Source organism: Streptopelia decaocto (genome assembly GCF_964273445.1).
Source record: "Streptopelia decaocto genome assembly, chromosome: 1".
NCBI classification, from domain to species: domain Eukaryota; kingdom Metazoa; phylum Chordata; class Aves; order Columbiformes; family Columbidae; genus Streptopelia; species Streptopelia decaocto.
This window is the reverse complement of record NC_138663.1, coordinates 15328966-15401054: the sequence shown is the minus strand read 5'-3', so window position 1 is coordinate 15401054 and position 72089 is coordinate 15328966. Positions and strand designations below refer to the sequence as shown.

Here is a 72089-nt window from a genome sequence, read left to right as displayed (position 1 = left end):
ATATATACCTGTCTGAGGGAGCTTCAGACAAAAAAGCTCTTCTCTCTTAGATGTTAACAGGAAAGCCTGGAGAAGGTAGAATTTTTAGGCACTATGTATAGCCCAGGATTTGGTGTATGCTCAGTGCAGAAAGAATGAAGGGAGGAAATAACAGTGGATTTATGCCTTTGCAGAACCAGCCAAGCTGGGACAGCCTCACAGTTTGCTGCCCGTGGCCCTCAGAGGTTGTTCCAGCTTTATGTTTCACTAACACGCACTATCAAAATGCTGCCTGGGGCCGACAGACGACCAACAAGACTGATTAAACCAACCACTGGAAAAATCCCCAGGAAGCTAGTCAAAACATAGCATTTCTAGTGCTGAAACATGAGCTGTATTAGTTCCTAGAACCGACTCCTGGGTTTGGTTGTTTTAAATTATATGTTCCCACACACCCACAGAGCAGCTCAGGACCGTGAGGTGCCAGCAGAAGGAGCATCTCTGACGGCACAGCAGAGCCGGAGGTTTAAAGCATTGTACGCAGGAAAGGGACGTGTTACTGGCTGTGCTCCACTGACATGTGGCTACTTGCTGAAGGACACTTTGCAATGACAGGGGCACCAATATGTATAAATGACCTCAGAGTGACCACATAATTAGGCAACTCAGACTTTCCTCTAAGCTTTCTGTTCTTCAAAATTTTCTCTGAGTAAAGGGCTCGTTTGTGAATGTGACGAATGGCTCATGAAATTGCTTGTACAGCAGGATGCTTACAATAAAACATGTTTGGAGCGGACAAGGCAGCATTATCATTCCCCTGTCTGCCTGGCTTCTTGCCAGCCTCCTGCTGCCTTCTATCTCCCATCACAGGAGACTGGAAAAATTCCCCTGGGATTGATTAACATGAGAGAGATCCTGTGAAAAACGGAGGCGGTATGAAGGAGGGAGGTGATAGCTGAAGGGAGAAATCAGGCTTGCAAGGATTGACACAAGCAGTTAAGCGCCTGGAGAGGTGGGAAAGCAAGGAGAGTCACCAAAAGAGGGAACGAGAAGAAAATCCCAGGCAACTTCTCTCTCCATGGGTGCTCCAGCCCTCCCACAAAAATGCTGATTCTATATGACAAAATTCAAGAGTGTCAAGGAGATCCACCTGCCCTGGAGTGCTGTTGGTCAGCAAACTAGTGGAGCACTCAGGGGCAGGAACTGGACACACAGACATGCTCCCAAATAATTCCCAGGCACAGTTCAAGAGCAAGGAGACGAAGAGAGCTGGGTCTGTTCAGCCTGGAGAAGAGGAGGCTGAGAGGGGATCTCATCAATGTTTATAAATATCTCAAGGGTGGGTGTCAAGAGGATGGGACCAGACTCTTTTCAATGGTGCCCAATGACAGGACGAGTGGCAACAGGCACAGACTGAAGCACAGGAGGTTCCATCTGAACATGAGGAGAAACTTCTTTACTTTGAGGGTGCCAGAGCCCTGGAACAGGCTGCACAGAGAGGCTGTGGAGTCTCCTTCTCTGGAGACATTCAAACCCGCCTGGACACATTCCTGTGTGATCTGCTCTGGCGAACCTGCTTTAGCAGGTGGGTTGGACTAGATGACCTCCAGAGGTCCCTTCCAATCCCAGCCCTTCTGTGATTCTGTGAAGGATGGTTCCCACCAGGTCATACAGCCACCATGGTGTCAGGGCTGAGGCTTTCTGAGCAGAAAGTCAGATAACACCGTCTCAGCCAGTCTCCATGTCCAGGAAGGTTCAATTTACTACGGTTGAAGCATCTTGGGAAACTAAGGTTTTCTTCTGCATTTTATACTGCATTATACACTGCATTGATAAGTCTCTGGAAATACAAGAAGTCTTTAAAAATTAAACTGAAAAATTCTTAAAGTAAATCTTACATCTGATTTTTAAAAAATCTCTCTGTGAGAGCCAGTTATTTCACAGCCCAAGTATTTGAAAGTCTTGACTTGTCAGGTAGCCTATAGGAGATCCTTTTCTTTTGGTTCCTCTGTGAGATGGTTTTCCCAGGATGATCTGGCAATATTGCAACATCTTTCTCAACTGGTATCCTCATTTGCTCCATGTTCCCCTGAAATCGCGCTCCTATTGCAGCCCGCGGTGTGACGGGCAGGTGTGGGCAGTGACCGAATTTATTCCCTGTGTCTGGACGCAGTGAGGAAAGGGCAGGGGTCAGCGTGCGCCTGCTCGGTTTGCTCCTGTTAAATGTCAAGTGCTGAAGCAGTCTCGGAGGGAAGATGTTAAACATGTAGCTACCAAATTACAGCGTCAGCGTACAGTGGGCTTTTTCTGCGTGAAGTTGGACTTGGCTCGCATCAAAAAGAGAACTCACCCTTGCATTTGGAAGTGCTATGAGCTTTTAGAATAAGGATTTGTGAACTATCTTCTTTCACTGAGTAGCATTTGCATTTAATGACATTAAGAAAGGCTTTTTTGTTCACATAGGCTGCTTGAGATTTGTTTGGTTTGTTTTTATTTTCTAGAAAATTTAATTCAGTCAGATGGTAACAGAATTAACTACATAGCAACACTGTAATTTTTTTATGCCCTCTATTTCAGATTTCACTTCTCATTGCTGTTTGAATTTTCTTTAATCTAAATGTTTTTGTAATTTTTTATCTAAAATATTAGATCTACCCTGTGCATTTCATTGCTTCCAAATTCCTAACAGACTCTTTAAGAACATCTACTGTGTCTCATTTGGCAGACAAATAATACCTGCTGGACCATCTGTATTTGTGTACAATTATTCCACCCAAGTACACAAGACTTCCTTTCTCACCATTTAGAATGGGAACTATTCGTACTGTTGAATAGATTAATTTTTATTTTGTGGCCTGTTGTCCATGACCCGGACTTGAGTTATAAACCTGTCATGTGTCAGGACTCATTATCCACTGATTGCATAAGCTATTGTTACCAGGATAAATTTAGAATTCATCTGAAAATCACAATTAATCATTTGACCAGCTCTACAAATGAGGCCGGCCAACATCTACTGCCTCTAAGTTCAAGTTTGCTGCCAGAGTATCTTGAGATTCAGCTGCCTTTATTTGTTTTATAATCAGAAATATCTCATTTCAGATTCAAATTACTTTGTATAGTTAGCTCACTAACTCAAGTGTGTTGGCATGTCTTTTAAAGACTAACGTTATTCTAAATATGTGCATAGAAAATAAAGTAGCAAGAATTGAAATAATTACTATTTATATCTTCCTTTGTTTTCTCAAAAAAGCAGGATTTTATACTTAGATATTGCTTTCAAGATAATTGAACTGACTCCTAAAATGTTTTTTTCTAAAATGTTTTTGTTTTTTTCAAGTCCAATAATGCTTCAGGACAATTTCCATCTGGTGGTAATAGTTCTGTTTATTCTGGAACATCTTGGTTTATATTATGCCTCTGTGTCACAAAATCTATTGAAATCATGCAAAACACTGATTTCTCTGCCAAAGTCAATAAAATTACTACTTGTTGAAGAAAACAGTAAACAACAGAACTTCATAATGATGTCATTAACACATCCTTTGTCAACAGTTGGGAAATCTGGAACCTTCAAGAAAAATAAAGAAGAAAAAAAAAGAAATGCACCCAGCTCAGTTGTAGAATTAATTATGTATGAACTTCTAATGAGATTTGGTTAGCAATGTAAACAATTTTTATAGCAGCATTGGCTGCACAGCACCATAGCAGAATTAGTTCAGCATATAGAGCGGATGCTGCATTTTATCCATCCATCAGATAACGTGACACATTTTAAAGCTTCCTTAATTTTCAGACTCAGTGTGCTGCAACAGGCCCTGAGGAACCTGGAGCTGGTATATAGCTCTGGGTTGATCTTGAGTCTCATTCAGGGTGGTGCAGTATATTTGGGAGTTCCCAAGGGATTTTGTCCAATCCTGCGTTTTCTGCTAGGAGCCCAATTCTCCTGCTCTTTTTGTTCAGAAAACTCCTAGGATGTTTTTCTGAAAGGGAATTCCCTTCCTTTTTGTTTCAGTGGGACATCTGATGTCTTTTATGTAGGACAGCATTTTTTGGGGATCTTTTATTAATTTAGCCTTTGTGCAGGGAGAAATCCCTAAGGTAGCTGGGAAAATGGTATTTCCCACCCCTCAGCTGCCTGTTCCTGTCCCCAAACTACCTCTTGTTTTGTGCCAGCATAAGCTTTTTCACATCCACTTGGTAAAAAAAAATAACCTATTCATTAGGTTACTTTTTGTCCTGATCTGTTCAAATGTGAGACAAAACTGCAGAGAACAGTGCAGCTGTGGATAGAGTATGTTTGTTTAACTGGTAGAGCCACCCAAGCAGCACATAGAGCATGAGAAAACACAGCAATTGACTGAACTACTGATGGACAGATATTGTCTGAAAGCAGCATGATATGGTCCAGACTGAACTTACCAGGTTAGTTCTCATAGGTTGGTCTCAGAAAATGAAGGGAGAGGGTGTGTTGATTTCTAGATTTATCAAAAAGTAAATTAATAGTAGCACTAGAGATGTGTGCTTTACCATAAGATACAGCTCACATGTAGTAGTAAATACTGGGCTTTAGTGAAACTAATGTATATTGAGGGATGCTACTGATGCCCACACCAACCTTAAGTGGTCTAGTTGAAGAAGAGAATATGCTTTACCTCCTTTTCTCCATGCTTTCCACTTTAAATCGATGCTTATGGCATTCTTAATGTGTTCCCTTCATCCAAGAAATTCTATTTGGTTTCACAGACGACAAACATTAATTAATAAAGATTTATTATATTAAGAATAACCTCCTTATCCTGGAAAAGGGTAATTTCCACAGTGTGCACTATCACAACATGCCACTAGATGGTACAACAGGATTCTGTCTGCACAGTTCTGCAGCCACTCAGCATTCTCAGATAAAACCCTTCCAGTAAAGCAATTAAATTAATTCTGGCTGAAGATTCCTAAGTCTACAGTGTAATTTAGAATTTTTATTCCAAGTGCATACATCATATTCTTTGTCCTTTACAGTTAATTGTTATGTTCCAGCACTCTGTCTTCAGCAATGACTTTCCAAGGTGTATTTACAGAACAAGGCACATTTCAGCATACTGTACAGGGGAGCTCCCACAGCTACCTAGTTAACACCTACAAAGTGATGAGCTATGAAAATTAAGCCACAGGATTCGTTTGTAGATTGTGATCCCCCATGGAAATCACACTGCCTGGGAGGCAAGAGCAGCTACAAGGAAGTTCTGCTCCAAAGCATCTGCCAGAGGAGATACTGCCCCTCTGGGAAGGGCTGCCAAACCTCCTGCCCTTCGGAAACGTACACGGAAAACGGGGGCAGGGGGCATGACTGCCTGCCCTTCGGTGGCTTCCATGGGGATCAAGGAGAATAACAAGATTTTTCACACATGCAGCAATAGAAAATTAACATTCAAGGCAGCAATAAGCAATTTAAGTCTTCAGAAGTAACTAAGCTGCTATGAGTAAATGGAATAAAGGTGGTGTAAAATGCTTGAAACTTATTTTAAAAATTGTGACACAGTGTCTCAGAAAATCTAACTTGTATTAACCATAGAATTTAAAACCTGCTGGGATATGATAGATGAATGGCACATACAATGAAAAAATGTCTCAAGGACTTGTAGCAAAAGACAACATTAAACAAGGATTTTGAAGTCTTGGAGAAAAGACAAAGGGGTGCCACAGACGTCAGGGAAAGGAACAGTGTAACTTAGCATTGTTATTAGAGAGCCAAAAGATAAATAAATGGGATAATAATATACTAACAGGTCAAAAGAGAAAAGACTAAAAACAGCAGAATGCACAAGCAAATAAAATTATGCGAAGATACTAGAAAACAAACAGATGGCCAACAAAATGGACAGGACCTACCTAGAGACATCTATTTGGCAGATGAGATTTATTGAATTTGTGAGGAAGAAAAGCACTTTCCCCACCTGGAGTTTCCAAGTTACAGCTGGCCTGTTGCATAGACAGTACCGTGGGCAGAGCAGTCCTGTGCAATGGTGTCTCCCCTGGCAGATAAGTGTTAACTTCTTCATCCACTCCTGCTTTATCTATAAACACAGAGCTCAGGACTTCCCTGAATTAATCCTTGTTTGGACTGTGTAGGGGATTAGGATGGGAAAAGGACATAGCGAACTGTCACGTTTTTTCCACTGCTATCACAAACAACAATATCACAAGTATTCTGACTCCTTCTTAACACGACTTCGAGTGTTTGCCTTCTGCTGGAAGACATTTCCAAAATTTCATACTTACACTTGATGTCCAGCATAAATGATATTCCTTGTTAATATGCAGCAGTTCCTGTAGTAAAACAGTCTTTTAATATAAATCTCTGCCTTCCCTGTGTCTGTTCCTTGGTGTACTTCAAGCCAGCAGCAATAACTTCAGAAACCCTTCATTTTGCTAAGCTAAACAACCCAAGTTCCTTCAGTCTAAGCAAATGAGCTTGAGCTCTCCATGACCCTTAATCACCCAGGTAGTTGAAATTAACCTTCCCAAGCATTAGTAAAGGAGCCTACGGCACAGTGCTCCAGAGGAAGCTTGCTCCCTCCTGGCACAGGGGTGCTGGCGCTTTGCTGTCTCTGCTGGGGACAGATCCCCAGGACAGCCAGGGATCCCGCTGTTCTCCCCCCATCCTCCCCAGACACCATGAGAGCAACTATATAACCCACTCTTTTGTCCTCCTTTTTATTTTCCAAAGAATGTGACTGAGTATACTGAGAAACTATTTCTGTTTACTCACTAATAATACCCATTTTTAGTTTAAGAGCTGCCAGTTACCTAGTTTCTAATTAAATCAATGTTTCACATCAGTTCTATATCCTTCTAGAGTCATCAAGTAGCAGGTCAAATATCTTGCAGAACTTGGAAGTACATTACAGTGCCAATGAATATCAGCCCAGTCTTTTGATCATCACTGATTAAGCATCGGCTAATCAGCAAAAACTAACTCCCAAATGACCACGCATCTTGAGATTAACTATATTGTTCTAATTTAATGCTCTATCAAGAGGGTTCTGCATCAGTCACCCCATCATTTTTCTTAGGAATAGTGATAAATGGATAGGCCTATATTGCCCCGACATCAGACATCTGGCTCTTGACCAGAGTTTCAGAGATGACCAGCAATCATTGTCTGTATCATGAGAGCTCCTTTATCAGCCCCGTCCAAGCTGGGGTTGCTCAGTACTGACAACTGATAGAAAAGCTCTAGCAGATGTGACTCAACACTCCCCTGAGCCCTGCTGGAGTGGAAAGGATTTGTTATTAATTAGCATATTAATAGCTTCCTGCCTTTTTTTTTTTCCTCAAATACAGAATATAATATTGGTAATTTCTGCCTTCTTATTTTCTTTTTTTTTTTTTTTCAGTTGATTCCATCATTTCTGTCTGTTCACTTTGGTGTAATCTCTTTTCTTCCTCCTTTGTTTCAAAAATGGATTGCTGTTGCCTGCAAGTCTGCAGACCATGTATTGGTCCTTCAGTCCATTTGCTTTCTTATCACTTTTCTGCAATAGGCTGCCTTCTAATTTATATTCATTTCTCCCATTTGCTATATAATTTTTATACTTCTGTCACTTTCTCTCTAAGCCAAACTGATTTTCCAAGCAAAATAACCCTCTTTTTCTGTAGTGGGCTTTTTCAATGCTCTTGAACAGTATACAGGCTACCTGCTTAAATTCTTCCTTGCAAAGATTTGATATAGAATCTGATTTCAGAGTATGAAGTTGGCCCTGTGGAAGTACTATCTTTACTTAAAGCGGTTGATTTTGAATGCAATCCACTAGTAAAAATGTTCCAAAACACTTTTAACCCCAGCAGAGAGATAAGTTATATGGAATGAAAATTAAGAAGAGCCTTTTCCAATTTTGAATTAATGAGCCCACAGCTAGTACATTATATATAGTCCAGAGTACATCCATACCAGATATCTGACACCTGAAAAGACTTGGGGCGGGAGGGGAGGAATATCAGTCAGGGGCTGAGAGCGGTTTTGAAGAATACTTTAAATAATTAAATATTTTTAAGTAATTGACAAGAGGAAAATGAGAGGAATCTGACAAGGACCTATATGTATTTTTAGGGAGATACATTGCTTATAGCGTTTAAGTAGAAGACAGGGAAGAGGGAAGGCAGCGAAAAAAATACTGAGACATATTGGATGGGAGGCAGGGAATTGCTTGGTTCATTTACACTGAACCAAGATGTTATATGTCACTTATATATGGAACAGTTTTTCTTGGGCATGGAGGATGTGGAGATGATAAGCAAATAGATATTCCAATTTTTATCTTGGTCTGTTTCCTTTTTTTATATTCCTGTTTTACTTCTTAAAGGCACTGGCTATTCAGGCAGCAAAGGTCATCAAGGTGGCTCAAACACTCAGCACTGCTTGTATGGATCATGGAGGATTTTTGTGAGATTCATGTAGTATATGGAGAGCAGGATGCATAAATAGTCTCCTATAGGCTACATTTTCCCAGTTCAGCCATTGCTCATTTAATGTGGGGGAAATACCATTGAACTATGACAGATCCTTACAAGATCAGAGGGCATTTCACCTGCTTGAGGGCATCCAGCTGCTTTAGGAATACCATATGAAATACAGAAAAAGCACTGACAGTCCACAGACACTCCTCCATTGGAATTTGGTCCTACAAGACCTGCAAAGTGCAAACTAAAGCCAATTTTAGTTGTGCCATTGCAATATCCCAATAAGAAAGACCTTAGGAGACTAGAGTAGCTCTCTCTAGTCTTGTTCCCTAATTTGAACCCACTGTTCAACTCCATTGACTTCAATGGGAATTAATTTTAGCATCGAAAATCACATTACTGTTCTCCCCTTGCAACTTCAGTCAATGACGTCTTATGAATACAAATTGTAAGTTCATTATCATTAATGAAATAACTAGTTTTATTGTCTTAGACCTTATCTTGGACAGCCTTTGCTGGAATGATGAGGAATCTGGAGCATCTTTCTTAGGAAAGACTGAGAGCTGGGTCTGTTCAGCCTGGACAAGAGAAGTCTGAGAGGGGATCTTATTTATGCTTATAAATATCTCAAGGGTGGGTGTCAAGAGGAAGGGACCGGACTCTTTTCAGTGGTGCCCAACACTAGGATGAGGGGCAACGGGCACAGACTGAAGCACAGGAGGTTCCATCTGAATATTAGGAGAAACTTCTTTACTTTGAGGGTGCCAGAGCCCTGGAACAGGCACAGTGAGATTTTGGAGTCTCCTTCTCTGGAGACATTCAAACCCACCTGGACACATTCTTGTGCGATCTGCTCTGGGTGAACCTGCTTTAGCAGGTGGGTTGGACTAGATGATCTCCAGAGGTCCCTTCTGACCCCAACCGTTCTGTGAAAGCGCAGGATAACAGCTCAGGCAGACAGCTCTGTCCCTACAGCACTAAAGGGCTGATGGTGCTGTAGAACAACACATTTACAGGAGCTGGAACTTTCTCAGGTCTGTATCTAATACCATGCCAGATCTACAGAGGAGGTCCAGTCCCTCACAGACCTTGTCAACTTCTTTTGCAAATGCAGACTGGTGATTTAGGCCCCTTTTACTCTGGGGGCTCCCACTCCTGTGACACTCTGCTGTGATTTCTAACAGTACAAAGTGTTTTAGTAGTCTGCTGCAAGGAGTGGCTGATGTCTTTTGTGCTTTGAAAGCCTGCATATATCTGAGAGTGTTCTACGTCCATGACAGAATTAAGACAATGCAACACTTTAAAAATTAAATTCAACATATGCTTGATGACATCTGTACACTCTGCTAGAGCCCTGGGAGGCTTGGCACCTTGCTCCCAGCTCCCCAAGTGCTTGCAAAATGGCCTTTGCCAAGGAGAGCTTCCCAGGTAGCCCTTGCCAGACAGGTGCTCTCACCCTTCACTGCACTCTGCACCAGGTGTGTTATATACCCACAAACACATAGCCTTGGATACTTCAAATAGACAGGCAAACTAGTCATTATTAATTTCTAATTAATTAGTTACTAATCTGTAAGTTGATTTTAACAGCAACCTCATACATTTATAGCCACTGTAATAGTGATGCTGGCAACCCTATAGTTACAGTAGATTTAAAAGACATTTACAGATACTGGAATTAATAGAATCAGTCATACTAATTCATTATATTTTGAGGTATCAAAAACACAATTTTCATGTAATAAAGGAGACTATTCTATTAATTTTAAAAGTTCATATAACCCTCAAGGACAGGCACATCAGAATTTGACAAGTGGGGATTGACCCTATTTTGTGTGTGCAGTCTATGTTATGGTCACAAGCATCAACGAGAACAAAGCAGAAGTCACCAGCCAGGGAAGAGGCTGCCAGGCTGGGCGCAAGCTGGATTTGTAATGTAGCAGTGAAAGAAAGGAAAAAGCCATCCTTTCCACAGCTTTAAACTTGGACTGCCTCCAGGAGCCTGTAGCAGCAGGTAGATCTCAGCGCCTCTCTTGCTCATTGCGCAGAAAGCTAAGGTCAAAAACCCGCCTTGAACAGAGAAGCAAACTGTGTGAGAACATCTCACCCCGCTGCCAGTGTTTTGCAGCACTGCAGCCCAGGCCAGCTCAAAGACTGTTACCGTTCTCACATGTGTTCTCCAACCTGGAAACCTCTTCATATATTTCCACCCATAGAGCACCTCACTTTGTAAGCTCCCCACACCTGTATGAGGGACTTTTCATCACTACCCTCCAGAAACCACCTGAATTGCTTGTGACCTGCCATGTTGCCCTTCCAGTAGGTACTTAAAGTTTCCCTTGAGGAACAGGACCACTTTCTGGTTATCTAAAGAATGTCTCCTCTACTTCTTCTTGATCAGGTAGTTTGTAGCAGACAGCCACATTACCATCACCCATGTTGGTCTGTCCTCTCTTTAATCCTAGCCCACAAACTCTCAGCTGGCTCATCATCCATTTCCCTGGCCCACAGACAAGGTCCTCCATAGCAGTGGCACCCACCCACACACCTGGGCTCTCCCTTCCCATAGGGCCCAGCCTCTGATTTGGGGCTGAAGTACCCTAGTGTGAGGTAACTATGGGTGGGACCAACCCCAGCATGAGGTTTACAGGGGTGGGGCCATCCCCAATGTGATATGATGGGTGTGGAGGGGTGTGGCAGGGAGGAGCAGGGGTGGACCTTATAGGGAGGTGTCTGTGGAAGACTGCACCTGTGGGCTGGTGGTGGTGTGGGTTTCTGCAGGCTGCTCTGGTGTCTCCCAGGATGGCTCCATTGAGGTTGGACTTTGGCTTGCTCATGGAGCCCTTGGGTTTCATTAAGGTCCTTGAGTGGGTGAGTAGGGCTGGGAAGGCCTTGTTCTCCTTGTGGGGCTGTTTCTTCTTCTTTCCCAGGCCTGGCTTTGTTCCGGTGTCCTGGATGGGTAGGGCTGAAGAGGTGTGTGCTCATGGGCTGCCCACTCCCTGCCTCATGTCACTGGTGGTAGATGGTCAATGTAGAGCTGCTCTTCAGCCAGGTCCTCTGGCTGGGAGGAAAGAAAACAGTCCTGTAGATATATAATATCTATGTATTCATTACAGATTTTGTTGAGTAGCTTGTGCTGCTGTGTGTTCTGTTTAGGATTTTCTTAGAGACCAAAGGAAAAACAAGAGCTACTCATAGAGTCAAGTTGGTGTGTGATACTCTGAGCATGTAGCTTCTAGCTAATCTAAGTATGCTGTTGTGGGTGTCTGAGACTCTGAAAAGTGCTTCCTTTACTAACTACAAGAGGTGCTGTGATGGCTTTTAGCATTACGAAGAGACAAAACGCTTTTAAATTGGCATTTGTTAGTGGTGTTGCTCATGTGTTTGGGATTATAGAAACTCAATACTTTCATTACCTCTTGATGTCACTTTATGCTTTCCCGTTGATGAGTTAGTGCCTATTTCTTGCTTCCATTAGCTGGTTCAGCTAAAGTGTTGAACTTGTTTCCTTTGAGCTCTGGTGGTGTGTACAAACATGTCTACGTATCAATTCCTACAGATTTTTTCCATCTTTGCTTTTGCCACGTGTGGAGGCTTTCAAGGCGAAACTACCCTCCTAGTTTCCTGCAAAGGTGTGGTAAACAAAACAATTACAGCTGCTTTTTCTTATCCATTCAGGTGAGTATTAGTTCTTCACTTGTCACTCATACACTAATTATTTCTTATTAATTTTTCTTCACAAGCTGTCTCTCTATGAATATGTACTTACTGCATATATCTGAATGAACATGTGAAACTTCTAGCTTGCTCTATAGTGGCAATAAACATTTAGTTGTAATTGTTCAAAGCATTGTTGTTGTCAGTGGCCTATAAAGAGAAGTAGGTAGAAAAGGCAATAGGCTGTATTACTGCTTTGTATCACTCTACCTTAGGCTCTGATCTAGCAATGTATGAACAGAAGGTAATTAATAAGCAAAACAATACAATTAAACAGCCTATTTCATCATCAATTTGTAGTTGCTTTGGAGGTCCAGATTATTTTTTTTTAAGACTGAATGGAAAATACTTTTCAGTTTATTCAGCTATGATGTTGGCAAGGCTGTTGAGTATGTAAAGACTATATACTCCACTGTAACTGTAGCACTCTTGTAGAGGCAAGCTCCTTGCCTGGAGCATGAGGAGGAAAGCTTGGCCTTTGTTATCACAACTGCACAGTTACAAGTGCAGAGTTGGAGTTCTGTGTGTCTTCAGTAAGCATATGTGTAAGTATAGAAGTTAGGCCAGGGAATAAAAACTACTATAGAAGTCTGTAATTTGGTCACAAAAACGAGCATTGTAACAGCACTTGGAGGGGAGACTAGAAATCTGAAATGATTCTGTGCTGGTCACAGGTTTTGTTGAACTTCTGTACTTGAAGGCTCAGTACTTGCTTTTTCTGTAATACAACTTAGTGCCTTTTAAGTCCTGACCCCCCTCACTTAACTGCCAGTCTCCAAAATATTTTTAAGTCTGCTTCCAATTCAGAGTTTCTTTTTTTCAGTTCCTCTAAACATAAGATCAATGATTCTTCTGAATTTTCTGCTGTATATCTCAATGTAGGATGGAGAACAATCTTCAGAATCTTGACAAATTTTTGCATTGTATAACTGATACATTATGCAAATATGAATTGCCTTTTGGAGTAAACTTACACAACCACAATGCTGAAGAACTGTTACTGTGAAGTATAACTACATGAAGATTCCAGTGTATAGCAAAATCTAACTACATGAAAGACATAATCTTTGCAGGTTGAATACTGTTGTATTTAGTGCACCAGACCCAAAACGCTGTGGTGGTACTTGGACTGACGTCTATCTCGTGGGCAACTTCTCCTCTTCTGTGCAGTTCTTTGTTACACTTGCGGTGTTGGCATTCCTCTACTGTATGGCTGCCCTTGTGGTATATATTGGATATAAGCACGTGTATCAGCAAAACAGCAAGTTTCCACTAACTGTAAGTAATACGAAGATATGGTAATGTTTTGCCCTTGAAACAGCAAAGATATGAGAATTACTGCTAACACAAGAATATCTGAAAAACTCATGAATATTCAGTAGTTACAAAAGCTGGTTGTACCATGAATGCAAATCTCTCAGACTAGTCACTACAGCACTCAAACAGAAAAAGGGACCTCAGGTCCTTGAACATCCATGGCATCATACCTTATGCAGCTATTGAAGCAAAGAGTAGAATAAAGTTTCACCTTCTCAGGTGAACAGTGTCTTCACTGCAACTTCTCCTTTGTACAAGGTATTTTAATTCTATACAATTATATACAATGTACAATTGTTTGATAGGTGGAACCTCCTCTGTTACTCTCTGGGAGTTTTCCCTGTGTAAAGCATGTGCATGCAGATGCAATTAGCAGAGAGAAATGGTTGTGTTGTACATTTTGGTCTCCTTAAATACCAAAGCTTGCTCCTCAGAATGAGACATTTCAGAGCATACCCAGAAACAGACTTAGGCTAAAATTTGGCTTGAAAGGTTCCTATCAGCCATCCAGACTTAAATCCCCTGCACTCCTTCCCCCCTGTCACCCTCACTTAACTAAACATTGACTTAAATTTTTATAACATAAGCACTAGGCATCTGATTACTACAAACTAATTTCTTACAAAGGATAATATTGCTTATACTTGATAGATGCAAAAGGCATACACATTTTTGTAGCTGATTAGCCACGCAGATTATAACTTGTGCTGTAATTATAGCATTGTTAATGGCTAAATTTGCTTGTGATCATTAGCACTGATGCAGTTATTTTGGTGATATGATTGATTCTGTCTCTGCCTTACTCTCTTATGTACGTTCATGCAAATTTTTTTTAACCTAACAATGCGTACTTCTCTTCTGTAGGACTTGGCTGTCACTGCCATAACAGCCTTTCTGTGGCTGGTTGGTACTTTTGCTTGGGCAAAGGCACTTGCTGACATCAAAATGTCCACAGGGGCCAGTGTTATTCCAGGAATTGAAGCCTGCAAAGCACCAGGAACAACTTGTCGTTTTGCTTCTGTGACCAGCATGAAAACTCTGAACGTGTCTGTGGTATGTGTGTCTTCTGCCATATGGGTACAATAAATGCGTTAGAAAATAGCCAATGGCACCTGAGAGCCCTGTTCTATTGATTTCATGTGTTGCTTTAAGATTGTTTTATGGTTTATCAGTCATTCAGGCCCATTAATACTGTGGTAAAACACTTTTTTTTCTTTAAAAGTAAACTTCTTTCCTTAAAGAAATGAAGAGAAACAACTTGCAGGATGTGTCTCTAGAGCTATTAGATGCAGTATTTCCAGACACAATTGAGTGTCCATATTATTTCTGCCTGTAACAGAGAGCACCTTAAAATATGTTACTGAGCCACCCAAGTGGTTCATTGACTGATACAACTAAGGAGGAAACACTGTGCTTACTGCTCTACCTTTTGGTGCAGAACCTAGCTTTTTAATCAACTGTGAACATTTCTACACATCAAATGGAGGTTCCTTGTAATACAATGATATCAGGCTTGTGTTCATAGAAAAAGCTATTCACAGCAGAGCAAGTGAGGCTTATTGTATGATCTTTCTAGTGAGTCCTACTTTTCAAAACTCTGGCTGTTTTTCATTAGCACAGTAATAATTAAGCTGGTGCTCTGGATGTGCATACACAGAGGTGCTAAGTGACCAAGAAGAATTTGTATAATCCCATCAAAGGACAGTGTAAATTGACTGTCTGATTTCCAAAGAAGTCTGCTAAACCAGCTTGTAATATTCTCAAGTATGTGGAAATATGTTGTCTGTACTAAAGGGATGCCAAAGATAGTAGTTGTTTCTGGCTTGCCTTGAAATCATATTCTGTTGTGTTTTGGTCTGGCTTAAAAAAAAACACTTTTTCTTTACCTACAGGTGTTTGGCTTGCTTAATATGCTTTTATGGGCAGGAAATGTTTGGTTTGTATACAAGGACACCAACCTGCACAACCGACCAAACAGAATTTCTCAAATTACAGGAGTATATTCGGCTCAAAGAGGAATATAAAAACAAGGTGACACTTTGAAGTACTTTCACTTTTACATCACACTGCCAAGAGCATGGAGCCATTAGGATTTATTTCAATGATAACTGATCGTACAAAACAGCAGTTTGTACAAAGTATTATGGTTTGATACAAGGTCTTGGATATTCCAATTGAAGTGTTTAATTATCTTGAAATACATCATGCCTTTCAAAGCTGTCCAGCTTTTAATTACAGTTTTTGAAGAGCAAAATGTTGAGGTTATCTGTACCCTGACCCTTTCAGGTTGTTAAATTAGCCTTACAGGAGGAATGAGTGAGAAGCAATTGCATCTGAGTTATTACTGCAACTTCTGTAGGTCTAACAAGGTTTGGCTGAAAAACGCAGTGTAAATGCGAAAATACAATTCAGTTTCTTCCTGTCACTGATACCTTGCAAGAGCCTTCTGAGTAAAACTGTCAGAGCTGTCAACATCACATGTTGGTTTCCAGATATTCTATTCAGATTACTGTATCAAATCTGCTGATGGGACATTATTCCTGTGTTTAATATGCTTCTCCTATGTAATGGCTCAGGACAATCTCTGAACTCATTTAGCGAAGATGAATGTATATGTGTGCAATAAATTATTTAAATGCTTTAAAAAAAGTATATAAAAATCAAAGCTGAGATATTTTAACTGTTAGTGTCTGGGCTTCTGTGGACAGTGCTTGTGTGCGAAAGGATGTTGTTCAGCTTATTCATTGGGAGCAGTATTTGATTCTTCTCATGTGGACCTCTAAGATATCTGGCTCCCTGTAGTGTTGAGCAAATGCTTGTTTTGATGAATCTAATAAACAATTGTTCAGATAATTTTTCATTTAAACAGTTTAGGATTAAAATGGACATAATAGTGAGTATATAGCACAGTGTGACAGAGCTACTGACTTTCTGGTAGTAAACTTCCAGTCCAAAGAGCATAATAAAATGACTGTTGCTGAAAGAATGTGCCTTGAGTCCTTACTGCTCTAACAGAAATGCAAGCATACTAGCATTTTAGCTTTTGGGACATGGCTTTAGTTATTGCTGACCTTGCTACCTGAATGAGTTATCTGTGCTACAGAAGGCTGGTTTTTGGTGTTATGTTTGTTTTTTACACTGAAGACTTGAGGGCTTGGTAGGGGACGGTCTATCACCCCTGTAGACTAGAGCTGCCACGTGCTGCCCTGCAGTTCCTTCTGTCAGCCCATGGGGGTGATGCTAATGGGGTGTATTATTTACAACTGCCCAAAATTTCATTTGAATTACCTTTTGGAAGAGGTAAGAAGGGGAACATTCAGATACCCAGAGTATGGTCTTCTGTTTCTTCCCCATTCCTGGATGAGGGATTTGAAAGCAAAGAGCTTCTGCTGTTCCTTGTTCAACAGTACAAGCTGCGTTACTGCCACCAGAGAACAGGCTGGGCCTTTTCTCAGTGGTCACTCAAGTACCAAGTATTATCTCACTTACAAAGGCCTCTTGAGGCAGGATAGAAGTGGTACTTGGTTTTAACTCTTGCATGGAAAGTATGGCACTCAATCATTATGTAGTCTTCTCAGGACCTTCCTTCTGTGTCCTGGACCTTCTGCAGCCCAAGAGGCAACTCTCAGCAGGAGAAGACTGGGACTTAGGGATTAAAAGATGAGTGATCTTTTCTTTCAACTCTTCTACCAGGCCCTACCCAGAACTACTGCACTGAGCTATAAATGTAGCGTGATTGTTGTGGAAAGGCTGTGCACATAGCGATTACAGAGCTTTGGTGCTAGTTAGCATGGGATGCAGAGCTTTGATCGAGATGTAAAGCACTGAGTCAGGTGGCTGACTATCAGTATAAGGAAGTGCTATTTTGCAGTGCTCTTGCGCAGACTGTTCTGCCTCTCAACTGTTCTCCCTGCTATGACTCTTGTGTCCTTTCTGGCCTCTTTGCTTGCATCAGTTCGATGTTCCAAATACTAACTTTAAACCTTAAATCCTCATTCCTATTTGAAGTCAGTTAATGTATTACCTAATGCTGCCCTGAACTGGCAGTTGCCACAGATGGCTTGTTTTGTAACATATCTATATCACTATAAATAGTTACGAAGAGAGGGACAGATAAGAGTAAAAAAACCCCAAATTGTTGCACATAAGACTTTATTTTTTTTTTTTTAATCAAAACTATTGGACCTTCTCTGTTCTTACTCTTGCAGAACTACAGACACCTGAGATAAAAAGCTCTGTGCTATTTCATCATGGTGAGCTATAATAGGATCACTGGTACAAGGTTACTACAAAGATCAATATCTAGATGCTTTGGTAATTCCATTACTATATTTTAAATTTCAGTGCTAGATGTGAAGCAAATTAGTATTTGTCACCTGATCAAAGTTAGCGCTGTTTTGAGCAAGACGTAGAACCAAGGTTTGTGGGTTGTTTTCGGAGGTCCCTTATTAATAATGTTGGGGGGTTTTCTTCGTTTTTGTTTCGATTTGTGTGTGTGTGCGTGGTGTTTGTGGGTTTTTTTCCTCTAACACCTCATTGTTTGCCCCTATTTTTTTCTGTCTGTTAGTCAGAGGTTCCCTGTTTGTGTTATTATTCGTACCTATTTAAAAGATCTATTTCACACTAAAATCTTAAACTTTTATGAATTTTCATATTGTCTAAAAAAAAAAAAAAAACAAAACAAACAAACTGGTAACTATAGATTAAGTTTTTCAATCTCATAATTCCTTGGAATTTAAGGTTACATATGATGCGGCTAAAATTTTTTTATTAATCTTCAATATTTTTAACAAAACTATGCTCTTGTCTATTATGTGCTTATCTATCACCTGAAGCTCCAGTTCTATGACAAACCGAGTTTGTCACAAATAGCCCTGTTAGCCATTGGAATGGCTTAGTTTAAAAATGGTGATTTTGTGTATTTTTGCAGATATGGGAACAGAATGGATTAGATTAGTTTATGCCTCATTGGTGGCTAAGGTCTAGCCAGCAACTGAAACAAGTTGGAGGGCTTAGCACACTGTTGAAACAAAAACTTAAATCTCATATGCACTTAATAAAGAGACATTCTGTTTTTCCATAGGGCTTGCATGTTTTGTAGATGAAACAAGTGTGTCCTGTCCCCAGTGTGCTTTCCTTTGGAAGACAGGGAGACCAGACATGGCAGGCAGGACTACAGCTGGTAAAATACAGATCAACAGATATGTGATTATGTTTTGTAGAAATTCAAGCTGCATGTGTGTGTTCTAAACCACTAAATGTTAAGGGTGTCCTGGCTCCGCAGGCTAAGGTGAGTGTGGCGTGTAGTCCACAGCAAACAAAATTTTTAAAATAGAAAAATAAACGGATGTCCCCTTCTGCCTCATTAGGATAAGACTTGTTTTCCTTCACAAGGGATGCGCAGTTCTGCTGACTTTGATGTCTGCCAGAGTCCCGCAGCTGAGGCAGAATGGAAAGCATGGTGCAGCAGGAGCAAGCAGCTGCTCTCATTTACCCTGGACACCCACAAAGGGCTGAGCAGCCTTTGCCTTTGAATTGACATCACGTTTGTCCTGGCAGCACTGGAATAGTCAGTCTTGTTTACTCATGGAGGGGTGGGTGGAGAAAAAAACCCTCCCGTTTACTGATTTACCAGCTTTATCATGACTGTGCAAGAATCACCATTTTTATCGGGAGGTACAGTGTGCTTGATCCCTCTGTATTGAGGGAACAAAGGGCCTGGAAATCTGCCAGGTCTCTACATGTGAGATATCCTCAGCTGGTAGCAATCTCTCCTGCAGCCATCCATGGAGCAAGCTCATAAAAATCCTCTCACACCGTGTGAATTCTTCTGGTAGCAGGCTGTAGTTATGCAGCTCTAGTGAGCAAAATGAAGTATGATGCATGATGTAATAGTAAAGAGAGGATTTGTGATCAGAAACCCACGGCAAGAAGAAAGGCTGGATAGAGGCAGTAAGGGAAAATGGAGCTGAGGGATCAGTATGGGCCAGCAATAGGGAATTCAATGGTAGAGAATAGAAACCATCACCATTAGGAGGCATGCAAGGAACCAAGTAATTTGTGGTGACTGGTGATCTGAAATGTGTGTGTTAACTCCCAGAAGAGTCCCCAGCATGAGAGCTAGCATGGTGTTTGTTGTGGCTGAGAACTTTGCAGGCAACCTGTGGGAAAAGCCACAGGGACTTGAGCCCAAGAGAGATCTGAGAATGTCAGGTCTCCAGAGACCGGTGCACAGTGCAGATGGTGCTGAATGGAGTTACTCAGATCTATATCGCTATGGCCACTGTCACCCCAGTGGGCAAACCCATCTCAAACACATGCTGGAGCCAGGACACTGAAATGCCAGCTGCCAGCCCAGCAATATTAGCACTTGTATTGCAGTGGAGCTGAGCTGTGTTCTGTGATGTGCAGTGAATTCGTCAGGGCTCTGGCTCTGCTTGCACACCTGTTGCTTGCAGTGGAGGGTGCAGGTGTGTAGCTCTCTGAAGGTAAGAAAGAGGATAGCGCCTTCTAGATGTGAAGAGCTGCAAGACCATGGGCTCATCACCTGATCGAGGATACAGGGTAGCTACGGACTATTTATTTTCCCCTAGAACTGAGCAGACCATCATGCTGGGGAACCTGGCCATGCTGTGCCACACCATGCTGGTTTGGCTGCCTGCCCTGCTGCAGACTATACGGGAGCTGTCTAAAGATAATCCCTGATGCTTCCAAAAATGCCTAACTCTTGAGCAAGCCACGAATGCACCTCAGTCATTCTGGATCATCCTGGATCATCTACTTTTATTCTGGTGGTAATATTTAGGACATGTTTGTTTCTAGCAGATTTACTGTATAGCCTAAAGGAAAGTTGTCACAAAGTCAGAGGCCAGTTTTTGCTGCTTAGTCACGTCTAAATATTAACCTGAATAATCAAAATTACTCAAAAGAATGCTACAGGGTAGGAGTGCATTCCCCCCTCTTAAATACTAGTGAATGAGGCAGTTTCTTTCAAGGTTAAGATCAAGGCTGCATATGCCAGCAACAGCTATCCAGAGCCACGTTTTAGAGCCTGACTCAAACACGGAATTGCCTTTTCTTCTGGCATGTCAAGTGAATCCAGGTGTACCTTTAATAATGCTGCTCTACTACAGATGCGCACCAGCACTCCTTGCAAATAGTGGGGCTGTATTTGAGCAGCTGATTCTCATAATCCTTTCTCTGTTCAAGGAACCTGATTGATTGCTGTCACTGCCAGGAGGGCTACAGGTACTGGTGCCCCATCAGCGATGGATGCTTTGTACTTGCTATTATATCCTGCCAATATTTGAGCAACTCATTTATTCATAAAATGTGCTCTGTCTTTTCTTGGCTTGTGGCTTCAAGCTAATGCTGTCAGCCTCATTTTCTTCTTACTTGCCTGCTTGTAAATTTGACTTAATGCAGTGATGGAGGAGGCTGTATTCTGTTCCTTTAGTCACAATCTGAGTTAAAACTGGTGTTAGCACAGGCCCTAATCTATTTGCACACTTTATTTCAACTCAATTCAGAGTTTGAAGTAGTCTCTAAAAGGACCATGCTCTAGTCCACAGCTGTGTTTGCTTTCTGTGGCCCAAGATCAGTAGCTATCTTGTCCCAGATGCCCAGGGTCACTTCATGTAAAGCAGCAGCAGTTTTACCTGCTGCACCCCCTGCCTTGGGATGGTAATCTGTCAGTTGTTGCACATGCTGCTGTTCCCAACTTCTTTTGCTTTTCCCATTTATACATATCATCCCCTAAATCATCTTCCTCAGGTGATTTCAAATCTAATTCCTCACTGCTTTCTGCAGATACAGCAGCTATTTTTAATTTTTGCATCCTGATCAGCTTTTGCAAGCATCTAATTTTAGCTTCACATTTAATATGATCAGGTTCCCTTGGAACTCTCCTTTGCTATAGTGCCAATGGCTGCACTGTGCGTGTTAATCCTTCTACTGGATTCTGGCATTTTCTACTTCTGTAGTTTTTCTTTCCCTTTTTCTGAATTGAAAATACTGTATTAAGTTGCTACTTTTTTTGAGACACTAGACTGTAGTCCTTTTCAAATTTCTTAGTGTTTTCTTTTAAAACACAGCTTTCAGATCGTAGCAGTTATTTTCTGTTTTTACTCTGGCTCAACCAGCACAAAATGTTGTAGCTGCTCCCCCAACAGCCACAGTAGTACAGGAATTGTATCCTCAAGTTTCACTTTGTAAGATCTACACTAACTAGAGACCATTTATTCTTTATCACCCCTGGTCCTGTGGGCTGAAATGACATACCTCTTCTTCCATGGAGATGTGCCTGTAGCCTGGAAGATCTTGGAGTTTTTGGTGTTTTTTCTCTTACTGCTCAGATCTTCAGCTAGATCAGTTAGTATCATTTGGGTGGCATTAGTGGCTTGTTGAGGTCACTGCCTGCAGTGACATAAAGCTTCATGTCCAGCAAAGAAACAGAAGACTGGGCAAACTGCAAAGGACACAGATGGGCTAGCTAACAAAAAGCCTTGTTTTCTAGCCATCCAACATCCTGGGCTGAACACAGCAAGAGGAGTCTGTGATGCCCTCGGACTGAAATTGCACTATTCTTACACAGACTTCATGGAATATTCTGTGTCCAGAGCCTTCCCCCCATCAAAGGGGCCAGCGTGGTCTTTGGGCTCCTTACTGACATGGTACGCTTCTAGTGCTCCTGGAACAAGTTATGTTTACACCTGGGAAACAGCATGCAAATCAACAGAACATTTCATTCTATTTGTTGAGCTGACCAGCAAAGACACATCCGTGACCAGAAACAGCAGAGGAGAGAGAAGTGTGCAGGATGCTAATGAGTGCCAAGCAGAGAACAGATACAGTCCCTCAAGATGGAAAAGCTCAGAGCTGAACTCAGGGTTATCAGGAGTTCCCAGTGGTGACTGTGGCACACAAGGCATCTTCATGAGAGCATACAAGCAATGACCCCGGGCACAGCACCAGCAGGACCCCTGCAGAGATGGGAATGGTACTGTTAGGATCTCTTCCCAGAAGATCATTAATGCAGGTAGATCAAGTGGTTACGGTTGGAGAAGAAAACGGTATGTGCTGGTAGAAGAGATGATGGTGATTATAGATGAGGGTGATAATTTTTAGTTTCCACAGAGACTGTGCATCAAAAGTAATGAGAAAGGACTGGCAGACACAGGAGGCTGTGAGGTTTGCACTCGGCTCCATGAAGAACAACTCTAGGATGAAGCTAGACCAAGAAATGAAACTGAGAAAAGCCTTGCTAAAGCAAAGAGACAAAGGGGCTATGTTCCCATCTTGTCCTGAGGCCCTGACAGCTCTTAATCAAGGAACTAATTTAATTCTGAACTTTACTGATTGGCTGTTTTCACTTGTAGCTGATACAGGCACTTCAGAGCTTTCAACTGGGCTGGAAATAGGGCAGGACTGCTGGAATCTTGGAAGATCTCTGTTTTCCTCTTCAAGAACCGTAAGCCTGTTCTCCTATGTGCTGTGCAGCTACCCATACGGATCTACAGCAAGTACATGACAGTGTGGAGTGACAGAGTTTTATCTGTCATGCATCAGCAACTGCTGCCCCAAAATGGGCAGGACTGTGAAGGATCAGTCCCTTCAGGATTAATCCCTTGGGGTGCCATGTGGTTGCAACCACAAGCTCTGACCTACAGCTAGCAAAGCTGAAATGACAGTACATCTTCCATGCAAGAAGAGCCTGCAGAGTGATTACAGCCAAGATCTGGCTGGAGGCACCCTGCGGCTGCCTGCTGCTTTATTTTGCTAAGTGGGTAAGTTCATGCTCTTTATCTCAGGGGAAAGGCGTCTGGTTCAGTGATGGGGCAGGATCTCTTCAGGGGTGTGTTAGAACACAGTATTGATTCGGCCCTGGCTGTGCTTAAGGAAATCCCTTGGAACATCCACCTTTGTCCTGACTTACCTGTCAGAACAGCACTGAAGTATTGGCCTGAAATGTGTCACTTGAGTTCTTTGTTAGTCATCTGAGCTGGCTCCCTCACACCAGCCATGACTGTGGTGTGGAGAAGGAATGAAAGGCTACAAGGTACCACTGCAGCTTCTCTGGTCCTGAAGGGAACACTAAAGCAGGTTATAGCTGTCAGCTGTCCCATGGAGACTCTCCACCCAGCGCAGATAGCCAGGGAGGGTTACACCGATGCTCTGCTCACTTACCCCTTTCCTCTCCAGAGCTGGGGGGCTAGGTAGGACCTTAAAACACCTCCTGGCATCAGGCCAACTAGTTGGGGAAACTCCTCACTGAGGCTGATATATCACTGAGCTGGATATACTGCTGTTGGACATTATCAGGACTCTGGTCTCTCTAGTAAGGGTCGGAAGGGCGTTCTCAGGCACCTGCGGGGGGTTTTGGGGCAGTCATTGACAGACCAAGGTGTCCACCTTCTTCAGACACTCAGAGCTGAGTAGCAGATGAAAAGGTGGGGTTGCATATCTAGATTTTAAACCTTGCCTTTTAATCTTCAACAGATTGTGAATACTGCTGTCACTTGATAAAGGGAATAGGAAATAGCTTCTGACAGAAGGTCAGTGTCAGAAACTGTTGCTCATTTTGATATCTTTGAATGGTGTCATTTTTCTGAACTTCTGAACTGCTTTTTTTCTTTTTCCCTGCAATTTTGGGGGTGTCTGATCTCATAGATGCTTCTGCCACAGGCTGTTCCAGAGCAAGTACATCAGATAGTTAGCCCTGGTTGCTGGCAGTTAATAGGGAAAGCTCAGCCTTCTCTGTAGATAATGTGATAATACTGTTTGCATGAAGTGGGAAGACATGGTCAGGCTGGATATCGCAGGGAGGAGCGTTCAAGGAATTCAGTGTGAAAATGGATTTGGTATGATTCTTTATTGCTTTGCTGGCCATAGCCGTGTAGAGAAATGCCAGAGAAATGCCAGAGAAATGCTAGTTGCAGCCGGTCTGCACAGATACAGAAGACTTGTTGATGAAGTACAAGAGGTTCCATTCAGTGTCTTATATAAGCAGTAAGGAAGGGGTTCAGCTAAGTCTGGCAAAAGGAAAAGCTCTAAGAAAATGGAAAATAGGGCACTTGGTCATTTCGGAAGTGACACAGTGTGCTCTGCGAGAAAGTTAATCCTACAACAGTGTGTGAGCTGGCAGAGGCAGGATGCAGGAACAACTATAAAACCATGGATGAAATGCAAAGGGTAAATTTATTTTGGTTATCTCACCAGTCAGGGGATCCCCAAAGCAGCACCCAGGCAGAGGTTCACAAGCAGGGATGCACGCACTGCAGAGCTCAGTCCTTCCTAGAGGATCAATGAACCTGCTGGTTTTGCCTGTTTATCAAGGATTCACGCAGATGTAGTTTTCTCTGTGCTTTGATCTTTCCTATAGCAGGGCAGGAATCTCAAGCGTGTACAACAGGGTGACTCTGAGTCTGTTACAGGCCTATGTTATGTAAACACCGAGGTTCTACTTGTCCAACACAGAAAGCTAAACAAGGATTGGTATGACGTGTTTTTTGACACTTCACCTGAGCATGTTTACAATCTTCCTCACCAGTCTTCCATTATTTTCCCACAAATGGCATAATCTATTTCAGCGTATGTCTACAGTGTTATGATGCCTCGATGACCCAGCTTTTTTTCCCTTGTCTTTCTCAAATTTACTTCTTCTTTCTGCCTTCCCCTGGCTTCCTGGGCCCCAGAACACCCTGGACCCTTCCTTCCTCCTGCACTGCTGCACTGCACAGCCCCTCTGCCTGGTTATGGATGGATCCACAAACCTGGATCCGGGGAAAATTATGATGATGATGATGATGATGATGATGATGATGATGATGATGATGATAATAATAATAATAATAATAATAATAATAATAATAATAATAATAATAATAATAAAGGCCCCTCGGCCTGGTTCCCCGGTAGCCGAGCCACTGGGGGTCAGTGTTGCTCCGCTAAAGCCGCGGCAGCGCTGGGTCCCGCTGGCCCGTGCTGCCCCGAAGCGGGGAGCGGGGGGGATTGCGGGGAGCCCGGGGCTGGGTTGGGGCGGCCCTGCGCCACGGCGGCGCTGCTGGCGGCTCTGCCAGCGGCTCTGCCAGCGGGAGGAGCACGGCTGAGCCTGGGGCGCTCAGACGTGCCGCAGTCGTGCTTCCCTACGGGAAGGCCGTGCCTCAGTTTCCCTGGCTGAAATGCGGTGCGTCGCTTGCCGCCCTCCTCTGTGCCAGCAGAGCCCGGGGGCCCTGGTGAGAGCCTTCAGCTGAGTAGCTCACCGACCAGATGGCAGAGACGCCCTTCTTTGCCGTTGCTTTTAGTAATTACGGGAGAGGAGAGATGGCTAGAGCAAGCTGGGATCAGGCCAGCAAAGGGGATGCTGATGCTTCTCCTTTCCCCAGAGCCTGTGTGGCCAGACATGCACATGCTGTCCTGACAGCCTGCCTGGCCCCTGCCAGCCGCCGTGCCCAGAGCTCTGCCAAGTGTGCAGGTCTGGCAGCTCGTAGGCACAGCCGCTCTGCTGCCTGCAGGGATGTGCACCAGCCCTGCAAAGCTCCCTGAGGTTCATTTGCACTGGGATACACACAGCCCCTCTGAAAACACAGCTGGCTGTTGTGGCTCACTGGCAGGCAGGGTGTTGTGGGTGAACCCAGAGAGACACCCAGGCAGGGCAGGCTGTGCTGGACCCAGCGGGGCTAGCCCAGGCAGGTCCTGTGCAAACATGCTGCTCCTGTTTGCACATCCCCAGCCAGTATCCATGGGAAGGAACTGAAAATCAGGCACAACTGCATGGCTGAACCAAGCCTTGCCTTGGCCATGTCATTCACCAACTGCTTTTTACAAGCCCTGAAAGTGAAGTGAGGACCTTGCTTCTAAATCCAATCCCAGGGCATCTGTTGATCTGCTGCAGCTGGAGTTTGGTACCAGAGAACTACAGAGCAGTAGCATCCTCAAATTACATTCAGAGTAAGATCTATTGGTTTACTTTGCTTTCAAGTATGTCTTTGACTCAACTATTTGGAGCTTGCTGCAGAAACTCAGTGAAGCTTATGTTTGGTTTTGATCTCTTGACCAGGCTTGTGCTCTTCTAACTGGCTGCTCTGAAGCACATCTCATCACGTGCTTCCGGGTGCAGACTGACCCCAAGGCAGGTCCCAGAAAGCAGCTTGCAGCCCTTGGACATCTAGCAGAGCAAAGATGGTGCCCCATCTCCATCTGGGATCTGAGCAGGCGGCAGCAGAGCTGGGCTGACCTTTGTGCTCGGCTTCCTTGAGCACTAGTGCTATGGCACAGACCTGCCCTCTCCCGAACAAGCTGGGCTGAAACACAGCTGACCTACCTTCGCATGCGTGGTGCACAGGCATTGATATCTGATTTAGTCAGTCAGAAAGGGCTGCTTTTAGGGCACAATTCATCTGATCTATTCTAGACAGATGTCTGCTTTGCAATAAGTCACCGCCAAAGTGTCTTTTCTCCCAAGTGACTACATGGGGAGCTTGCAGAGACTAGCTCAGACAAGACATGTGGGGGTGAAGTCCAGCAGGTGCTGAGCCTTTGTTCAGCCTTTCAGCTGGAGCCTTGCAAAGGGCCTGTTGTGGTTGGGGATCTCCAACAACTCATCACTTGCGGTGTGTGCAATATGCAGTTGTAGCTGTTTACTGTAAAAAGGTTATTTCCATGATGGTGTTGCAATCTAGGTCTCATGAAACAACCTGGCAGTTAGAGTCTTTGCTTAGGAGAAGGAGGATTGTCTGACACCCTTGTCTGAGGGGATCCAAGACCCATCTCCCGCTCCTAGCAAGTAGTCACAAAGTGGTAGCCTCCTGGGCAGACGTTTTCCATCACTGCAGCTGAAACTGTTCTCCAGTGTAGCTCTATTGGAGACAGTGAACAAGTACAGTATTAGCACTTTTACATCCCTTGATATAAATGAAGTTACACTGCCAGAAGCTCAGACTTCTGATGTTTATTGCAAGTGCTTTTTATAATATCGACATGAAAGCAGAGCATTTATGCATTAAAAGTATATTAACTTTGAGGGAAAGCACAAAAAAACCCCAGCAATATGATCACACATAAACTACTGAGGAAACTAGGCTCAGTCAGGAAAAGTGACCCATGCTCTTTCATAATTATCTTGTACTTTTCAGAGCAATGTTAATCCAAAGGTCTCAAAGCACTTCAGATGTGTAATAGGTGGAGATGTGTAATAGGTGGAGAGATGTGTAATAGGTGGAGACACAACAATCAAAAGCTGTGGCAGAACTCACACTGATTTTTGTAGACTTTGGATAAAATGAATGCTTAATGTGTATGGGCTGGTTTGACTTGAAAGCAAGTTAATTTTCTTCATGTGGTGAAACCCCTTTCTTTTTCATAGCTAGCATAGGCATTGTTTGTATGTAGTTTGAAAACAAGAGGATAACACCCTTTTTTTTTTTTTTTTCCTCAAATAACCTGCCAGTGTCTTTGAGTTGGAACAAAGAGAATGCAAGAGCTTGTTGTTATCTTAGTTGTTTTCTAAGACCCAAGGTCTCTAAGCTATCTGCCCAAAGGTGTGAGGCAGCTAGAAAAGGGGGGCATGGATGGGGCAGACCTTGACTGACATCCAGGCTGATCAGTGAGAATATTTCATGCCGTCAGCATCATGCTTCATATTTAAGGAGAGTTGGATTTTCTGCCTAGGAAGACAGAGACCCATTCTGGTTCTGCTCCATTTGGGTTGAGTTTCTTTCAGGAGTTTCTTTATTTTGGCCTTTTGTCATCTTGCTGTTTTGCAGTGGCCTCTGGGCCTTTGTGACTTTTCTGTCCTTTCCCCAGGATCCACTGTTCAGGACCAGGGTTCTCTCTTCCCGGGACAGGCTGCTCAGTGAGGACAGAGTTCATGAGGAATTGCATTGAATATCTTTTATTTTATATTCTATTTCAATTTTATATATATTACTAGTAGTGGTGGTATATTAGTGTTATTTTGTTATTTTATTAAATTGTGTTTATCTCAGTCCACGAGTTTCTCCTTTCCCTTTCAATTCTCTCCCCTATTTGTTGGTGGGGGTGGTGGGTGAGTGGCTATTGTGGTTTTGATGCCAGCTCGGGTTAAACCACGGCAGCACAGCAGGCAGCTGGGGGTCAGAACTGCTGCCCTCAGCCACTCTGCTTGAACAGCCAGGCACCCTTCTTCCTTTTCTGATCTCATCAGTGTCATCACTCTAAAATAAATGGCACCAAAGTTCACACCTTGTAAATAAATGCAGACTAACAGAGCTGTTGAAGACTGAAGAGTCTGTTCCCATCATCTAGTCTGACCCTCTACAGCACGCAGCAGCTGTTCTTGACTTCTGAAGTCTTCAAATGGTGGAAAAGCCTCACAGTCTAAGCTAATTGTTCCAGTCTTTAAATGCTTTAATTGTCTGGAGCCTGCACTTAATCCTTGCTCTCAGTCCATCTAGTGGCAGTTTTCAACACAATCTCTGTTCTCAAAGACACTTCTGAATGAAAAAAGCACAAAAGCTGGTTTAACAATTAGATGAGGTTCCTAGCATTTAAAGCTGTACTGCACAGCATAAGTATCATCTGCTATATTATATGAGACAACATACATTTCTTTTACATATATTCAAAGTATCTTTTCATAATTTGTTTCATAAAATATGCAGTAAGTGTACATCTGGGTCAGTCAACTGTCTTCTCTGCTTTTGCTCCACCAAAGGCAGGCCAAATAAATGACTTGCTGTGCTTTGGCTCAGTGAGACCCGAGTTCCTTCTTCATCTCTTCACAGGGAGGAAAGTCAATAGTAATAGGGGAAGCTGTCAGGAAAATGGTGCTTTTTGCAAAGAGCTGATACTCCAATAAATCTTTGTTCTGCCTTGATTTTGTAGATCCTGTGCAGGGAAAATAGTTTTGTGCATGGCCAAAATAAGATCTTACAGTGAAGACCAAGATTAAGAATTAGTTGGAGCTGGAGATCAGCACTGGCCATATTGAACCAACAGTGTGAGTGAGGAAGCACATAGCTGTCCCTTAGGGTCTGCACACTTGTGTCCCTATGCAGCGAGTTGCATGTGACTCACAAGACAGCTTATTTTGCCTGAACCTGGCCCCCAAAAAGCTGAGTGCATCAGCTAAACTCACCTCAACTGGACAGAGGCATCCTGGGCAGTATTAGCTCTTAGATCTGGCAGCTCTTAGACCTACAGGGCCTCTTTGTAGAGCTGTCAGTTGCTCAGAGGTTAGAGTGTGTGAGCATCACAAGGGTGATTGCTTTTCACCCAGCTGTTGGCCAGCTGTGAGAGACTACAGCACCATCAGTGTTGGCCATGACAACGTGTTTGCACACGCAGATGTTCAGAGCGAGCATGCTGTGATACCATGTTGTGCTGCTGTTGGAATCTTTCTTTCCTGAGAAGAAGGGAAAGAAGTTGGTGCAGCTCAGCGTCAGGAAGAGTAGTAAAGAAAGATGAGTTTTCATCCATCTCTTTCTAGGTTTCCTGGCTGAAACTACATGTCTCCCCTTACCAAAAAAAAGAAGTAATTATCTCTCTTAATCACAAAAGTAGAATGAGAGGAATCAAGGAAGCAGAGTGGCTGCCCTAAAGAAATGCAAAGGAAAACAAATACAAAAGCCTCTGTGTCCTGTCATGAAAACAATGCAGTTAACTTCTTCAGGTAATGAAGATTTAATGTTTGAAGGTGCCAGGGCTGCCTGTGAGTAGCTTCGTGTCACAGAGACAGAAGGATCAGTTACAGCAGTACTACCAGTAACCACAGAACTTCTCTGTGTCACTGGAAAACCACCCGCATAGGAATTGAATGTATCATATTTACAGCACACAAATGCAAGCAACAGCAGGTTGGAGTGCTGAACGTGTGCTCTTAGTGCTGGAGAGTCAAACAACACTATAACAACCGCCACAGACACAGCAAACTGATAATGTGCTCAGAGAGTATAAATCACTCTTTCCTGTCTTTGTTGCTGTGGTGTTCATGACACGCTTGGTTTCTGGTTGTGCAATGAAGTGGCATTTCAATGAAGACATTTGGTGTTTGTAAGGGAAGTTGTTCCTGAGCCAAACCACTCCTTTGGAGCGCGGCAAGGAGCCACAGCACCATGACGGCTGGTTTTGTGAAGTGTAGGAGCTTTGGTGAAATTACACTGGAGGTCCTCACTCAGGTCCTCTAGTGTATAACAAAAAACAATGCATGTTACAGATTGGATAAAATCTTCATTGACTGCCCCTGCTCAACTTAAGTATTTTCTTTTGCCACCTGATACCAGTCCCTTGCCACTAAAAACACTTTTTGTAACCAGAAAAGAAGCCATCATATTGCGTATTAACTCATCATTTATAATTAATTTTCTTTACATTAAAATAATTTTCTGAAATCTTGCAGGATTTGCTTGTTTTATGTTAGGTTACTAGACAGCACTTACATAATACATGCCCACACTTGGAAAATATTATTTCACCCCATGTGTTTAATGTTATTATTTTGAGTGTATTCCACTTGATTCTGTAAAACATTAAATATGCCAGAGGAAATACCAAAGGTGAAGATATCGAATGCTGCTGGTGTTAGAAAAGATAAATAAGCTGAAAGTGTTGATATGGCAGCCTGTGATACTGTAACAAGCTGTGGGTTTTCTCCACTCCAAAGCTGCTTTCAAGCCATGGTCTTTTCTACAGCAAGGTGGGAGGGCAAGGAAGAGATACTGAATGAAAAGGAAATATTTTTAGCTGTTACCAGCATTTCAACCCTGATGTGCTTTTCACTCATTTTTTGCTCAGCAGGGACAGGAGACAGCATTCACTGATGAGAAAGCATGTGCATGTGGACACTGCCGTCCTCAAAGGCAGGCAGAGCAGGTGGCTGAGGCCATCTGGGGCTGCAGAGCTCTTCCAGGAGGAAACTGCCAGCGGCTGTAGCTGGAGGACAGCGGGCAGTGGATGCTTCTGTGTCTGTGACTTTTCTTTCGTTTTAGCTTCCCCTCCTCCCCTTCTCTCACACTCTTACCCAAACCTGCCAAAGGTAATTCTGGCTTCATCCTGCCTTTGGGTCCAGTTTATGCAGCAGTGCCCACCTGATGTTTTGCAGCTGGGATACATAGAGAGAAAATCACATCTGTCAGCATTTATTAATTCTTTGGTTGTTTGGAGTGGGGATCGCTTGGGAAGTGTCTTGGAGTCTCATGCACCTGGCTTTAGGGCCAGCTTAATGGCAATGCTGTGATCATTTGGGGAGAGGAGGCTGGTATCTGCCTTGGGGGGCTGGTGAGAATAAACCCCTGTCCTCAGGCTCCTCTTTGGGCTTTTGCAATCTCAGCCGATCCTGGCTTGGTGTTTCTGATCGCTCTGCTGAGGGCTTGGCAGCTGGTTTTGTCTCTGCAGTTGGCTCTTTCATCTTCCTTGAAGGCTCTTTTTTGCTTGTTGCCTCTGCTCTGTCTGTCCCTTGTCCACCATTGTCTGTGGCACTGGATGTTACCTGCATGGCCGGCACCAGCTGAAGGAGGTCATTGCTCTTCTTCCACCTCCGAGCCCCCGACAATGTATTGAATTCATACATTTTGCCAGTAACTTGCAAGGGAGAAAATAAAACTGATTAAAATCATGCCTGCTTTAGCAGATTAAGACATAACAATTCTCCTCAGGATGGGGTTGAAACAAGAAACATGAGGCAGCTGGAATATCAGCTGAGTTGGGAAGTCAGTCCTGAGAGGGGAAGACTCGTTTCCACAAGTGAGCATGGGGATCTGGGTGTCATGGTGCCCCCTCAGGGGAGACGCTATTCTATCTGTATAAAAACTGACTCTGCAGTTCAGGGAATAGGAATATTCAAAATACTCCCATTCCAAAAAAAAAAAAAAAAAGGGACTTTCTTATCATCCTATACCTCTATTCAAGTTACGACTAGCATGGATTAACATGGGCATGCAACAAGCAGGTCCTAGTTGTTAAGACTAGCTCTCCCACAACTTTTGCCTTTGGTCACACTGAGCAAGGCCACTGTATATGTCTGTGCCTATTTTTTCTATCAGAATTGCCTACCTGAGCTAGAAAAACCTGCTAGGAGCACAATATGCTACATACATCTTCCAGACCATGACAGGTCATCTAGGTGGACCCAAGATTTGGAGATCGGGGATCCTCAGCGAATTTTGGCTGTATGCATTTCTCCTCCATTTGCACAAAATGCCTTCCTCCAGGCCTGATTGCAGATTGTCATTAATAGAGTGAAATACTACATATTTTCTGTTTGTGCAAGTATATGTTTCCCTCACATATATATGAAATAGTGCTAAATTTGAGATGTTTAGCACACTTGGCTACCTTTCCTTGTTAGAAATATTTTTTTTTTATTTTATGTGTAATTTCTACTTGTACTTTAAAAGCAAATGTCTTCTCTTTCAGTTATTTGCTACCTAGAGACAGGTGGCAAAATTGCCATGCGTCCAGTGTGACTGCCTCACAGTCGAAATCACTGTCGTTTGTGAAACAGATGGAGAATCAGGAGCCATAGTGGCACTTTTTGTAATTAAACATTATTAATATGAGACAAACAAAATACCATCAAGGCCTGGAAAGAAACAGTGGTTACATGTTGCTATATGCTACAATTTGTATCAGAACTAATGGTTTCTGACATATTAACACAATTTGAGCAATTAAAGATGAGACTGGATCTCTTTACATGTTATTTTTTCTCACTTGTTACAAGGCGGGCATGTTACAGCAGCCTGGATCAGGAAGCAGCTCCTGACCATCCCTCCTAATCATGTTCAACAAGTGATGTCTTGGGAATTATTAAATATCATTTCCAAACCACTAACACTTGATCCTCTCAGGTTTGGGATGAGCTGTGGAGGGGAGAGGGGAGGAGTGTGGAACACACGTTTCTCTGCTGACACCACAAAGCTGTGTTATAGCTTAACATTTGCCTCAGGCATGACACAAACACTACAGCTCTGGAGGGCAGTTTGGATGGGCTCAGATATCCTTAAGTCTGATGTGGTCAGGTTTGCTGAGGAAAGGAGCCACCAGCTGTCCTGCAAAAACACCAGGCAGCAGCTCTTGCAGCAGCCTAGAGAACATCCATGTTTAATATTTTACAAATGCAGTTACATATTGGAAAAAGCAGGGACTTTGGAGCCCATTCCTCCAAATCTCTTTATAAATAGCAGGTGGGCTTGGATCTGGACCAAACTGGCATTGAGCAGCCTTGTGGATGGGCTTAATTGCACAGTAGGGTCCCATTTGTTCACCCAAATTCTACTGAAGTCCCCATGCCTAGTGTTTCCTATTAGCTCATGGCATCCAACAGCTCCAGGCCAGCTAATAAGAAACACAAGGTACAGGCACTTGGGTGGAAATTGGGCCAGATGAATCCAAGCCTTGAAACAAGCCTGCCTTCTGCTGGAAAATTTTTAGACCTATTGTTTTGGACTTATTTTTGGATCTACCAAAGACCTATTTTGACTGTGTCACATTTTACCAGCCCCCACCCTTCATGCTGGGGCCCTCAGGCATTAGACGCAGGGCTGGGCACCCTAATGCCAGGCCGAGCACCGCGTTGTGGGGCCCGGGCAAGGGCTGTAGTTCAGCGGGTTGAGGTAATGCGGATCAATCCTTAGAAAGAAAACATTTTTTCTGTAATGAGCTCTGCTGCAGAGCACAGTGGCCATCACTTGGGCAAGGGGATAAGCACCATACCTCCTGGGTCATCCTGGTTTTCCTGGCTTTCATCTTAATTTCACTTTTCCCAGCTGGTAAATCAGGTGTGCTCAGAGTTAGCATAGCTGGAACCTGGTGACACACTTGGTAGCTGATGTCACCACAACTGTTTCTAAAAGCAAATGGTTTTACCTTTCCTCCCCAACAAGTTCAAGCCTTAGATAAATAGCAGCAATGCACTGTTGCTGCAAGGGGGGAGGTTTGTGCAGGAGCGAGTAACTCACTGACCTGCTCTGCATCCAGGGAGAGGTTTAAGAGGCAAAGTCAGTACATCTGCGGCTACATTAATCTGCTGGCCATTTCCCAGACATGGCAAGGGTAAAACCACGTAGCCGTGACAGCACTGGAGCCTTGCAGCAAACTGCTCCTCCCCTCCCACCTTCTTGTAGCAGATCCATACATTCAGGTCTAGCAGAGAAATGAATAATCTGGCCATTGGATGTGTGTTTTCAAGAGCCGTAAGTACATTCTGCCAACAGAAATGTTACTAAGGCACTGTCTTGATCTTCACTGTCTGTGGAATATAGCTCCCATTCTCCTTGGAAACAGCAGACTTGAAATACAAAAAGCAAATATCGAACCATATTTAAACCAACTAATCCCATTTGTTTCCAGCCAAATATTCATATCCACTGTTAATTGCTTTTTATTACCTGGGTCTCTGGCTTCTCCATCAAAGACAGTGTTTAGCTTTGTCATTGTCTGTGAAGAGAGACAAAACGCAAAATGAATTCTGTGAATTAGTTAAGTAAGAAGGAGGAGCAGTGACTTGAAAATCGTGACCTGCATGGATAGAGGTGGATTTGTACAACCTGCATATTGCATTCCTGTAGGCTAGGTTTAATCAAAACTGGCAACAAAAGCCATTTGTGGTGTAGGGTGTTGCCACTAGATGTTCAGAGAGTTAATAAGGTCTGACATGCTAAATGTCTCCACGTGTGTAACCACAAGATGGTCCCCTCCACCCAGAGGACGCTTGGGAATCCCCTCTCCGAAGAACCTGGGGAGGGCAAGTGAACTAATGAAAGTCCTGTGCAGGCTTTATGCTCTGAAAAAGGAATGAAATGTATTATAGTAGGAATAACTAAGGCATTTTTCTGCAAACAATTTATCAAGACTAAACTCTTTACAGCAGGGGTGTCAAACTCATTTTCACGGCGGGCCACATCAGCCTTGTGGTTGCCGTCAAAGGGCCGAATGTAAATTTAGGACTGTATAAATGTAGGAGCAGTTACATTGATACAGCCCTAAAATTACATTTGGCCCTTTGAAGGCAACTGCAAGGCTGATGTGGCCCCTGGTGAAAATGAGTTGGACACCCCTGCTCTACATCTTGGGTACACTTGTGTACCTTACTGATTGGGCTCAGGTGGGTCAGGGTTGGCTGTGCTGGTGTCTCAGCAGTATAACGCGTTCATCAGTGATGCTGGGACACTTGTCCTCCTGCCTGTGTGGCTGCAGCAGGTCTCCTTGTCAATGCTCCGGACACTACCTCTCTGGCTTCCCGCATACAGGGCTGCCAGAGAAGCTGGAGAATTTGGCACTTGGAAGCAAAGGCTGAGCATCTCAGTGCTGCTTTCAAATACAGAGGCTGGCTGGAGCACTGAAGTGTTTTTTATTTGAGGCCAGTCCATTTTTCCTCACCTGTCATTTTGATATTCTCTTTGGAAAACAGACACCTTTCATAGAAAGGCTCTCACGGTCATTTGCATGGTGGGGCTGGGCAAAATGGGGTTTTGTTTTGAGGCTGGCAGTACTTACCACAACCACTTCTTTCTTAGGTTTCTTCTTTTCTAAAGAAAAGGAAATGCACATTCTAAAGAATGACAGTCACTATAGACACAAAAGCCAAGATTTCGTCAACCAAATAGACATTCTTGGTACTCAACTTCTGTGGCATCTCCCATGAGCCTTATTTATTTTCAAAGCGTGATCCCTCATACTATTTGAAAAGCAAACTCCTTCACAGAATTTTGGAGTGAGAATCTAGGGTTGCCAATGACTGATCAAATTTTAGCCTTGAAAGTTCTTATTCCTTCAGTAATGAATAAATAACAATAGTTTCTTTAACAAATTTCACATTCTAAATAATACAAACACATATAGAAATTCACCTTTCAGAATATTTGAATTTTAAATGTAGAAATTTTTTTTCCATGAATGTTTGTAGTTACAAAGCTTGTGCACTGAGACATGCACTTGGAGACAAAACAGGGAAGTGCTGCAGATCCAGTCAAGTAAAATTCAGATTGAAGAACAGTTTGGTTATGTGTGAATTTACCACACTATTAACTCATCCCACATGCAAATACAGCAGCAGTACCACAGGCATATTGACAGCACAAATTTGTGGATAATACCCAAGTAGTTGCTGTGATTTCTTGCTTGCTCCTTGCCAATTTAATGGCCTTTCTTTGGAGAACTGTATGCCTGGCCACCAACAAGCTTTACAACCGGGTGTGCAACACTCTGAAGTGCTGCAGATGGGTCCCAACCTGAGCACTGATGGAAAACCTGTCCTGTCTGGCCTTTGCTGCCCAGCATTTGGGAACCAGTTTTTCAGAAAGCACCCATCATCCATTTTTGGAAACCAGCCAGTGCTGAAATGTCTCAAATTGGGCAACCAAGCAACAGCTCATTTCATTGGATTTTGTTAGCTGTGTGTTTTTTTCAAGCTTGGAGATACTAATTGAGGAGAGGGAGTTATAAAAGCAGGGTCTCACTGAGCCATGCTTGCTAGCGGAAAGCTAACAGGACTAAAAGGAACAAGACTGCTTGAAAAAGCACTTTTAAAAACTGTGCAATTTATACCCCTGCTAAGTTATACAACCCCCTTTAAAAGCACCAATACTTTAAAATAAATCTTCGGGTACATGAAGTAATGGTGTCAAGGGAGCAAATGAAGGGATCAGAGAGCAGGGAATTAGAAAGGAGAGGACTCTTGAAGGTGCTGCAGAGGGATGGGATTCTTTTTTGACACGTAGCATATGAATTGCATGTAAAAAATACACTAACTTTTTAGCATCCATGCCAGAATATCAGGCTTTGGTTTTGACCTAGTAGTTAATAGATTTGAAGAACAAAAGGACCATGAAATCACTTAAGCAAGCCTCCCATAATCAGCCAGGGTTATTTAATCTCCGTACTCATGTACTGGGTCAAATTTATTTGTCTAGAAATGGATTTACTTACTTTACACTGAATCGCAAACAAGGTCTTGTTGTTAAGTATTAAAATATAGAAAAGAGGTACACACCTGGAGCATTTATCCTGTAATGAAAAAAGATTAAGAGTGTAGTTAACAAATGTCATACTTGTGTGTACACAAAAATATCACGCTTTGTTCTCTGTCATTTGGCAAGAAGGATGTGTTTCCTCGAATTCTGGGATTTGCTTGATTTGTTTGGTTTCTGGTTTTGCTTTCACTGAAGGCCTGCATCATTTAATGCTGCTCTCAGACAGGAAAACAGCCTTGAGCGTCGCTCTAACCCTTCTCCAAAAAGGGATGATGTTAAAAAAATAAAGTCTTGTTGATGATAGCATGATGGATTTTTATAATTGGGAAAAATGTTTTTAAATATTGTCTTGTTTTCCCATTCTTGGAGGAAGGTCAATTTTTTGATCCAGTGTGCTCAGATAACACCTTTTAAAATATCTGAAAGATTGTAAATGTTTTTGAAAACATAGCAATTGCTCTTTAATGGGAGAGCCTGGCTCTGAATGAATCACTTGCCTATTGACAAATAATAACAATAGTCAAGCTATATGCTGCTAGATTCATTTGTAATTTTTATGACAAATTGCTAAATTCCTTGCACACACCATTTGAGTTATAATCACAGTCATATACTACCTCTTTACATTTACTATGATTTCTAAATTTAAGTCCAAATCCTGAGAATACTTATGGAAATTTTAAATTTTTTTTCAATCTCAATCCACTTAAAGAGCTCCTTATCTTTGTTTTGTGAAGTAAAAAGTCAATTTAGAGGCAGCCTGGCTCCAGCCCACTGAGACGGCAGCCAGCAGGGATCTCTGCTGCTTCCCACAATGAACCAGAGCTGGTCCCAGGTGCTTCCATGGCTTTTGCCAAGCACGAGCACTTAGAGGTACCACGAAGCTTTATGGGCCAGAGCCTTGCAACAGGCTTGGCTAAAACTCCAGGAAATCTGCAGAAGTCTTGCCAGAACAAAGAATTTGGCATGAGCACCAAGGTTTGAAAAGGTCTCTGGGGCTCATAGCTGAGAGGTAGGAATATGCATCCAGTAACTACCTAGGTGGGAGCTCCCTTGGAGTGGGAGCCAAATGCAAACCCAAAACATTTATATTTTTGGTGAGCACAGTCAGGCATGGACTCTGACCGTGCCTTGCAAGTGCAGCTGCCTTTATAGGTCATAATTGTTAATTCCACTGTTACCTTCAGCTAATGTGTTTGTTAAGCTGCTAGTAAACCCACAAATAAAATTTCTTGGACACTTTTCCTTGATTTAATATCATTAACTCCAAATATCACTGTAGCTGGTAATACTACAGTGAAGGGCATACTGCTATGAAATATTCAAAGCATAGGTTTAATTACTGCTGAAAGGCGTGAGCTCTCTCTGACACTACTGGGTGTTGCGGGGCACTTCCCCAGTGTGACATTTGGCAGGACTCACAGAGGTGTGCCGTCTGCTCTGCCTGCCGGAGGGCGGCGGGTGCGGACCCATGTCATCAGCAGGAACCCCAGGTACCCCAGCAGTCCGAGGAGAAGCAAACCGCCAAGGGTGATGACGAACGGCACGTACCACGCCGAGTCAGAGTAGAGGTTTTCCCTTTTTGTCACAATAGTGAAGCTGGGCTGTTAAAACAAGATAGAAAAAGCTCCTCAGGGCTGCATACTTGTAAGGTTACTGACACCAACAGCACCTTTCCTCTGGCTGAACTTCTGCGCTGAAGTACCTGGCCCCGGAGCTTTGCAGGTGATGGGCAGAGGGAGACAGTGATTCATCCCGTGTTCCTGACTGCCATGCCCTGCCAATTGCCAAGGCAGCTCAGTTGACTGAGATGGACCATTGAGCTCCTACAGCAACGAAGAGCAGGTGAAATGGAGCCCATCCACAACACAAAAATGAGGTTCCAGATCATCTTTCAATGCCTTACATTAAAACAGGTATGCCATGGTGGGGTTTAAAAGCCTCAGGTTGCCCGAGAAGCTGTGAGTGCGCTGTTGGAGCGTAAGTCCAGGGAATACTGCCATCACCAAGATAATGGTTTCTTGTTACCTAAGGCAAAACTGGAAGTAGGTCATCTTCACAGCAGTGATCATTCGGCCCCCTTTGCAAGAGGAGTTAAACCCCAAGGAACTGGGTTATCATATAAAAATAAATGAATCTCCTTTTTATTTTTTCCCTGTGACTTGTTCCAGAAGGGAAAATCACACTCCCTGAGCAGTTGCAATCTCCCACATCTTCCTGAGTGCTAGGAGATGCAGCTCTGAGCTGGCACTTCACTTGGCACTGGCAACCCATTCATTAGGGTCCCACCATGAAACTATCCTCACATGGATCAGAAATTACTTGTTTGCTCTACTGGGATCATTATCTAGTGTGGCACTATCAGTTTTGATTGTCTGTTGAAGATTTTATTTATTTTTCTTTAAGACAGTTGTAATCACACTGTGTATGAAATTTAGTAGGGTATCTGTTTGTTTCCTGTTTAGGGATATCTTTAACTTATTTAGACTTGCAAAAATTGGCAGGTAGCTGAACTGAGTAAGAGTAACTACTAAAAAGAAAAGTTTAGAGTGAAGATTCGTCAGTGCCTAGTGTCAGTCAATGGTGCTGGGTACATCCAATCCTTGGACAATCTCTCAGATAATCTCAAGTTCACCACCACAACTCCATCCTCACTGGGACTGAAGTCACAAATGATGTTGTACAACAGAGCTTCTACTCTACAATAACAGCTTTCCAGCATCTGATTGATCAAGTTGCTGCACTGAACCCATGTAATGAGCAGTGATGGGAGAAGTTGCTGCAATGGAAGTGCTCTTCTGGAAAATAGACTGAAAGTAGAAGGCTGGTATCTCTGGGGAGACAGATTTAATGCTGTGGTATGTGGTCTAGACTGTTTGTATTTGTGGTAAAGCATGGGAAAGAAATACAGAATAAGTTTTGTTATTCAGCTTAGCTTTTCATTTCCACATCAAGTAGGAGGAGGAAAAGGCTGTGAGAAAACCATTTATTCCTTCCCAACAGAACATTAGATAATAACAGGTTTATTAATTAGTCTGTAAGTTTGGATTTAAGCATTTTCATAGCAAAGCATCCAGACTTGCATGTGCTGTTTGCAGAATCCTCTGGTTCTAGCTCAGTTACCATTAGCCTCTAGCAAATCTGGATCATTCTACAGTTGTTTTACCCCTTCACCAATATCCTCATATTTTCATTTCTGCATGCAAGGAAGAAAAGGGTAATGCCATCTGCAGGCAGGCAGAACATGGATGGACTCCAGATGATGGACACATGGTGCAGCAAGCGATGAAGGCAGCAACCAGCAGAAGGATGGGGACAGAGTGGTCTGTACCCTCAGGCTGTGCCGCTTCTGCAGGCAGGATGAAAGCAAGTTCTCCTCAGGTCCTGCACCAACCTCATGGAAATCATCTCCAAAATGAAAGCAGTGAGACAGAGCTTGCCTAGGATGGCTGTGTGGATGAGTAGCCTGTATTACTGTGACACAGACCCACAGCTCCACAGGCTGTGCAAGGCCAGATCCCATCCCAGCTGCCAAAAGTAGTGCAGGCTTCTCCAGCTCAGCCATGGACCACCACATGGATAGGGAGCTCAAGAAAGACCCGTCCCACTCCTCCAGCTTTGCCTGTCTGAAACCTCAGCAACACACTGAGACTGTGCACAACTGCTTCAGTTCCTGACAGAATGCTCAAGGTTGTATGTGAGGGTGACCTCAGGGGTGGAAAAAGGTCCCTACCAGGTGATGAGGACCTCTTGATGTTGTTGTGGCCTATTACAACTTCTGTAGCCACAGATTAATGTGTCCCACTGCTAAAAAAGCCCGTTCAAGTGCAAGGCAGCTGAGAGAGTTAATAGCTATGAATACAAAAAGAGGTAGTGCAAAATGCATGAGGTAATTTTAAGGTTCCAGGCAAAGGTTAACCCCCGCTCTTTCCTTATTAATAAAGCTGCCAAGATCATTAACTTTCCAGTTGCATGATAATGGCAGCATGCCCAGTCCTTTGGCTACTTGCCCTTTTTGTTTTAGAAACTAAAATACAAAACATATGTTATGACTCTGTACCTGGGACCAATCCTTCATGACACTAAGCACATCAACCACCTTTGGCTTCAATCTAAGTGCACAAGGCTCAGCATTTCCCAGGACTGCACCCACTGTAGGTTTTTTTTTTTCTTTTGCATACATCTACCATCTTTCCTTTAAACTTATGGAGATTAGTCCATGAAAGAAATGCAGAACTAGCAATAAATTTCAGTGAACTTACTGTGGTGGTAATGACAGTAGTTGGGTTTGGGATAACTCTGATCCTTAAAGTCACCGTTGCCGTTTTAATGAGGTGTGCAGATTTGTCCCTGGTAGATAGTAAATTGTCATCTGTTATATGGACACGCAGTCTGTAGACCCAGTTTGTATCAAGTCCACTCTCATAGTTGAACCTTGACGCAAGAATCAGCTGAGATACATTAGAGCCAGCACTTGGTGAAAAGGTGAAATGATTGTTCACATTGCCTGAAAAAAACACAAACCCACCCCCCCAAAAAAAAGTCAAAAATTTACTTTAATCCCACATTAAAGTAAATGCATGGAACAAGGAAAAATGTTGGTTTCTGTTGATAACTTGTTATGGAACACTATGCACCTGTGTGGTGAAATATCATTGACAAGAGTGGCTCCTCAGTCTTCTTGAAACCATATAAAATAAATTAAAACAATATAGTCATAAAAGCACTAAAATACAGAAAAAGACCCTCTATGGGGACACAGCTGAGAGAAGGCCGTGGAAATGCTTTCAGAGCCACATAGGGCACACAAGAGGTCATCCAAACAACCTGTCTTTACAGACTGGACGGCACCCTGAACTAGCAGCACCCAGCTGGGGTGAGGACCCTACACTGTTGCAGGTTCATTCCACTGCTGGGATGTCCCTGGAGTGGCCACATGGGCACCACCAGTTCTTCAGAGGCCACTCCAGTCCCTCTGGAAGAGACAAAACAACTGAGGGACATTAATTGCCTCCAGGGCTCTGTCTGCACTGTGGAGGCAGAGAAGGGAGTTCAGTGATGCTTGCCAGCCCTCAATTTCTGTCCCTAATAGCTGGAGATCTGCTAGTGGCTTGGGCTGCAGGCAGGCCAGCCCCAGCTGTTAAGCTCCAGGCAGACCACACATATGAGAGACCAGAACCATGAGAAGGCACCAGATACGCTTTGGTTTTGCTCTTATTGCTGCAAAGTTGAAGTCACCTTGAAGGCCATGTCTACCACGCAGCACCAAATGGGCCAAGGGCTGCTCTGTAGCTCAGAGGCCGACTGCATGGCACTGCTTATGTCTGTACAGCCAAAACTGGACCTGAGGTCAGACCCTGATTTACTAATACAAACACAGCCTTTGTACACTCCTCTGCAGCATTAAGAGGCTACAACAGGACAGAGTTTCTCTCTTTTTATGCTCACAGCTTTTTATTGGCACCTGGGTAATCTGTTCTCTCCTTCTCAGCAGTCACGGCAGCAACAAAAAAAAGGAATTGCCCCAAGAGAATGTGTTCTCCGTTCTGTGAAGCTGAGCATCATCCTATGCCATTGCTGTTCTCTAAGTGGTTGCAGATGATTATTAGGTTCAAACGAATATTGCTAAAATCGGGGTTTAATGCATACAGCATGAACTGAGGACAAGCAGATTTACTCAGTTGTTTTGAACAGTGTACCAGCATCTAAAGGTGAGGTATACAGAGTAACAGAAAGCATCATTGTTTCTCATGATTTACTCACCTATAATTGGAAGGGAAATTTGACCTGCATATCACTCCAGCTCATTCTTCTGAAGTTCTTATCAACTGTGTAATTGATTGCCAATTAATTAACGTGGTAAGCAATCCAGTCTTGCAATGGAATGGTTCTAGGTTGTAGCACCAGTAGCCAATTTGTGGAGAGACAGGTCTTTTGGTAAGCACCAACATAATGATATGTAGAACTTGAGGATCACAAGTAGCTCACCATGAGAAGTAGCACATAAACCATGCTAGACTTTTATTTACAAATCAAAGTAAACCATCTGTATTCACGACTTTTTGCACTCCTCCCAGTCACACATTACCTTCATTTATGAAGTAACGGAAAGACCTGGGATCAGAATCACGATCTTTACATTCAATCCTGAAGCCATTAATATTGGTCCCAACTGCTAAGCTGACTGGGATTTGAAACGAATAGAAATTGGGTGAACAAACTGGTGCTTCATCATTTACTTCCAGAACATTGACAGTTACCTGAAAAAAAAGAGCAAGAGCAAGCTGAAAGCTCATCCACTGCACTGAGCCAGAATTTTATGAATATCAAAAACTGTTTGGCTTTGCCCATTTTGCTTATTTGATCAACAGGAGCTAAAGAGCAATGAATCTCTCTATCTAGTTTCTGCCAGAAAACATCTACGATCATTTGACTTTCTTGTGATTAGCTCTCTTCTGGGAGCAGGTTCTTTAACCCAAATCATCTTCCAAAACCACAGTTGGTTTTGACTCTTTGAATCACTTGAAGTGTGTCACAGCTAGAATGAGAAATAAAAATCGTACCAAGTATTGATTAAATTTCCTTTCAAACCTCTCAAATAGCTTCACAGTCATTAGTTAGGCTTCTTAGCATATTTTATAGTATTTCGGAGCATGATCCATGCAAGGAAGAAAGGTAGAATCTTTATAGACTGACGGTTCTAGTGAGAGAGAAATGCCTGTAATGCTTTCTGCATGGCTGGGAGCACCCTGGGTTGTGCTAGATGTCAGCTGGATGTGTTTGATGTCAGCTGGGGTTAGCTGGCTGAGAGAAAAAGGTTACCCTTCTCAAAGATCTCTCTTCTAATGTCTGTCGGTCTTTAACAGGCAGCAGATAAACTTGTCATCATAAAAACCTCCTGATGCTAAATTTTCCTTAGTCATCAACTTGAAATATTATAGGTAATAAAAAGATTAAGTACCTCCCACTTAAGACCTCCATGGGTAGTGCCTGGCTGGAATAGAAAGCAGGCCTAGTACCTGTATCTCTCCCCGGCAGATGTGCAAAAATCAAACGAAAGGCAGCCAAGAGGGTGAAGACATGAAAAGAAGTAAAAAGGAGTCTGTATGTGGGTGACACTGGAATTCTTTGAAAGAAGTGACTACATAATACCTTTGTGGATATATCATCTATATTTTTTCTTCTCAATAAAATAGGTCTGGGCATCACAGCCTTACTGATTAATATTATCATGGTCCCTGGCATGCTCTTGGCTCCTGCCAGATAGCACCATCAGGGACAAAACTAGATCACAGTCAGGGGGAGGCGTGTGTAAGGGACCCTCCCCAGTAGGCCACATAGACACAGTTGTACTGGGTGGGCCTTCTGACATCATCACAAGAGGCTGTCCAAACCCTCATCCCATCACCAAGGTATGCAGATACAGCACATCCCCTCTGTCCCACCCCATGAAAAGACAACTCTGATGGGCTGCAATATGATTCTCACACTACTTTGGGCACTCTGCAGTGAAAAAATGTCACATACAAGATCAAAAGTATTTTTGAGGGTCAAGGGTCACTACACGAGGTCTGTAAGAGACTTGGCACTAAGCATCACTAAAATTAGGTTGTGCTACCTAGCCTCAAGGTTCTGTCCTTTTTCTATCTTCGAGGATATATGTTGCCATAAAGAATATCTTAAATTGTCTAGGGCACAGAAAACTATTTCACTGCCCAGGTAAAATTAGAAAAAAAGACTGAGAAACAAAACCCATAGAGTTAAAAACACAAAAATATTACTTTAGTCCTCTTTGTAAGAAATAAACCAAGACTGGTTTGACAACCAATGGTAGGACAAGGGGTAATGGGTACAAACTGGAACACAAAAGGTTCCACTTAAATTTGAGAAGAAACTTCCTCTCAGTGAAGGTGACAGACACTGGAACAGGCTGCCCAGGGAGGTTGTGGAGTCTCCTACTCTGGAGACATTCAAGACCTGCCTGGACGCCTTCCTGTGTAACCTCATCCGGGTGTTCCTGCTCTGGCAGGGGGATTGGACTGGATGATCTTTCGAGGTCACTTCCAATCCCTGACATTCTGTGATTCTGTGATTCGGTGGTTCTGTGAGTGAGTGAACACCACCTCTTTCATTTGGCTAATATACAGCTCTGTGCAGGGGTGGACTTGCCTTTTACAGACCCAAGTGCTTTGCCCAATGTCATACCATTCTTTTCAGAAGAGAGAAAAATGTAGACAAGGAGGTAGAAGCAGTGGATTTACTCACAGATGCTGTAGCAGTCTTCTCTTGATCTGAGGCCTGTACTGTGAGAATGTGTTTCTGAGTTGTTTCATAGTCTAATTTAGCTAAAATCTTCACATCTCCTTTGGTTGGGCTGATCCAGAAGATACTTGTGTAATCCCTGGTGCCTCCTCCAGCTATGATGGAATAAGTGATGACACTGGGTGGCCAGTCTTTGTCTCTGGCATTCACCTTTCCAATGCTGGATCCAACTGAGACAGAAAATCCATATTTCATTAACATTTTAAGGAAAAGGAAGTACAGAGTACTTGTTCCAACCAAAACCCGATGAAGGTGAACTGAAGATTTGTTTTAAAGATTTCACTCCAAAAAGGTGTGAGAAATACTAGTTCACCATGCTGTGCTATGGCTCTTCCATGTGTGATTTGCCTGCTAGCAATAAATACCAAAACATGAGAAGCGTGTAGGGAAGCACAACAGAAGAGCTCTGGTGGTCAGGGCCACCACAAGCCCTGCACCGACATGCACAAACTCCTGCCTTGTGGCAGCCCAAGCTTTGGCTTGGTTCTTGATGTAGAGGAACAAGGCTCATTGTCTGCCTTGAAAAGCAATTGCTGCTCTTCCTTCTGAGGTGTTTGAAAAGCAGTTTGAATTACTTTCATGCTGAGCATGTATGAAGCAAACTACAAATGGCAGCGCTGTAAACTGTGAGAACAAAGCTGGGACTGTGCACACCCATCTCTGCAGACACTGATTCAATGCTAAATGCATCCACATGACTCATGCACATACAGGATGAATAGTCTACATGCACAGAGTAAGACAGAAGATGGATGTAAAAGAAGGGTTGGCTTTTTTTTCTTTCCTGACCCTGTGAACTCCAGCCCTACTGCAAACTGTTGGTTCCTGTTTGGTACAGCAATAGCAAGTGCTCTGTTAACGTCAAGTCAGCTCTAAATAAAAGGCAGTCTGAGTCCAAAAGTATTTCTCTTGACAGTCTCAGTAACCAGCAAAGTTCTGTGGCCAACACAGAGACATTTACAGACATACCCATGACACAGATGGGTTTCAAGTGTTATATTTCTAAGGTAGACATCAGTGGTATAAGGAGAAACACACAGAATAGGAAATGCCACTAAATTCCCTGCATTATATCCACTGCAAAACAGTGTAGAAAACCAAGCTCCATCCATGCACCATAGAAAGAAAAGCTGGGCAAGAACAACAGGCTGCTGATCAATGCAAAGTGCTGGTATGAACACCTGAAGGCTGGGGTTCTCTGCTGAGTGCCCACCCCGTGCCTCCTTGTCCTCCCTTAGCCGTCCTTGCTTTCCTGGCAGTTTGGCTCCTGCGGGGGCCAGGGCTACCAGGATCCCTCTGCCAGGCAGCCCCTCTGGGAGCTGCCCCTGCCTCCCCCAGTCTCCCCAGTCTGTCCAGCTCCCTCCCAGGCCAAGCTGCAGCTTCGCCGTGTTCAGCAGTGGCTTCTCCATAGGGCAGGCAGGAGTGATTTTTGCAGACCTGTAGGTCTTGGCAGGATACTCCTGACCAGAGAAGGAAGAAAACAGAGAGCTGAGGATGAGGGCTGGAAATCTGGATTTGCTTCTTCACCCATGGCAAGGTAGAGGAGGTCATGGGCAGGCTGGCAGGGCTGCTTGAAGCATGTCTTTTCCTCCTCCCAGCCCTGCCTCCTGGCTTAGGCAAATGGACACAGAAGCACCAGAGAGCCTACAGCTCTGCTGACCAGAGGCACGGCTGCCTTCACCTGTGCTTTGAGCCTGCCCTGGCCAGAATAATTCGATGAATTCAAACAGATATGAGATTATCTGGCTGCTAAATCTCCTGGAGTTTCATGAGCAACTTCACCATGTTCCACTCTGATGCAGTGATGTGACTGGACATCTTTCTCAGTGGTGTGGCCATTGGGGCTGGTTTGTGAGTAAGAGTAGCCTGGGGCAGTGCTGGACGTGCTGGAGGACAGGGCTGCAGTTCAGAGGGGTTCAGCAGGCTGGAGCTATGGGCCAGCAGGACTTGGGAAGCTCAGCACAGACAAATGCAAAGTCCTGCACTTGGGCCAGAAAAAGCCCATGTGTCAGTGCAGGCTGGGACTGACTGAGCAGACAGCAGCTCTGCAGGAATAGACCCCAGGGCCTGGTGGACAGGTTATACATGAGCCACTGGGGTATCCTTTGGTGAATGGAGACCACATCCTGAGCTGTATTAACATGGGTCTTAGCAGCACATGGTGGGAAGCCACTATGCCACTCTGCTCAGCACTCATAAAGCTACCTGTGATCTGTTTGGTGACCCAGGTACAGGAGCATTGCCAACATACTAGCTGGGAAGGGCCACTAAGGTGTCAGGGGCTGAGCAGAGGGTGCAGCAGGAGAGGCTGGGTTTGTTCAGACTGGAGAAGGGAAGGCAAAGGGGGAAATTAATTGCTTTGCTCCACTACCTAAAGGGTATCCAGAAGACCAAGACATTCTCTTCTCAGAAGGGGACAGTGAAAGCTCAACAGAGAACAGACACAAGCTGCAACACAGGAAGTTCCAGATGGATACGAGCTAAAATTACCTGAATAAAGGTTGCTCAGCTGGAACAGGGACTCAGAGAAGCTGTACAGTCTCCATTCTTGGAGATTTTAAAAATTTGTCTGGGTGAGGCCCTGAGAAACCTGATCTAAGTGTGAAACTGGCTTCACTTTGAACATGAGTTGGACTTGAAACCACCAGAGCTCCTTTACAGCTTCAATTATTCTGTGACCCTAAGAAGTCCAGAATGAGGGTCAAGATTTATCCAACGTCTATCTAATGGACCTCTTGATTTTTCTCAGGCAACAGAATAAAGTCAGCAAGTGAGGTCCTGGGACAGAAGTTCTATATTTGGTACATTGGGTCGTATGAGGGAGAGGCTGAAGCTGGAGAAGATGCCATTCCCATGCCAACTTCTCTGCACCCCAAGCAGCACAGCACAGATCAAGGCTGGCACTTGCAACTGGCATGTGAGGATTATCAGGGAAGCAAGTGACACTGCTCGGCACACTCATGAGGTGCAGAACTCACCAGGGGACAGGGAGGGTGCTGAGGTGGCAGTCAAGCACATGAAAAATTTCAACAAATTCAGTTTTAAGGCCACGTTTGCAGCCACTGGTCCTGGGTTGTTGCAGGAATGAGGAGGACCCTGGCTCCGGGCATGAGGAGCTGCTCTGGCTGAGCCAAACTTCCTCCTCTGGGCGCTTCCATCCCATCTCCAGGGTACCCACTGCACCCGGAGCGAGTTGGGTCTAAGGAGACAGCGGGGTGGCCAACCTGCACCATGCCTGAGCCCAGGGAGTCCTCGCTCACCTGTGTCAGTCTATCACGGTTTCTTTGCACCACCACAGTCCCTCCAAAAGGCTAATTTAGCACGAGCAGAAAGACAGTCTAAAACAAGACATCTGAGTTCAGTTTCTGGCTCTGTCACACATTTCTTGTGCAATTGCTGAATTTTAGTGTGTCTCATCTTCCATCTGTACAACTGGAGTTGTTGCCAGTTTTGTCTATTTAAGGGTACTAGGTGGTTGTATGGTGAGACCCCAGTTGAACTGGAACTTTGAGCCATTCTCCTCATTCAAATACATGAAAATCCATTTGGAGCAAAAAGGTACTTATCAACATGACATTATTATTTCTATCATGTAGGTGCTACTTACTGTACCTTTAATAATTTCTGGAACACTGAATTCATATGATAAATTACTGAAGACTGGAAAAAATTCATTCACTGGCTTTATCCTGAGGTAAATGTAGATGATATCTGGAAATACAACAGAAGATTAAATCATAGTTAAGTATGGCTGCGAAATTTTCTCATGCATATATTCAAAATACATATGGCATTCTTCTCTCCATGCTGTTACAGAACAGGAAAATATCGAAAGAAGTGTAAAAGGGATACTTGCCTGAGTAGCTAGGACAGGCAATATCTTGCACCCTGACAGTCAAAGAATAAACTTCAACTCCTAGATTAGCTGGGTTTTCTAAATCAATACTTTCAGTCATCTAAATTAAAAAGAAACACAGTTGTATTTATACTTGCTTACATAAAGTCACAACACTCATGATGGAAATTACTTTTTTCAGCATTCTGCAAGTGTGGTCTCCCCCTTGGATATAAAGAATTGCCATGTAGTAGTAATATAGACTATTAATCAGCTAAAGGACTGAATTCTGGGCTTTTTCTACATGTTCACACTCCAGTGTCTCTTGGCAATTGAAAACACTTTCCTTCTACCAACAAAATATCTTCCCCTATAGTACAGGAAATTTTACCATATGGATCACAACGTCTTGGCCTTTTACCTGTTTAAATCAAACAGCGTGTAATGAGCTGGCAATTTGCTGTGCCCTTTGTTGGCTCAACAAGAATCTGCTGTTGCTAAATAGTAATAGTTACCCCTTGAGCTCATGCCTGCAGACATGTATTAAAGGTATCAGGTTCAGCCACAAGTGTTTATCCAAGAATCAAGTTGTTACTAAATGGTTGCTCATGCACATTTAAATCCTAATCTCCTGAACTCTCTGGAGGAGCCCCATAAACTCCGGGGCAAGAGGACTAAAGCACAAGCATCCACTGTTTATCACCTACAGGGAAATTCCTGCAGGGACAGGACACTGCAGATAGCCTGGTACATTATATATACACAGTGATCAAAGGGCTGACAACAATCATGTCCCGTGCAGCAGTGAAAATGCTTTTAATGTTGGCAGATGAAGCAGCTAGTGGCAGTACTTATTGACATGTATACCTCAGATCAAAAATTAAAGTAAGTCATGCAAAATTGTTTTACTGCTCCTGTAGCACTCTTGCCTTTTAGATGGAATGCCTATTTTTTGTTGTTTCTTTTTTTCTGTATTTGTCTACAGTTCTTTTTAAAGTAAGGAAACAACCACCATTGCACATGTCCAGCAACAGGTGGAGGTTCCGGTCAATGCAAATATACCAGCAGCTATCAGCATATGGAATCCATATTTTGACATGCAAAATAACACAAGTGCAAATCCCACCACACTTTTGTGAAAATTTACCACTCAAAGTGGTTTTACAATTCTGACCAGTGAGGCTGGGAAGTATTTACTGAGCGTGGGATTTCACGAGTATTTCAATTCTTCATGTTGAATAGCATGGATCTTCCACAGTCTGTCATGAATAGATGGGTATGAAATGGCAACAAATTTCTCTGTTTATCCATATCAAAGTTAGTGCTTCACAGTCCCTAAAAAAGGAAATTTTTTTTCAATCGTTTCTAGCACATCTATTTAAAACTGGAGAAAACAGTTCTCTGTTCACCAAATTCTGTTGATTCCATAGAAAGCATCCTATCAAAGGGTATGGAGTTCACATGTAGTCAAAACAGTTATTCTCCACATCATACCCACTGTCACGTGATTTATAGTCATTCTTTTTTTCTTGTACAGACAACTAATTTAAAGAACTTATAATATTTAATAAGCTGACTTCAAAAACGGGACAATCTAAAACAAAGTCACAAACAACTGACCACAAGTCTTCCAGACACAGCGGACTCCAGAGTGAAGTTGTTGCTTCCAAAACCAGATAATCCAGTGAAATTAAATTGATTGTTTGATGGATCAACATCAATATCTTTACAGTAATTTCTAAGATCAAGAAGAAATGTCCCAGCAATCGTATTTTCATCTGCCTCGTTCCTGTTTAAAACAAACACATTTCCCACCAGAGCAACTTATATTTCTCCTCTTGAACTTTTCATAAATCACACTCCAAAACATTGACTTCCATTTATTTTCTAAGTGAAAGTCTAGATCTGAATAGGCAACAGTTGATTAAGCACCCCATTATCTGATCCATACACTGTGGTGGACAATAGTGCTGTACAATAGGCAGGACGTTTAGCCATATCCAAAACATAAACCTGGAACTCAGCTAAACTTCAGAAGCTGCCACGAGATCTTAATATTCAAAATTAGTTCAATTAATAATAAGTAGTCTAAAACATCTTCACAACATTCTTCAGTATGCTATAACGTTCTCCTGATTGGAAGCTGTGATGCACCTAATGGAACTGCGGGTGGAGGGTGCAAATTTAATTGGTTTTAATCAAAATCAATACAAACAAATGAAGAACCAACTGAAATACCATTAAGTCCTGATTTTGTTCCCTCGTGCAATCCCTATAAGACTGGTTCTTTATTTGATCACATTTTTTCCCTGAAGATTTTTGCCTCATTCATATAAAAATGTAAGTTCACTAGGTAATAATGAGACCGTTGTATTACTGTCATAGATGTTGTAACTAGTCAGCACTCTGAAGCGTTGGATTATCTTCCTGCCAGTGCGCAGAAGTATGTGATTTAAATGCCAGACATTTCTATTAGATAGCCACTAACTGGGTATTCCTCATTGCATAGGTTCTTGGCCTGAGATGCTGGATCTTTATCTGCAGGACCATCAAAGTACCTTATGTGCACCTGAAGAACTGCCCTAGGCTATGCAGTGTACCCTGAAGGATCAGAGCCCAGGCACATCAAACTCTTCAGATGGACAATTTTGATGTCAGTCTTTCTACAACACACTTCATCTGTAAAATTGAGTTAATGTTATGTCCTTGTCTGCAAATATAAACTACCTGATCCCCACAAAGTTCTCAGAGCATTTGTAGCCATAGCAAAGTCCATAACTAAGTTACTGTGCACAGAGAACACCTATAACAAGAGGTGATCTAGGCTCTGAAGACCTTATAGATTGCACTAGACAAAAAACATGCAGGTCACAAGGGAGAGATTTAGAAGAGAAGAACAGGAAGTTTAAAATAAAACTGCAGAACTGCCTGGCAAACTTTCCCTAGTGAATGATTTCCCACAGTTTAGCATAAAGTGAGCAAGAAGGAGCCTGGTTCTGTACTGGTCAGAGAAGTAACTCTATAACACATGGTCTTTTATCCCATGGGTTTAGGTACCTGAAAGAAAGATAAATAAAGTATCTGACTACAGACGGAATTTTTTAGTCCGAATTTCGAGTTTGAACATAAGGCAACTGAGTTTTGTGCCCCAAGATACAGTGAACAGTAACCTTTAAAGGGTTAAAAATGAATGTCCCTTTTAACCTCTAGCTGTAGTAGGTATGGGGACCCTAACTGATATCCCTAGTCCCCACACTGGTCTGGGGCAACAAGGCAGCACTCAGGCAATGAAGAGCCTCAATACCTGAAGGTAGAAGGATTGCACTCTGGTGGGTTGTCATTGATGTCGTCAATAATGATCGTGATCTCCATTTCACTGGCATTACCACCACTGGGACTGTCCTCCACTCGGATTATCACTGAAATGTTTGGATGGAGCCGCAGTGGAAAGGCATCTCGGTCAATTCTCCCAGTCACCTGCAGCACTCCAGTCGCTGTGCAGAAAGCAACCAGAAATTAGATGCTCACCATGGAGAGAAGTAACAAACACTCAGATACATACAAAGGGACAGGGTACCTTGGCAGACAGGCAGCAGAATAAAAAGTATTCTGTTCTCTGCAAATCATGGCTTGTTTGTTTATTTTTTTTTAATGAAACAAAATGGCTCTGAAAGTTCTGTAAGTCTTTAATGGATAGATATCCATTGCTCAAAAATGCACTGTAGGTGGCCTCAGCAGAGGGCTTGAAAAGCAGTTAGATTTCCCTTACGTTCTCAAAGAGCTAGTGCAAGTCAGAGTTGAGTGGGCTCATGGAGCACCAAGGACAATGAGCTGCTAATGCCTGTGCCGTTCTTGCTCTCTAGCTAGTAAGACTGCTTCACTTTCTACTGTTAGCATTCAAGCACCCTTCAGCACCGCTAAATTTACTCAGACCATCAACAGAGCTGTTCTTGGCTGTGACAGATTATGCCAAGTGCTCTGGTCAGCCACCCACTCAGTATTTTTTTTTCACTTCTGTTAGCCACTGTTCAAAACCAGGTTTTTGTGGCAGATCACGGTACTATTCCCAGCGGTAAACAAACCTCTGTCTTTTGGATTGTAATTGAGGGTAAGGGTGGCAATACCTGGACAAAGGACAGAGGAAATCCAAAGCATTTAAGGATCATTCCAATCTGCAAAAGCACTCTGTTGTGTGACATCTCTTTCAGCTGTGATAAGCAGTTCTAAAGCAACAGCAGAAAAGGAGCAAAGCAGTCACTGAATGCCAGCCCTGGAGCAAAACCTCAGGGCACTGGTGCATGCACCCCGGAGAGCATGGGGAGACAGGACCACCAAGAGAGAGAGGACTCTTTTGGATGGCCTTGCCTGAAGAGTGTCATGAATCAAGCAATGAAGCTGAGGTGCAGATTTGCTGTGCACTTCAATGCTAGAACAGATTTCAGGCAGGAGAGAGGACATTCTGGTCTAACTGTGTGCAGCTGTTTCAGGAGCCCCACAAGGGTCTCTGCAATCCTCAGAGTTTAAAAAGAAGGCAGCCAATCTTATTTATTCTCACGGGAGTGTTACTCTCCAGCTTTAAGTCAGTATTTCTCAAGAAGTCACCTTTAGTTTACATTCTTCAAGATATTTTATTGAATGATGGTCAGCTGACTCACGAATACTGACCATTTCTTTTTTCCAGAAAAAAGCATGTCAATTTAAAAGTGAGGTAAAAACATTTCTAGTAGCAACTCTCTTTTTCTGTGTGTGTCAGAAGGTAAATTTTTGTTTGTCTTACATGGATTTATGGAGAAATATCTGTCAGAAGATTGGATGCTGTAGAAAAGTCTGCTGGGAGAGTCTTCATCATCGGGATCTTTAGCTGTTATATTGGCAACAAAGGTGCCTGGGCTTTGCTCCTCTGGAATCCTGTAGATTCTTTGTTTTCTACAAGATAGAACAAAATTCAGCAAAGCGCACATCTGTGTTTGCGAAGGCAGCTGAATACAGAGTTAGCTGAGCAGCCAGCTGTAGCGGCAGAGCCACGGCCATGCTGGGCTCAGAGATGGCTATTTGCATGTCAGAGTAAATATCCCAGTCACTGGTTCTGCCAGCTGGACATGTAGCAATAGCTGCACTAGTATGTGGTCATAAAGCATGACATAGCCACAAAAATAAGTGTTCTTCCCCTGTAAGTTTTTCACAGTAAAAACAATTTGACTTTCACAGAATTGTGGAAGCAGAAGACGGAAAGGGCTGTTCAGTGATGCAGTCCATCTCCCTACAGAACTGCCAGATTGTAAATCCACTTGCTTTAATTCCTTCATTCTGCATGAGAAAAACAAAAATAGAAGCAGTAACGTAATGAATCAGCTTTTGGAATGAATGCTGGAGGCTTTGGGGGGACAACAGTATCACTAAAAGTCTGAGTTGCCCCTGCAGTAGGTGGAGACAGGGAAGAACACTCCCATGGGTGCCCACCAGACGAACCTGATCCAAACTCGCAGCAACATCTGCCTGATTAATTTTACAAAAGAAAATGGTTCCTTACTGCTGCTGTTTGGTAAGCCAGGGCTCCCAAATTTCCCATTAATTGAGTTTCATAGCTCAGATATAGTCTGTGGGCAATTGTGCAGGATTGCTTATAATGGTTGCAGTTGCATGTTGACCAGGGTACTCAGGTACGCAATTATGGTACTTGAACTATGTGCAACAGCAGGCATGGACAAGCACATAAAAACCCTGCAAGGAATTTGTGAAGACTGACTTATTCCAGTGAAACACACACAAACACACAAACATCTCCTGCTTCTAGAAATCAAAGGGAGTTGAAAGTACTCAAAAGTTCAGAAAAGCATTAGGAGCATGTTTCAGACTGATTCCTTTTAGAACATTTTAAACTTCCTATGCACCACTTAGTTAATTGACTAGTCTATAATTCCTAGTACAGGAAAGCATGAGTCCTTTGTTGTCATGTGAAAATCAACATCATGGGACACTTAGCAATTGGAACGAACAGAGAACTGCAGAAACACAAGATCCCATGCTTCCAGGTTTCCACTTGCAGTTTTAAAAATGATTAAGAAGACACAGTGTCTTTATCTGTTTTATCAGCTGATGTGAAAAGAGGAAACCATACAGGAGAGAAATCACATAGTGTTTTCCCAGTAAAAACACCTAACTTACAGACAGAAGTAAGCAAGTGGTTCTTGAAGGCTGTGGAGTCAGTGTATTTATTAAGTTTCTATCCTACACTTGGCATTGGGTCTCTTCCTTCCTTGCTCTCCTATTGCTTCCAGAGTCACTCAGAAACAAATAGCAACAGATCCCTTCATTGTTATCAAAAACGCCACCCAGGAGAGATTCTAACTGGTTTTGGCTCACAGTAGGGAACTCCCTATGACCACACGCACCACAACTCCAACCTCTCTGTCGGCAGCAAACTCACCACAGCTCCACCTTCACAGCCCTACCAGCCCTGTGTGCCCTGCATAGGTCTTTGTCTGGTCCCCACCAGATCTCTTGGAAAGAAACGGGATGTTTTTGAGCACATCCCCTTAGCACCAAGTACTAGTACAGCTGCGAGGAGTTGGGGCCACTTCCTATGCAGCTACGTCTGGGCTGTGTCCTGTTGTCCATCTGTCTGCCACCTGCCAGTAGCTTTTTACAGGATGGTTCAAGTAGACCTCTTAGACACTGCAATGTAATTGCGAAGGAAGCCTATGTTTGTTTTCTTGTCTTCTCCTTTGTTTTCGTGACTCCACAAGTTTTCCGTTGATTTTAACAGCCAGAATTTCAAAAGGCTGAATGCCAATGTAGTGTTGTGAACACCAAAAACAGATGTGCTTTCATATACTATGGGAACAATTAGAAAGACCCTTTGAAACTATGTTCTTGACAGCTTTGATCGGGAGAAAATAAAGAAGGTTTGCTAACTCATCAAGTTTCCCCAGCTCCCATCCTAGCACTAATTATTACAGTGTCAGAAAGTATATTGCCGCAGCATGCAGCTCACATTTTAGCAGGGGAGAGGCCATACATGTGCGTACTGAGGACAGCTCATGAAGTGTAATTCAGTCTACAGTTCTTTACAAACTGAGCTGCTCTTTTTGGTCTGTAGTGTCAGTCTAAAAGGGAGAAGATTCAAACAAATATCAGGCCTTATTTGTGCCATATGACAAAGGAGTCTTAGACATTAGCTGTTATGGATGCTAAAGTGACTGCAGCTTTCACTAATTCTTGAACAAGTAGATCAATATTTAAAAGAGCTCCTTTAGCATTCCAGACATAAGGATAAATAAACAGAAATGACACCATTTGGAGGAAATAATCAGTCTAGAACACATTGTGCGAACGTTGGCAGTGGGAAGAGGATTCCTCCTGCTTCTGGCAGTACAGTAACGTGAAGCGAGCTGTTAACCTTATTGACTATTGCAGAAACCATGCCTGTTTCTAACATTTCATTCTTCTCTTTCTTCAGGTTCTCCATTCCTTCACCCAGCAAAGTCCAAATTCTCGGCCTCAGCCCAGGAGCTCTGCGTCGCTTTGGCTCCGCCAAGCACCCAGAAGATTGCTCCAAACAAGTGGCTGAAAACCTCTCGGCATGGCCCAGGTGCTACACTGTCGTCTCCTTTCCAGAGCTGGCAGGAGGGCAGCCATCATAAATATTCTCAGCAAGGACCTTGTAGAGTCTCAGGATCAGGAGACACGAAGAGAGTGTCTTGAATCCAATCAGTGTATCATGCAAGTGAGAAAGATAAATCAACAGAATCAGATCGACTGTAATTGTCAAACTCCTGCTTCAGAAACAATCATCCATCGCACTTTCCACCATGAAACAGCCTTCTGGTGGCATGTGTATATTCTTTCCCATTTTTCCAAATGTTCAACAATATTCCTGATTCCAACTAAAGCTCCATTAGTCTTCAAAAGCTATTTCTGACTTGTGTGTTATGACACAATTTCCTGCTTATGACACAGTAAGAGATGGCAATGTTTCAAAGATCACCAGGATTGTTTACAAGTCTAAGTGTCTGGGAAGAAGAGGAAGACAGATCAAAAGTGAGACCTTTTTATGTCTAGACATTTCCACATGAATAAACATCATTATGGAGAAATACACATCTGCAAGAAGGGTAAATTTCTGTATGATTGTATTCATAAAGGGTAAAATTCATCTCCTTGTCTGAACTTGTCCAAAGGTCTTTGCATAGTTTTAACCTCTCTAAATGCTAACAAGTACAACGAGCTTGTTTGGCTGTTCTTAGCATGAGTGCAGAGCACGGAAAACTTGAGACTGTTAAGAATATAAGTAAGAATAAAAGAGGTAAATTAGGGCAAAGCTTTCCGGTAGAAAAACAGGAATAATAATGAAATGAAAATACTGTTTTCAGTAGTATTTTGTTGTTATATTTACTTGCCCTCACGTTACACCCTCCCATTGATGCCAAAGCAGTAAAGCTTGGAAAACATCTACATTTGGAGTACAACAGAAGTTTTTCACTCACGTGGTAAAGTAAGGTCTTTCATCATCAATGTTAATGATATTTATATTAACTGTTTTAGTCGAGTTGAGTCCATCTGGATCTGTCACTGTTATATTTAAAAAGTAACTGTTAGATAAGAAAACAAAACAAGAATCATTCTGTGCCTATGAAGGAAAACGTTTCTCTGCCTACCGTAAGCTATTAGGCCATGTGAATAAAATACATTCTCACCAACGTTGATCTTTCTCGTAATCAAATTCTTTTGTGGAAAAAATGTCTCCGCTTTCCAAGACCAGGAATGGCACTGGTGCAGGGAGCAGTGAATACTGAAATGAAGAGAGCAAGAAGTTAGTCTTCATATTTTTAAATGCCCCTCCATTCATTCCTTCCCTTGTAAAATGGGCCAAGTTATAGAAAAGTATTTGCCTCAAAACTTTGCATATTGAAACATGCTGACATACAGCTGCTGGCACAAGCCCTGATCATCAGAGCTGAAGCAGCTCAAACTTCGTTGTACGTGTTTTACCTGACAGCTAGTGGAGAGTCACAGATGCTGAATTACATTAAAGCCCACACTATTCTCTACGTCTCTGAACTCCAGCTCTGCAATGGGAATTTAACAGAGAGGCCAGCCAGCAGAGCCACTGTGGAGTATGCAAAAATCAGCTTTGTGGTGGCAGCAGAATACATGCACAGAGAAGTGAGAGGAGAAGAGGTGAGGCTGGATTTGGGGGGGGCAAAAGATTTACTGTCCAGGAAGCAATGAAGTTTAGGGAACCAAGGAGAGGAGAGTGGACTTTCACAGAGTACATGAGGGTGTGAGGCTGAAAGGTGTTCACAACAGCTCAGTGTGAATGCACCTGTTCAGTGGTGGCAGGTGGCAGCTGCTGCTCTCCACATTGCAGTACACAAATGCGTCCCACACCGGTGCGTGGGAGAGGGAGGGAGCTGAGCACCCTGACACCCCACAGAGCAGGGAGAAAGGCAGCACCCTGAACACCATTGCTGCAGGGCAGCTATTGCACACCCACCACATCCTCCCTGCTATTGTCCACATGCTTCTGCCAGGACACCACCAGTATGCCCTTAAGGACATCGTCTTTGTTAGTGCAGGTGTTAGTTATACTCATAAAGTCTAAAGTATGCAACATCAGAGGGTCATGCACCATACAAGTAATTTGCAACATCCTCTGAGCAACTTGTCCAGTGGATGCAACTGCTCTCATATCACCTTTTGGAAAAAAAAACAAGAGGTACAGAGAGCTGAGTAAAACAACTTGCCTCCTGCTGCGACAGATTTAATTGAAATTGCTTTAAAAAAAAACAAAAACAAAAACAGCCAGGTGATCACAACTATTTTGTCAATTTTTTTTGCCAGTTAACCTTTCTAAACTCCCTCTCCAGCTGATTATTTTACCTGTTGCCCAGAACATCTATATTCGTAGCTTTTTATTATGCTCGAGCTTCATCAAGGGTTAGAAAACGTGTGGAACTCACTGCCATTGCTTTCAGAAACAAGGCAGAGCTAAAGCCCAGGCCTCTGTTTCTCTCCTCACCAGCTTGGGTTTGGTGGTTTGACTGGGCAAAGCCTGAGGACAGGCTTAAACATAATCACTCTCTTGAATAACGCTGCACATTGAAGTACCATCTTCAAGTTCAGTTCTTGAATGCGCTGTCTTTTATCAAGCCAAAGCCAAAAAGGAAAGCTACAACACAATTCTTAGGTAAGCACAGTTACTTTTCCCCTGTCCATAAACAAACTTACCATTTCCCAGAAATTTTTGCGTATACCAAGACTACTTTCAGATCAACTAACACATTTTCTTGACTGAAGATCACAGTTTGCGCTGAGATTGTCAAAAAGCTGAGATTCAGTTGCCTTGTAAGCAATTTCCTTACAGTCTTATTTAAAAGAATGTACATTGTGATACAGAAGGTTAAAAAATTCATATAATTTTAGTCACTCTCATCTACAATAAATGTTTTGCCAGCCTTTTTTTCTTTTTTTAATAGATACAATTTCTACTGTATCTCTGATTAACTGTATCAAACTCTGCCTTCAATTTCCCTCAATTTTGGAGGGCTGAGGACTCAAAATACAATTGTGTCCAAACAATGAGGCTGGGTTTTCTTAGTATATTATTGTAAATGCTTCTTTTTTTCCTGACTAATCATTTTTCTGTGTTCCTGATACAGAAGGAAGTTGTTGAAAGATGCTGGCAATTAACATTTCAGATACAGTGGATTATATAATATCTGGGGGCTTTTTCTTTAATATAACTTACTTTGAGTTCAGCATTTTCAGGATCAGTTGCACTAACTTGGTAAATGCGTTCTGGAGGTGTTCCTTCCAAGACATAGATCATTACAGCTGCATGGATATAAGTGTACTCAGTGTTAATCAGGTAAGAACAAAAAGACGTGGCAGAAAACATACTGCTACACTGCAGCAGCCTGCTGCACCTTCACAATTCTAATTCCAAAATCACCACAAAGAGCACAAATACTCAAAGGATAAAAAAGAAGCCAATTGCTTGTCTGTAAACAGGCATCCATTGCTGTGAGTTGCAATACGAATTGTGCCATCTGGAGAAAGACTGCTCTTTACAAACAACCTATCTCGAGCTGCTCACAGTATATGGAGTAAAATGATGCATTTGGGCTATACCTGTGCCTTTCCTTACCAGGCACACAGGGAGAACGTAGCCCTGCACTAGGTCCTCATCGCCCTGCCCTCCCTGTCCACCCCCTATCCCGTGCCAGGACATCTCAGAGGCTTTCCTCTTAATTTCTGCATTTCCTTTACACCTGCAAGGTAAATAAATAGCAGATGGTCTGCGCTGACTTAAATTTCTGCCCTATTAAGGGTGCTGATTCAGTGCAAGGTGTATTTCTTTCCGTGTTAGGGATTCTTATAGTTGAGCTATCTCGTACTGGGCCACTGGCAACAGGCATAGCTCTCCTTCAGTGTAGTAATTAACAGAACAACACATCTTTAGATCACATTATTTGCTTTATGCCCTTTTGTGTCTGCTGGACCTGCTGTTTCTGGACTATTAATTTCCACTGTGACCCCTGCTGACTGCTGCTTCTCGTCAGAGCAGTGGGAATCCCAGAGCCGCGTAATGAGTTGTTCCCAGTGGACAACAATATGAATATAAAGTTTAATGAGAGGGAGATGCTTTTTCATAACCGGAGAATGCGCAATTAGTGTCTGATTGTAGCTGGTACTGCTAACTAAAGCCACACAGTTAGGCAGATCAGACATCTGTGCTCACGAATTTATGGCAGCTCTAGCTGAGAGCTAAGCTGATATTTGTAACAAGCTCCCACGTAGAGTGTGTTTCATGCTGTGCCGATCCCCTGAAGTGTCACACTTAATTATTATTAGATTCCAGCAGCACCCATGATATGCAAGACACCCGCTATACTGAGAAGATGACACAGCCTCTTCCCTAGGGGAAGCTAATTTGCTTTACAAACTGAGTATTGTATGGAAGCAGGAGCATCCATGTGCTGCGAATCATTAGTGCAGAGGTTGGTGGGGAGCGGGGCTGGGCTGGACCTGGCCGGGCAGACAAGCCCTGTTCGCGGCAGCGGGCAGCAGTGCGGCTGCAGCCACGCCGCCTGCACCACTGACTGTGAAATGCTGCTGCTAGTCCCCATCTGCAGGGTTCCTCAGCCAGCTCCGAATGCCTGCCACAAACAGATCATGGTGTGGTATTTTCAGAGAGAAAAAATAAAATCAAATATTGAATTATTGAGTGCTTTTCCATACAGTTCTGTTAGAATATCAAGACTTCAAACAGGCTCTCAGCACCTCATCAAATAATAAGAGCATATTTTTACACACTACCTGAACTGTTCTGTCTATGTGTGAATATGAACACATAATAAATATATCGCTATACTCTGTCACCTCATGGTACAATTTTTCCATGTTCCTCTCACCAGTAAATAAACAAGATAAGGACAAGGAATTACTGAAGGGAGTCAGCAGCAGGCTACAAAGATGATTAGGGGCCTAGAGCACCTTTCTTATGAGAAGAGACTGAGAGAGCTGGGTCTGTTCAGCCTGGAGAAGAGAAGGCTGAGAGGGGATCTCATCAATTATTATAAATATCTCAAGGGTGGGTGTCAAGAGGATGGGACCAGACTCCTTTCAGTGGTGCCCAATGACAGGATGAGGGGCAACGGGCACAGACTGAAGCACAGGAGGTTCCATCTGAATATGAGAAGAAACTTCTTTACTTTGAGGGTGCCAGAGCCCTGGAACAGGCTGCCCAGAGAGGCTGTGGAGTCTCATTCTCTGGAGACGTTCAAAACCTGCCTAGACACATTCCTGTGTGATCTGCTGTGGCGAACCTGGTTTAGCAGGTGGGTTGGACTAGATGATCTCCAGAGGTCCCTTCCAACCCCAACCATTCTGTGATTCTGTGATAAGATTGCTCAGAGAGTAAGGTTATTATTTCCTGTCTTTTTTATCGATGGCATTGTCCCTCGTATTAGGTGCTACATGGCCTGCAAAGCCTGCACTGACAGCCAGGGTCCAGACACTCCAGCCTCATTCCTGAGGTTACTGCAAACTCCTCCCTGTTGCACATTTGCCAGTGGTCTGAAAGTAACCCCACATCTGTCTCACACAGGAGACAGACTCTTTACTTCTTTCCGTTTTTTCCCAGCACAGATCACAATCTCCGACTCTTCAGACTGATTTTCCACTTAATTTCCCATGTGAAGGTGCAAATGCAATATACAGGTATAAAATATTGGCAGAGCAATGTTTTATCATTTTTCCTCAGAAATTCTTAAATATACACAATACACACTAATTTAAATTTATCTTGCTTCTCCAAATTAGTCCAGTTTTCATCAAACTACTGAAACATGTACCCATATTCAATGGTTATATCCCCACCAAACTTCAGGTTTCTAACACATACCTTTAGGTAGGTATTCATCTCATTAAAAAAAAATATATATATATACATATATATATATATTCGCATTTTTTTCCTTATAATTCTACAGATGCTTCAAAATGGTTAAATCATTTTTGGTCAAAGCTTCAAGAAAACTAAATGGGCATTTCCAGACATGAAGCATACCAAATATTCATGTAAAACAAAGCTCTGACAGCAGTGTCCTGTTCACCCCCTGTTTTCCTAAAATACTTAGACCACTTTAGCTGCAGGCATTGTGTGCGACTATAGTTTTTTTAAATTTCTCCCTCATGCCACCATTATCTTACTTTGAATTGCTATATTTCCTCGAAATATAGGACGTTCATTTTTATCTATTACTCGGACAGTCAGTATCTTAAGGTCAGTTCTCCCACTTGTGTCTTCAACGAAAATCTGTAAATCAAAGCTCTTTGGCATAGTTTCATAATCTAGTACAGGGTTTCCAGTGGTAACAACCTGAAAAGGAAATATTGTTATTAGCACATGGTGCAAGAGATGTAAGTTACAGTCGATACACATGAATACAAGCAAAAGTACACTTTCCATCACTAAGCAGTGAGTATTTTAGAACATCATCTACTTGCTGGCACATTTCTTGTCAGTGGCAGAAGTGTAAGAAAAACAGAGTGAAAAGACTCAAATGTTGTGGCTTCATGGAGTAATTCAGGGACCTCTTGTGTGAGGGACAGTTTGAGGAGGACAAAGCCTGAAGGAGCTGTCCTGCCTCACAAGCAATGCTTTGCCTTCAAGGCCACGACTACATCTTGCAGGTACTTTGTGCCAAGCGTCACCTTTCCACACCAAGCTCCCAGAGCAGTCATGGTGTGATGAGACTGAAAAGTGCGGGAAGCCCTGAAAGACACAAGGGCAGCTTCACCATTTCTGTGAGTCACGAGCACAAGGGGGAAGACCTTTTACTTGCAATAAAGAGTACAGGGGCAGGAAACAGTATAGTCTAGTGGGTACCAGCCCCTTCCTTGTATAAGCTGTGTCTAGGAGAAAACTTGCAGGAAACTAAAAGTGGTCCTTCCCCTGTACTCTGCATTGGTGGGGCCACACCTGGAGTATTGTGTTCAGTTCTGGGCCCCTCAGTTCAGGAAAGACATTGAAGTGCTGGAGCAGGTCCAGAGGAGAGCAACACGACTGGTGAAGGGACTTGAGCATAAGACCTATGGGGAGAGGCTGAGGGAGCTGGGGTTGTTTAGTCTGGAGAAGAGGAGGCTTAGAGGTGACCTCATCACTCTCTATAACTACCTGAAGGGAAGTTATAGCCAGGTGGGGATTGGTCTGTTCTCCCAGGCAGTCAGCAATAGGACAAGGGGGCATGGGCTTCAACTCTGCCAGGGGAAATTTAGGCTGGATATTAGGGGAAGGTTCTTTACAGAGAGAGTGGTCAGGCATTGGAATGGCTGCCCAGGGAGGTGGTGGACTCGCCATCCCTGGAGGTTTTTAAACTGAGATTGGACATGGCACTTAGTGCCATGATTTAGTAAATGGACTAGAGTTGGATCAAGGGTTGGACTCGATGATCTCTGAGGTCTTTTCCAACCCAGTCGATTCTGTGATTCTGTAAAGAAAGGGAGAAGGTGCATGACCAGTGTATGAGAGAGGGACCCAAACTGTTCGGTGAAATCTTGAATTAATTCAAAAATAACATAGGCCTGAAGTTTTGTAAGATTGGTAGGGCAAATGTTGGCTTTGAGGGTTTTTTTTTTAAAGACTTCAAGTTCTGCACATCATGTCTTAACACAGAAGATGTACAAGCACAAGACTGACATTGCATGAAAAACCATTAAATACATTCATTTTGGATTTAGAATGAGTCAAGAGCAACAGCAGTATGCTGAAAGTTGTATGCTACAATATTCATTGATAAAACTAGTAAAGAAACAAGAACTTTCCTTTCTTGGACAAGAAAGTAAAAGGTGACTTAAATTTCCTGTGTAGGTAAAAAACTCTGAAGCTTGAACACCAGTAGAGAAGATGCTGTGGAACTGGCAGAGAAGCATTTGGGATCACAAATGTGTGTGACAAGGAGCGTGTCAGTGTATTCACAGTAGTGCAGAGTGGAGGAGCCTGGAAAGGATGCAGGAGAACAATGAAATAAATCCTTGATTTTATATGAGATGCTGTAGCCAGAGGACAAAAGCAAAAGTGACATCAGCGCAATCAGAAGACAGAAGCCAAAACAGAGCCGACTAACACAGACAGTTGGAGGAGAGTGAACAGAAGCACAAATATGTTATGCCTTCTGGTATTTAAAACTGCTGCTCTCTGGAACCTTGTGGATCTTTTTGTTACACTACTATAGGAGAAAACAACTATGTCTCCTTCTTTCCTCTATTGTGCAAATAGAAGCTTCCCATGAAAGTGATGCTAACTCAGAAAAAAACTTCTTCAAAAGCTTGTAACACCAATGGGACAGTTGGTCTCCAAAATGAGTGTTTGCTGGAGATCTAAATACAATAAACAGACACAATGAATTCAAAATGAGAAACTGTTCAATTCTAAGCAGAAATTATCTGCTCTGGGGAATCATCCCTCCAGTTCACAGCCAAATGTTTTCATTGGTGTTGTAACTACATCCAGACTTTCTAAACACACTCTCCCACCCTCCTTTATAGAGACCTTGCAAGTGATTATGTGAATCTAGATGGTCTCTTTTTAGGCTGCTTTGGAGAGCAGCTTGCCACCAGTGTAGGCTGAGCCACTGTTCACCTCTTCTCTGGGTGGGAGCAATGCTTACTGATACAGGCAGCACTGGACACCACCCGAAGCAGCCGCAAACTTTGCAAAAGAGCCTCTAGAGTCACCCCATTACTGTACACCTCTTAATCCACCTGAGAATTTCACTACTCCTTGCTCCCCACTTCACTCCTGCGATGTAAAGGGACCACACTCTCAGCATCGAGGCGGTTTCAGGCAGCAGAATGCTTTCATGCATTTCACACACCTGCCCATGGGATCCTCCAAACAAGAGTAAGGCAGGGAGGAATGGACAGGGCTCAGATCTCAGAAACTGTCACTCTCTGAGAAATGTCAAAACATATAAAGAAATGTGATATTGCCTTGGTTTTCTGTAACATAAGTAAATGTGCTTTCTAAGTACAGAAGAGCCTATGCTAACAGGTACTTAGATAATCTGCAAACCCCATCATTCATACATTAAATACTTCCTTTTTCTATATTTTAGCAAAGATTTAATGGCAGTAGTTAGTGGTGAGGTATCTCATTTTGGATCACATTACTTTTGCAAAATATTGTCCCAATCTTCTACAACATAGCATAGGTAATTAAAAGTAGCAATGCTCATCAAATAAATGAACTAAGGACACTCATGTATTTTTCCTTGCCTTATGAGTTGTAACTAGCAGTCAACTGCTAGTTTGCAAAATTCATGTGTAGCTTTTTTTATAATTTTCTCATGACAGATGTTCACCGGCACAACCTCTTTGTTTCAGTCTCTCGAGTTATTTAGGAAACCCTGAAAACAGCTGCGGTTCAAGGAAGACACCAAGTCCTCCATCCTCAAGCCATTCTGGTAACGAGGCTGTGGTAAGAAATGGATATAAACTGGCACTTTGGAAGAAAGCAGTCTCCAGCCTTCACTTATGAATTCTCTGTCAGCAAAGCCAGCTTAAGGGCCGTATCCATTTCCATCTGCCTGTTACATCCCCTCAGCTGAGCCAGTTCAGGTGTTTGTGCAGCCATATCTTATGCTCCACAGATAAAAGAGGGTTTTTTTGAGAGTTTTTTGACCATTTCACTGATCTGGCTGGGGAACAGTTAAAGAACCAGCAGAGCTGGCACAACTGAGCTTTGTATTTTGCTGGGAGGCAGGGGTAAGGGAAGAGCAGCAGCTTCCCAGGTCGGCTGGATCAATGAGCAGCAACCAACTGGGGTCACAGTCCTAATTTTCCCAAATTTTCTCTCAGAAACATCAGCAAAGAGAACAAAAAAGAGCCTTCCTATCAGTTCTGTGGAAACCTGAACTTCCTTGGAAACGCCCAGAAAAATGTATTCAAATTAACTCTATGAGTCTCTACTCAGTGCCTATCTCTACCTTTTAAAGACATTTCAATGTCACTTTTCAGGCCGAGACACACAGGCGAGCTGCAATGGGATGACAAGTTATCATGTGTCAGAACACTCATTGCCAGTGACAAATGTGAGCTAATACTTGCTAATTTATCCAGCAATGAAAATTACCCTGAAGTAATAGAAATTGCTTTGCATTTGCCACAGGACAAGAGCATGCAATAGACAGAAATAGATCACAGATGTGTGGAAGTGTGACAACTTCTTACCTCAAGATGACTTCCTCATGTGTCACAACCTTCGTTCAGAATTAAATATTACTTTGATCTGACTCAGCTTACTTTGTTTTGGAAGTGAGTCAAATTCATTTTAATTCTAGGTGAGAGAGGCCAAACAGAGATGTGTGCTTTAACTAAGCCACTTTAAATTCACAGTGACTTCATATAAATTAAGTTGAAAAACTATGGACAAATCCTCAAAACAGAAGTAGGTCTTACACATCCTTCTTCACCTCTTATTTTCCCCGAATCACATTTTTTCTATCATAGAATAAATGGAATTAGTGTGATAGGTGTTTTTTCCCTAAATTCAATTAAAAATTGTAATAATTATTGCTACTCATTTGTCATATCTATTACAGTATGTCTAAATACCACTACAGTCTGCATTTGCAACTCTTTTCTAACTAAAAGATGAGTCACTGTGCACTGTCAGTGCTCCGTAATCCAGGAAACATCAGCCTACATGACTGAACATTGCTCAAGCTAAACACAAAACTCACCCTGTATTCGAGATTTCCTTTTGATTCAATATCAAAAGCCTCTGTAAGTGGATTTGAATTTACTATGGTAGGAAGTATTTCAACACCTTCAGAAGACATTGGAGAAAGAGTTACATTAAAGGTATAAACTGAAACACCAGCTGCTGCATTTTCTTCAACAGTGCATGTTGCAGGTAAGCCCTTAAGCAACTGGGCTCTTCTTCCTGCAAGAAGAAAATGAATGTAAAATTACTTTGGGGAATCTTAGGCTCGCAGGAGCACACAGCTTGTGCCAAGAGCCACTGTTAATGAGCACAAAATGGCCCAGTTCTCTTTTTGCTTATGAATGGTGGCATTGCATGGTAGAAAATCCAGCGCTCATGGCAAAAAAACCCCAATCTTTTCTCTAATTCAGTACTATATACTATGCTATGCTATGCTATGCTATGCTATGCTATGCTATGCTATGCTATGCTATGCTATGCTATACAATACATTGCAATACAATACAATACATCTGGAGCAGCTGATGTCAAAGCAGTATCGTTACTGCATCTTTTGCCCTCATATATGCCTTTATATAGAAGCAAAGAAACTCAACGTGTTTCTATTATTTCATTTAGGTCTGTGGATCACTGATCTCCCTGGGATTACTCTGACATTTATGGAAAAAAAAGCCTTGGAGATGGTCTGCAGGTGGGTGAGATGCAGGCTGGGATGTGGGAGATGGTGAGTTGGAACTGCCTGTAAGAGTTTGTCTGAACAGGTCGCACTGACACTCTGGTAGGACTGAGATCAGTTGAGCTGTTACTGATTTATGTCAGTGGAAGCAGGACCCAGGGAAGGACTTTTAATCCATGTTCTTATAGACTCTGGAAAACATCATCAACAAAAATCACCCATACAAATGAGACTCAGCTGAGATGGGCTGCTGGGGATACATTTCTATAAGTGGAGCTGAACTTTAAATATAATCTCCTGTGGATAGTACCTGATGAATACAGTTCCCTCAGCAAACCACAATTCATTAATGGAAACCATTCATTAAATCAGTGAAATAATTTATAACATTTAGAAATGCAGAAAGGAGTTGCTATTTTTATATTCTCTCTAAAGATTTCATTGTCTGTTTATTCAGGATTTGTCTTTCTAGATCACAACCTCTTACTTCTTCTTCTTTATTTTTAACTGAAATTTTTGGTACTGCATCTAAATGGCTTCTCCTTCCAATTGACTTCACAGAAGCCCTCATTCCATATTCACAAGTTCTTGCTTACCTCCTTACTTTGGAGAGCAAAACATGCCTGAAGAAATTTAATACATTATTTAACAGAATTACCAACCCCAAACATTGACAAATGCTGAGTCCAAGACAATACAATCATGAGACTGGCTTTGAGAAGTACATGTATATTTAAGTCTTATTTATCTGTTATTTGTCAGTCTTTACAGTGTAGTTGAGCCACATCTTCAAGCTTTTCTCTCTCCATGATCATATAGGTTAGAAAAACGCTATTTTTCAAGAAAAGTTGAGTTTCACATGCAGTGTCCTGATCAGAGGTTTGAGGACATCAGGAAAACCACCAAATACCGACAGGTTCCTGAGGGCTGGCAGAACTGTTTCAGTTCTGAGAGCACAGTGACCCTACCTGAGCAGCTTACTACAAGCAACACCAAGTGCTCCGTGAGCCGCACAGACTGCAGTTGGAAGATCTGCTTTAAGTTGCTAATGTGCACATATTCATATTGGCAAATGTCCCATGTTTTTACACTGGGCAAAGATAGTTATATTATCCTACTAATATTCTCCACAAATGTTTAGTCCTGTTTTGTTACCCATTCTACTACATCAAAGAGAAATGTTATCAATTTTTGAAAGGAGAATACTGGAGTATTAATACTAGATGCTGTTTCTCAGAGAGCTGACCTCCTCTCCCACGCCAACACTGTCACACTGAGAAGTGGCTACTGCACACAAAGTGCCTCATCCAGCAAAATGTCTTAGCAAGGAGTCATATTCTCTTTTTCACCACACTGCTGTAACCACAGAGCTCAATCTATTTCAGTAGGAAAATAATTGTTACTTGATTGTTTCCATCCATGTCTGATCCCTAAATATGTATTATAAAGCTCCCAAGAGAAAGTATAACAGCCAACAGTGTTCTAATTTTAGCAGTGTAATGAAATCCTGTTCTTACCAGATACTACTCCCAGCAAAATGAGAAGAAGGAGCACGCTCTTCATCATCTTTACGACCCTGTCCTTCATGTTCCCAGGATGCAAACTGAAGGAAGATGATGGTATGTTTTCCCTACTTTACATCAGCTCCACCTAAATTCTTCTTCTTTGTCGTGTTGTGGAGTGAGAAACAAAACAAAAGACCCGTGTCTCTAAGGGAGTTTCTAAACACTGCCAGCTTGTTTGCTTGTCAGAGAACTGTTCCTTGCTGACACTCTATCCATAGACCTGGGTCACACTTGAGAAAACAATCATTAGTAGTCCTTTCACTGCAATTATCTTATTTATTAAAGCATTATCAAAAGAATCTACTAAGTTCTAAATCTGGAAATACTCTGCTTCTTTCATCACTCTGGCAAATGAGGTGCTCTCCTTACACACCAGGATCAAATGTTCTTTCTTTATTACTGAAGCAAGAACCTGAAGTTTTCTCATTTCTCTGGGTATCAGAGAATTACTCAGACCACACACCCGCATACCTGGAGGTAAGACTGCAGTATATGTACATGATGAAGCTGGCTTTGCCGTAGCTGTCTCAGGAATGGCATGGACTACTCTCCAAAGTGCACTGGCTCCCTTAGACCAGACATTTAGCCAGATAGCCCACAATACACCCATGCAATTTTTAATTATTTTCTTTAGCTTAGGGCAATCCTAGAGTTTTTTCATAGAGCATAAGACAGGGGTGACACTAGTAGTAGAACTGGATGCAATATAGGTGCATCAGAATCGCAGTGTTGATGCACAGAACCATCTAGGTTGGAGGGGAACTCTGGATGTCATCTTGTCAAACACCCTGCTTGAAGCAGGATTAATTAGACCAGGTTGCTCAGGGATTTGTCTAGTTGATTCTTGAACACCTTCACACAAACATAAGAGGCAGAATTTAGAGATTCAGGTTTAACACAGCTCTGGAGAAACCACACTAAGCTAAGCTAGCATGTCTAGATGGTTCTGTGTGACACTTTGTGGCTGTTCCAGTGAAAGCCAACAGTAGTTCAGAAAGCTGTGTCCTGTGCTCCTGTGTTTAGTGTAGCATGAGCATGTTAATTGAACATGCTGAACACGAACAGCGAGCTTAATGCTGGGGCAGGCACTATCTATGCATGCTGCATGTGCATCTTAAACCAGCATACAGATGTGCCCTGGAGGATTCTGCTGATACAATGAAACTGGAAAAGATGCATCAGTAAAACCTACTGATTGGAACTGAACTATACCTACATATCTGATACTGGTTTAGGGAATCATAAGAAACATACATTTCTGCATGTATTTTAAAGTGCTTTTAGGGCCTTGCCAAGTTCATATGCAGCCTGAGTTCAAAGTGAATGTAGCCACACCGTATCATCTCGGAGTACGCACTGCATCAACCTGTAGTAGTAAGGAAGCTCATGTCCCATTGTCTCAGGGAATGTGTGCGTAGATTTTATGTTAGTAAAAAAAATATATGGAAAACCTCACCCTCAAATGGTCCAGTTATACTGATAAGATATTAATGTAAATGTATTTATATCGGCAAGAAGTCTAGCCCGTGTGTTTACCTACCAGATCATTGCCCACCCTTTCATGTGCATTTCTTGGGTCCACAAAGAGACTTTTGATCTGACTGGATGACTCACAAAGATGAGGTCTGTGTGCACAGGTATGAACCAGGCCTGTACAATCAGCTTGTGCTTGTAAAACTGTTGCTAGTTTCATCCCCTTCTTTTAGTTGAAATGTGTAATCTATCCCATAATACTGCTGTTTCTTTTAAACTTAGAAGAACTATAGAAACATCTAGCTGAGGTAATAAGTAATCAGTTTCTCAGATACATGTTTAAATTTGTTTAATATCTAGCTGGAGTGATGGGACTGTTTTCAACTGATGCTCTGAATAGCCAAGCCATCCCTGGCACTCAAAGGTCACAATTTTTTGTCTATTTTCTTTCACTAAGGCTGGGTTTTGTGGGGGTTAGGCTGGGTTTTTTCCAACTTCTTTGTCATCTTTTCTTCCTTCTTCTGACAACCTACACAGATCTGCTTTCAGCAAGAGTTCAGTGTCCATCTAC

The 72089-nt window shown here is 42.7% G+C and overlaps 2 protein-coding genes across 2 annotated transcripts; one reads left to right on the top strand and one right to left on the bottom strand.

Annotated features, from left to right (window-relative positions):
* Positions 1-11238: 11238 nt before the first annotated feature.
* Positions 11239-15494, top strand: SYPL1 (synaptophysin like 1; the record flags this gene model as incomplete). The annotated part of the gene is made up of 5 exons (XM_082074937.1): positions 11239-11307; positions 11996-12114; positions 13227-13431; positions 14335-14523; positions 15363-15494. The coding sequence occupies 5 exons, from the start codon at positions 11239-11241 to the stop codon at positions 15492-15494; spliced, it is 714 nt and encodes a 237-aa protein (XP_081931063.1).
* Positions 15495-31213: 15719 nt separating this feature from the next.
* Positions 31214-70067, bottom strand: CDHR3 (cadherin related family member 3; the record flags this gene model as incomplete). The annotated part of the gene is made up of 19 exons (XM_082062375.1): positions 31214-32025; positions 34833-34881; positions 35941-35972; positions 37436-37449; positions 38838-39019; positions 41678-41922; positions 43504-43675; positions 45681-45907; positions 49350-49448; positions 49594-49693; positions 51193-51361; positions 52877-53066; positions 54350-54498; positions 58059-58163; positions 58269-58363; positions 60323-60408; positions 63289-63457; positions 67821-68023; positions 69998-70067. 19 exons carry the CDS (start codon positions 70065-70067, stop codon positions 31682-31684), a joined length of 2700 nt encoding a protein of 899 aa, XP_081918501.1. The 3' UTR covers positions 31214-31681.
* Between the last annotated feature and the right edge of the window lie 2022 nt (positions 70068-72089).